We start from the raw sequence: 62,310 nt of genomic DNA, 5'->3' as shown, positions 1-62,310 counted from the left end.
AAGTTAAGTCTTATTTAAAAATAAAAATTAAATCTACAATTATGAATGAGTTACGGATAAATAATTTTTTTTTTAATTATGAAACAATTTTTTGATTGAAGTGAAACAAAAATTACTATAAAATAAAAATAATTTTAATATCCATTTTTAATACAAGTCAAATAAGTACTTTAATTATTATTATTATTATTTTAATTTCTTTTTTACCATGATTTCTTATGCTTGTTTTTAGAATTTGTTTTTAAGTTTAAAAAAAAAAATTGTTAATGCCTTATAAAAAATAAGGATATTTAGCAAATTGTTTTTATAAAGGGATTTTAAAAATAAAAAACAAAAAGATTTGTTTGGATAAATTGTTTTTTTTTTTTTTTAAATGTTTTGATTTTGTGTAAAACATTTTAAATTCAATGTGTATAATATTAATTAATTAGATTTACTTGAAGTCTTATTGAAAATGAAAATAATTTTGTAATTACAAATAAATTAAAAATAAATGGTTGTTTTGTATAAACATAAATAATAATATTATAATAAAATCAGGAATTATATTTTTAATAGAAAATATATTATTTTATTATATGTTAGAAACATAAGGATATTAACATCTTTGTATTTTTTTTTTAAAAAAATGAATAATACTTATTGTCAATGATATTTTATTTATGACAATGATAAGAAACTCAAGTTGGGTGCTTAAAAGTAGGGATGGCAACGGGGCGGGGCGCCCCGTCCCGTTTATTTAAAGCAATTCCCATCCCCGTCCCATTTAAAAAATTAAACGGGGCAGGGCGGGTATGCTACATTCCCATATCCGTCCCGTTTAACTTTTTATTTAATTTTAATTTTAATTTTTTTTAAATTACTTTTAAAAATTTTAATTATATTAAAATAAATATATTTTATAAATAATTAAATTATTATATTTTTTATAATTTATTTTATTAAAAATAATTTATTATTATCTATATATTAAAAATAATAAAATAAAAATAATTTTAAATTTTAAATTAAATTAAATTTTAATTTTAATTTTAATTTTAATTTTATATATAATCGGGGCAGGGCGGAGCAATACCCGAACCCGCCCTAGGTTTCAAATAAAATCCCAAACCCGTCTCATACCCATTTAGGAAAATAATATCCCGTCCCATTAGGGGCGGGGCGGGGCGGGTACCCGAAATGACCCACCCCATTGCCATCCCTACTTAAAAGGCAACTAAGCTAAGATTCGTACAATGTTAGAGAGTGACGCACTTACTCAAGTGGGAGCTCCACCAAAACATACTTGTTATACTATATGTGTTATCTGTTATTATTACAAAGAGTGGTTGGATGGTTTTCTACTCCAACACTCCGTGAACCCTTATAGGCTACTATAAAATTTACCATATACCCTTGAACCTAAGACTATGTTATGAAGTAAGGGTAAGATATAGGGGCTTTTAAGATATAGGGGCTTTTTTAACTTGTACGACTATTTTAAAAAATAATTCTTAAAAAATGGTACTTTGAAAAATAATTCTTAAAATATGGTACTTTGAAAAATAATTCCAAATCAACGACACTTTTTACCACTTTGAAATGTATTTCTTGAAGAGACACCTTCTATATTTTTCATATCAACCATAAATGTTAAAAATAATTGAATTTACACTAAAGATGTCTCTTGAAGAGATACCTTCCATAATTCCATAAAATTAAATTTATGTTAAAGGTGTCTCTTCAAAATACATTTTTTCATAATTTTTTTATTAGTCATACACGTTAAAAAAATTGAATTTATACTAAAGATATATTATTTCCACAATACCATAAAATCAAATTAATACTAAAGGTGTCTCTAGAAGAGACATCTTTGATAATTTTCATATCAATCACATAGTGAAAAAAACTGAATTTACATTGAAGGAGTTTATACAATTTCACAAAATTGAATTTATACTAAATGTGTATTTTGAAAAAACACTTTCCACAATTTTTATATTGGTCATCTATAAAAAAAAATTAAATTTATACTAAAAGTGTCTCTTGAAGGAAAACTTTTTAATATAAATTTAATTTTATGGAATTGTGGGATGTGTCTTTTGAAAATACACTTTTAGTATAAATTCAATTATTTAAATGGATGACTATATAAGAATTGTTGAAGGTGTCTTTTCAAGAGATACCTTTAATATAAATTTAATTTTGTAAAATTGTAGAAAGTGTCTTAAGAAGACATCTTTAGTATAAATTCAATTTTTTTATATTATAAAACTAATATAAAAACTATGAAAAATATCTATTTAAAATACACTTTTAATATAAATTCGATTTTTTAGAATCATAAAAGGTGTATTCAATTTTTTTTAATGTGTGTTATTAATATAAAAATTGTGGAAGGTGTCTCTTCAAGAGACACCTTTAATGTAAATTCAATTTTTTTGAATGTGTATCATTTAATAAAAATGATGTAAAGTGTCTTTTCAAGAGACACCTGTAAAAGTGACAAAAAATGCCGTAGATTTGGAAATCATTTTTATTGTACTGTATTTTAAAAAATTAATTTTAAATTCACCGTACAATTATAAAAATCCAAGAAACCGCTACTTTAACATGTAACCTAAGAATCATGATTGATACAATCCAACGGAATATGTTAGGATTAGGAAAGCGGTCAAACCTAAATGGGTTGGCATGAGTGGTTAGGAAAGATTGTTAGTAACACACCACTATTTGTAATTGTAGCTCATAGTTTGAACAATTATGTCAACTTTGTGATTGATATCATTATGAATACAAATGTATATATATATATAAAAGTTGAGGTTAAGTATTTTTAATTGAGATGTGACTGATTGAGGGGTTTCTAAAGGTACTTGAACTATATAAATGAGATATTTTATTTTTAGTGATGTGTTATGTTAGTGAGATGGACACTTAGCATAATGGCTCCTATTTTACGGTTTCTTGTCATGTCACATGCTCCATTTTTTGTATGAAGAAAAGAGCTTGATGAGAGATTAAAAGAAAAAAAAAAAAGAGATTTATTCAATGTGGATGAGTGGGAGATGTTAGAATTTAAGATTTTTTTTTTTTTTTTTAAAATTCACAGTGGAAGTGCATGTGAATTAAATAAAAATGAGGATAAATAAGTAGATAAGATTCCATTAAAGTAAAAATTTGCTTTTAAATTATATTGATAAAAAACAAAATGGAGATAATTATCCATTCGGTTTGGAATTTTTATCTTTTAACAAGAAGGTTGCCTATAAATAATAGACTCGTTGTGAGCCTATCAATCTTTCCTCCATAAGGTTTGAGCCTCTCTATCTCTCTTCTATCTTAGATTATATGCATATATTAATCTTTTTGGATTAATACCTACAGAAGATCTTTATAACTTGAATTATAGTATCTAATATTGATAACTTTAATAAATACATAAGATGATAATTTTTTTATCAATCCTTAAGACCCAAGGCAATATAAATTAAAAATCGATGAAGTCCCAAAAAAAAAAAATAGTAAACAAAAATTCATAATATAATATTTACAAATTTTGTATAAATTATATTTTTCTCAATTCAATCTTTTCTCGGAACCATAGCATATTTGAAATCTTTTATCTTCTACCGTATTAATTTTTTGAGACAATATCTTTTTCTTTAAAGAGTTTTTCTACCTTCTACAAATAATGTGAGTACTTACAAAAGAAACAAGATTCTTTTTTAAAATTAATAAATATTTATTTATTGATGAATTAATAAATTATTTATTTATTAATAAATTAATAAGCCTACTAAAACAATAACTTCTCTTGATTTAAAGAATATTTTTTATAGGGATTTTACTATATTACATGAAAATTTATAAGTTATATAATAAAATTAATTTATTAATATAACTAATAGTAAATTTTATATAAATGATGGTAACTCTTGTATAAAAAATATTAATTTACTTTATATCCGGGCCAACAACAAAAATGCTCCCACATAGCACGCCTCATGGTCTAGACAAAAGAGATCCCACAAGCAACTTCCTCTCCCACATGAGTGAGGAGAACCAACCAAGGACCTCTCATCGAGAGTTCAAACCTGCCAATCTAGTGCAAAGCTCTAATTTCTTCCTTGGAGCCACCTTAGTCAACATATCTCAAGGATTTTTTTTTTCTGTGTGAATTTTCTCAAGTCGAATTTTCTTTAGTAAATTTTCTCAATTGGTGAGCGGCTTGCATCTCTTCTCAGGTTAGGTTAGGTTTCGTGGAATTGTCTTAATCTATATAACTTCTTTAATGAGTAGGTCATGTTAGCGTTTGGTTAGTCTTGCTTAATAAAATTTAATATTTATTATTTAATGATTTAAATTAAATTTTACTTAAATTATGAACTTAAAACTTATTATTTAATTCTTATTTTAAATATTAAGGTTATTTGATAAAATTAACTTAAAATTTATTATAAAATATCAAATTGATATATTTATCCTTATAAATTATAACTAAAATGAAGAAAATCGAATAATAATAAAAGTCATAGAATAGAAAAAAAGATCGTTAAAAGAATTAGGACAAATAAAAATAAAAAGATAAAATAAAGATGTGAACTTAAGAATTTAACTTAACTCATTTATGAAACCAGATGTAACTCATTTATGAAATTGAGTAATATCGTTTTATTTGTATAGTAAATGAGATGTGTTATTTGTATGATAAATGAGATGTGTTTAGACCATTTTGTTATGATTATTGTACGGGTTATATTAATTCTTATTACCTTTTGAGTCTTTTACCTTGATGTGATACGAACTGGACCGGTATATCACGGGGCTTGCTTTGTGGCTCAAGTCAATAAACGCCATCCTACTTTTCCCATATCACGCGGCTTGCATCTTTTCTTCGATCCTTGAACGTATTGTCCTCCTCCCTCGCTGCAAATTCTGATGAGAGGCTTGGCTTCAATTCCATCTGCATCTGCATCACCATCACTTGTCACTGTCATTCGCCATTCTCTTCCTCACATTTCTCGTGGCTAACTTCTTTTGCAAATAATCAAATTTAACCTTATTATCTTTTTGTTTCATTTCTTCATTATGTATTCCTTTGATACATGAGTTTCCTACAGGAGAACCTAGAATTCACAACTCATATCTCAGACTTCATCTCTCTACTGCTTCGCAATGGCTGATCCTTCTTCTTCTTCTTCTTCTTCTTTTTTCCAACGGAGCTATGATGTCTTCCTCAGCTTTAGAGGGGAAGACACCCGCAATAACTTCACTGCCCATCTCTATAAGGAGTTACGCATCAAAGGTATCAATACTTTCAGCGATGATGACAAGCTTGAGAGAGGCCAAGTCATATCCCCTGCGCTTGTTGCAGCTATTAAAAACTCCATGTTTTCTATCATTGTTTTGTCAGAAAACTATGCATCTTCTAGGTGGTGCTTGGAGGAGCTGGTGAAGATACTGGAGTGCAAGGAATCCAGGGGGCAGAGGGTTCTCCCTATTTTCTACAATGTGGATCCCTCTGATGTGAGAAAACACATGGGAAAATTTGGAGAAGCATTGGCTAAGCATGAAGAGAATTTCAAGGAGAATATGGGGAGGGTGCAGATTTGGAGGATGCTCTCACTCAAGTTGCCAATTTATCCGGGTGGGATTCACGGAATAAGTAATTTTCTAAGCTCTGTCCCTTTTTTATTTTTTATTTATTTTTGTTTAACATATGTTTTTACATTGTTATTTTATTAAAATTGCTCAAGGAAATATTATGATTGTTGATAGCATGTTAATATTCTCTCTTAAATTTAGATTTTCATAGCTAAATTATTAAACAAGACCTTTTGTGTTGAGTTTTTTCTCTTGAATTTATTGAAAAATTTTAAATAGAATTATAGGGTGATTAGTAAATCAATTTAATGACTTAATATGAATTAATGACTAATTAAATCATTAAATAGATTAACTATATTTATTAAACTAACTTAATATTATAAGTTAAAGTTATTTTTAATTTTAAGAAATAAGTTAAAATAGTTAACTTATAACTTTAAGTTTTAAGTTAAAATAGTTAACTTATTCTTAATTTCAATTTTTTTTTTGTCCTATTTGCCCAGTCTCGTGAGATTATATTTAACATTATGATTTTATATGCATGATTCATTTTTTATAATAAATATTTTATGGTTATCTTATGAATTTATAATACTTTAAATATGATTTTTTATAATAAGTTTATTATTTAAAATTAATGAAAATAAATATTAGATAAAATCAACAAAAATAAATATTAATTTAAATTAATAAGAATAAATATGTCAATTTTATAATTTAGAATAAATTTTGAGTTAACTCTATCAAAAAACTCTTCTCATTTAAATTAAAGAATAAGTTATAAGTTTTAAGTTAACAACTTAAGAATAATTTAATTTAAAGTTAACTTAATCCATTAAGTAATAAATGCTAAGTGATCAGTGTTTGGTAAAACTTAATTATCTACTACTTAACAGTTTAAGTTAACTTTAAATTAAATTGTTTTTGAGTTGTTACTTTAAAACTTATTACTTATTTTTTATTTTAAGTATTAAGATTGTTTGATAGAATTAACTTAAAATTTATTATAAATTAGCAAATTGACACATTTACCCTTGCTAATTTTAACTAATATTTATCCTCATTGGTTTCAACTAATATTTATTTTCATTAATTTTAAGAAATAAATTTATTTATAAAACATCCATAGTTAAATTATTATAAATGTGTAAAAATAAAAAAAATATATTTATTATAAAAAATGAATCATAAATGTGAAATATAATTCTAAAATACATTCTCACTAGTGTAGGTAAATCAAATTAAAAAATAGATTAAGAATAAGTTTACTTTTTAAACTTAATACTCAAAATTAATAATAACTTTAAGTTATAATATTAAGTAATGTTTTCAAGCTGGAAGGTTTTGATAGATCAGGCCATTCCATTCTAGGTTTAGCATTTGATTAATGTTTGATTTTTTTCAGCATTCCTGGAGCTTGCATCAACTGTAAAAGGGATACAAACGGTTGCGCATAACCAGAAACATCTTCAAGTCCATCAATGAACACATCTCAGTTTGTATTCAGATTTGCTAACTGCTCAAACTGAATCGACACAGCAAAATAGTGGCTGCTACATTGATAATGAAAATTCTGCTTGTGGCAACTGAAATATGGATTCTTGAGGATGTAGTCCATGGGAGTCCTGGTAATATATTTTGTGAATTCAAGTCGATCTGATCTTCATTCCCTGAAGCCAGTTGCTTCATCATATTTGCCAAGCGGATGGTCATTTGTTGCTGGAGTATGAACCTGGTGGTCTAGTTGTGATAGATGTCTTTAAGTGGCTGAGAGAGTTGAGAAGCACTGAAGCCTCATTGAATATAGATGGCATACCTCACCAAGCAACCAAACAGAGGGAACAAATTCATTCAAGAATGGCATATTCCGTTGGTCCCCATTGTGAATCTCTCAACTTCATGGTAAGTTATTCATGTTTCTTATCACATGCAAGTTCACCTTAATGCATGCTTCAAAACCGTAGGAAAGTCCAGCTCTACATTTGATTGCATACTTTTTACTACCTTTGCATCATTTTAATGACCAAACATTTTACTGAAACACTAAGTATAACTAATTCAATATGTATTGGTATTAATGATTGACACTGCTTTGTCACTTTACCCTTTTTTGCCCTTTTGGTGTAAGCCCACCACTTACTTGGAAAGACCCATCTCCATATGTAGTGGGCTAATCTGTTTGTAACGAGAATAATTTCAATGTTTATTTACAGAGAATAAAATTATTTTTATAAAAATATAGCCAATATAATGTTTCATAAATTTATTAAAGAAAGGAACAATTGGACGGTCTAATAGGAAAGAGGCTATACCTTTCCCATTTCACTAGGAAAGAAGCCAATAATGTCAACAAAACTTTTAGTTTCCTGCGTTCATTAAACGCTCTTTCCTCCTCACCCCTTCTTTTAGCAGAGGGAGGATTTTCTTGCTTGTATCATAAGCGACTTCTTTGCCTTGAATTATTTCAAGTTTTGTCGGGAGACTTGGCTTCAATTACATTAACTTGCCACAGTGTTTAGTTATTATCATTGATCATTCTCTTTTCCAGATTTCGCAGCTGTATTCTTCAATTATAGCTATTTTCAGATTTTTGATTCTCTTTGATAATACAAAGAGCTAACATTTTGTCTGAATGTCTTTGGTTTTGTTCATGAAGTTTTTGGATTATATAAACCAATTGTGAAACTCTCTTTCCTACAGGATAATTCAAACTTGAGAACTCATATCTCAAGCCTCATCTCTCTACTGCTCGGTAATGGCTTCTGCAGCTCCTTCTTCTCAAAGGCGCTATGATGTCTTCCTCAGCTTCAGAGGAGAAGACACCCGCAATAACTTCACTGCCCATCTCTATCACGCCTTGTGCCAGAAAGGAATCAACACTTTCATTGATGATGACAAGCTTGAGAGAGGCCAAGTCATATCTCCTGCCCTGGTTGCAGCTATCGAAAACTCCATGTCTTCGATAGTTGTTTTGTCGGAAAATTATGCATCCTCTAGATGGCGTTTGCAGGAATTGGTGAAGATAGTAGAGTGCATGAAAAGCGGAAGACAGAGGGTTCTCCCAATTTTCTACCATGTGGATCCCTCGGATGTGAGAAGACACAGGGGTATATTTGGGAAAGCATTGGCTAAACATGAAGAGAACTCAGAGAACATGGAGAGTGTGCAGACTTGGAAGGATGCTCTCACTCAAGTTGCAAATTTATCTGGTTGGGATTCAAGAAATAAGTAATTTTCTGAAGTCTTCTTCACTCTTATTTCTATTTTTGATTTTTAACATTGCCAATTTAAATGCTCTTGCTACTTATTACAACATAGTGAGTATAAGAATACTATATATGTTTAATGATTGAAGGACTGGACACATAGAAGAACTTTTTTAGTACACTTCTATAAGGGTAGATTTAAGACTATGTCTTCACATCTTCTCATATTTCCTTTATTTTTATTATCTTTTTATGGATAGCTTGACTTATTATGTGTTTGTGCTTTAAATATGGCAGGAATGAGCCTCTACTAATCAAGGAAATCGTTACAGATGTTTTGAATAAGTTGTTAAGTACATCCATTAGTGATACCGAAAATCTGGTTGGAATAGATGCTTGCATGCAAGAAATAGAAATGCAATTATGTTTGGAGTCTGGCGATTTTCTAATGGTAGGAATTTGGGGCATGGGCGGAATAGGGAAAACAACCCTTGCTAAAGCTATTTACAGAAAAATCTCTAGTCAATTTGAAGCATGCTGTTTTTTTGAAAATGTTGGGGAGGATTTGGCAAAGGAGGGTTTAATAAGATTACAACAAAAGTTTCCTTCTCAGTTATTGGAAGAACCAAATCTAAATATGAAGGTACTCACATCTATAAAGAGAAGACTCCACTTGAAAAAGGTTCTTATTGTTCTTGATAATGTAAATGATCCAATAATATTGAAATGCTTGGTTGGAAACCAAGATTGGTTTGGTCAAGGAAGTAGAATTATTATAACCACTAGGGATCAACGTTTGTTAATTTCACATGGAGTACTCAATTATTATGAGGCTCAAAGATTTAATTACGACGAAGCTTCGGAGTTCCTTGCACCCTATTCATTAAAACATAAAATTCCTTGTGATGATTTCATGGAGCTTTCAAAAGAAGTAATAGGTTATGCTCAAGGTGTCCCATTGGCTCTAGAAGTTTTAGGTTCCTTCTTATTTAGCATGACCAAAGAAGAATGGAGAAATCAATTAGACAAACTGAAAAGTACTCCTAATATGAAAATTCAAGAAGTACTTAAAGTAAGTTATGATGGGCTAGATGATAAGGAGAAGAATATATTTCTAGACATTGCATGTTTCTTTAAAGGAGAGGATAAAGATTATGTAATGGAAATACTAGATGGTTGCGGCTTCTTCTCACTTAGTGGAATACGAGCTCTCATTGATAAGTCCCTCATAACTATTTCTTCAAATGAGTTGATGATGCATGACTTAATACAAGAAATGGGTAGGGAAATTGTTCGTCAACAATCCCTTGAAGAGCCTGGTAAACGTAGCAGATTATGGTTCCATGAAGATATCTATGATGTATTGAAAAAAAAATACGGTAAGAGCAAAAAATATGAAATTTATTTTATGTAGGACAAATTAAGATTAGAAATCAAGAATTATTTTGCTTTCAATAGTTATGTGTTGATAAATTTTAGTAAGCTTTTATGCACTATGCATGCTTTTCACTTGCTCTATTTCTTGCCTTGTAGGCAAATGAAAAAATTGAAGGCATATTCCTCAACTTGTCTCATTTGGAAGAGATGCTTGACTTTACCACTCAAGCTTTTTTAAGGATGAATAAACTTAGATTACTCAAAGTCTATAAATCTAATGATATTTCACGAAACTTCAAAGATACCTTCAACAAGGAGAATTGTAAAGTGAACTTTTCCAAAGACTTCAGATTTTGTTACCGTGGTTTGAGGTGCCTATATTTGTATGGATACTCTTTCAAATCATTGCCCAATGACTTCAATCCAAAGAATCTTGTTGAGCTTAGCATGCCTTCTAGTCACATTAAACAACTTTGGAAAGGGGTCAAGGTAAGATTATGATTTGCTCATGTTATTTTCTTTAGAGAGTATGTAATGCTTATGAAAGCCAATTTTAAAGTCAACTTTCTTTCATCGCAGGTTCTTGAAAAGTTAAAATTCATGGATCTCAGTTACTCCAGGTACTTGATAGAAACTCCAAATTTATCAGGAGTCACCAACCTCAAACGGTTAGTTTTGGAAGATTGTGTGTCTTTATGTAAGGTACACTCATCACTTGGAGATTTGAAGAATCTCAATTTCTTGAATTTGAAAAACTGCAAAACACTTAAGAGTCTTCCAAGTAGCACAAGTAATTTGAAATCACTTGAAATATGTATTCTTTCGGGTTGCTCAAAATTTGAAGAATTTCCTGAGAACTTTGGCAACTTAGAAATGTTGAGGGAATTTTATGCGGATGAAATTGCTATTGGAGTACTTCCCTCCTCTTTTTCTTTCTTAAGAAACCTTAAAATATTATCGTTTAAGGGATATAAAGGACCACCATCTACCTTATGGTTGTTGCCAAGAAGTTCAAATTCCATTGGTTCCATATTGCAACCTTTGTCAGGTTTATGCTCTTTAATAAACCTAGACCTAAGTGACTGCAATTTATCGGATGAAACAAACCTTGGCAGTCTTGGCTTGTTATCATCGTTGAAAGAGTTATATTTATGTGGGAACGACTTTGTTACTTTGCCTTCAACCATCAGTCGACTTTCTAACCTAGAATGGCTGGAGTTGGAAAATTGTAAAAGACTGCAAGTACTTTCAGAACTTCCATCAAGTGTATATCATGTGGATGCAAAAAATTGCACATCATTGAAAGACATCTCATTTCAAGTACTTAAGCCACTATTTCCACCTATCATGAAAATGGACCCTGTCATGGTGAGTTCTCTCTATATCCCATATGACATTGCTTTAATTATTTTTATTATTTTTAAAAAAGAGGTCTTGCAATGAAGTTCATATCATATATTTTTAGTAATAAATGTTGAGTGAAGGAAAACAACAATATCTATCTTTCAACATCCTAATCATTTTCATTCTACAGGGTGTACTCTTCCCGGCATTAAAAGTATTTATTCCTGGGAGTAGAATACCAGATTGGATAAGTTATCAGAGCTCAGGGAGTGAAGTAAAAGCAAAGCTACCTCCAAATTGGTTTAATTCCAACCTCCTGGGTTTTGCTATGAGTTTTGTCATTTTTCCCCAAGTCTCTGAGGCCTTTTTTTCTGCGGATGTCTTATTTGACGATTGTTCCTCCTTTAAGATCATTACTTGTAGCCTTTACTATGATAGAAAGTTGGAGTCGGATCACGTGTGCCTGTTTTATTTACCATTTCACCAGTTGATGAGCAATTACCCTCAAGGGAGTCACATCAAGGTATCATTTGCAGCATTCTCCATGGATGCTGGTATTGCCATTAAGAGGTGTGGGGTTGGTCTAGTGTACAGTAATGAAGATTTGAGTCACAACAATCCCTCAATGAGTCAATTCAACTCCATCTTCTCTCCTCCTCTTTCTCCTAATAAGTCAACTGTTGTCCTTGAAGAAATCCATGAGGGGGAACCCAATGGAAATGGTTGCTCTAATGTTGATGGCTTAGAAGAAGAGAATTCTGAATACCAAACTGCTGATGAGGAGGAACCCAGTACTGCAACTGCCTGCTCAGAGGATCACTCTGAATCAGAGATGCGGCCACAAAAACGCTTCAAAGGCAGGCATGATAAGGACATCCCTTGATGATGGTCGGTGGTGTGTTTCTCTTCTGCTTTTCCTTCTTATTATGATGTTTAGTTGTTTGGCTTGTGTAGATGTCTTAAGATGAGTTACAACTGTTTACACCAGGAATTAAAATATCCCCCAACAATGTTTGAAATTAGACTCCTCTCTTACATGAACAAGTGATATTTGCTTACACATGGTGGAACACCCCAAAATTTAATTTAGGGGCAAAATAGTAATTTATAAAATAATTAAGTAATTAATTAAATTCATTAAGAATGAAAGAGTCTTTTTACAATTAAAAGCCTTAGGTATAAATTGGACTTTTCCTCTTATCTTCTTCATTCAGAAAACCCTATCACCCAGAAATAGAGAATTGGAGATCGTAAGGCTCAAGGGTTAGAGATTCAAAGTTGAAGTTTAGGTTTTTTCCAGGTAAGATTCTAATCCTAAATTAATATATTATATTCGTTAGTTAGTTTTGAACACGTCAGTTATTCTTTAAAAAAAAAAATAATTTCGATTAGGGTTAGTTAATTTTTTAAATTTGTTTTAATATCAAAATATTGGAAATTTAGGGTTATTGGTGGTTTTATTGTTAGAAATTGGGAAATCTTAACTTTTTGAAAAAAAAAAAATGATTCTCTAGAAGATTTCGATTTAGGCTAGGGTTAACTTATTTAAAACTTTTAAGTCAAAATATTGAAATTAGGAATATAGATTGTTCTATTGTTGAAAATAGGGAAATTCAAAATTCTTAGATGAATAGATCTAAGTAATGAATTTTTTTTAAAAAAAAGAAAGAAAGAAAGAAAGAGAACGTGTGTGCACTGGAAGAAGTTTTTTTTAAAAAAAAGAAAAAAGAAAAAAAATAAGAATACGTGCTTGTGGAAGATGAAGAATGGTGAGAAAAAAAATAGTAATATTAATAATAAAGGAAGATGTGTACGAATTGTGTTTGGTGGTTATATATATATATATATATATATATATATATATATATATATATATATATATATATATATATATGTATATGTATATATATTATTATGTTAGCAATAATGGAAAATTGTTGGGGATACAATTTATGTTTAGTGGAAAAAAAAACTGAAAGTGAGAGAATAGAAGTTATGAATATTATTATACTAATGATGAGTGTGAGTTAATAAGTAGCATAAAATTTAATTAGTAGAATAAATTGTAGTTTAATTAAATTATGTTGTGTCCTAAGAAATAAATTGAAAATAAAATTTAAGTTTTATATGAATTAGAAATTTATTAATTTTTCTAAAAGAGGAATAGATTAAATTATCTTTCATAATTAAAAACATTAATTTGAATACCTAAAATTTTAGGATTGTCAAACCTATAATTTTAGATAAATAGTAATGATTATTTCTCTTATACTTTGTTAGGTGAAGAGTAGATTTTCCAAAATTATTTTTTCTCCCAAGTTTTTGAGGACTCCTTTTGAGGCAAGGGAAATTAATGCAGTTTTTTTTTTTTAACAAATTTTTATATACATCATTTGGAAACGTTTTGAGTTATTATTCGTTTTATGCATGAATCAATTATGTTTTTCATGAAAAGTATGTTAGAACCTTATATTTTGTTTACAACAAAGAAATGTGGAGATATTATGTTTTGCAAATTTGAAAAATTGAAATAGGTGTTTGACTCTGGTTTGTTTGGCCCTTGTCAAAGGGATATAATAGTTGACTTTTGACTTTTTGGCCCTTGTCAACGGGATATAATAGTTGACCTTTACATTTCTTGGTGGGGAATGTAATTGATTTGGACCCCAGCCTCTAAGGTTTTGGTTAGAGGTTACTAGTACTAGTAGTGTTAGGTTTCGCCCACATTAAATGAACAATTTGAAGCTAGCCACCTATTTGAAAAGTCCCACCTAATTGAGCACCATTTGATGTTTGATTATCAGAGTAAATAAATGATTTGAAAGTTTTGGCTGAATTTGATATGAAAATGTTTGAATCAGAAATGAAAGTGTACAATTAAAATTTTTGAATGTATTAGCAAAACTGACTCAAAGGTTTATGAAAATAATTAGTTATTATATCTCCTATTTTGCAAGTGAACTTGAAATATTTGATCCATGGACTGTATTAAGGTTCCTTATTGGGCTTTGAGCTTATTCCCCTTTGTTGATAATTTTTCAGGTACCCTTAGTTCGGGCGAGGAGTGATGGCTAGGTCGGAGAATGGTCATCATTAGGATTTTGCTTAGGATGTTATTTTTGGACATTGTTAGCTTATAAGTTTATGTTCATTTGGATTATTTGGTTTTTGGAAGCTATTTAGATATTGAACTTTTAAATTTTTTATGATAGTTTGAAGTTGAAATTTGGAGATTATGAAAATTTTTGTTAGCACTTTAATTGTTTGAGTTTGCAATCTATTTGGATAATGAATTTTGGTTGATGGATGCTTAGTTTTAAAGTTAAGTTTTGAAGATTTTAGAATTTTGTTTCGCTACTCTGAACAGGTATTTGATAATTGGTAACTTCTAGTTACAAGATAATTGTTTGGGTCAGGTTACACTTTAAGCTTTCGGGTTTGAGGTGTGAAATAACTGTTATGTCCTTGGAGTGGGTCTTGGGGTGTGTGACACATGGTTGCATATCACTAGAATCATTTGTATGTATGCATTCTCAATTACTAAATAGAGTCCTCATGTCAATGCCTCCATATTGATTTAATACTAACTTCTTTCATTTGTGTTGTTTTGCAGTGGGAGACCTGGTATTATATGTTGTGAATTGAAGTCAGAATTGAAGGAGCACAAGTAGAGGAGAGAAAAGCCTAATTAGATTTCATCCTCTCTCTACTCAATATTGATACAATTTTCTTTTCATTAAGAAATGTACATCAAACTAAAGGAGTCAAGAGACAGAAACCAAGTTTTCACTAATTTATTCTTCTCTGCAAAGAATTTTTCTTCAAGATCAATCTTTTAGATCATAGTATATTTTTTTTATTGTTTATTTTATCTGTGAAAAATCACAAAGTTTTAAGATTTTGGAATTAGAGTTATGATTGTTTTGCTTAAATTAAAAAAACCTTAACATATAACATCAGAGCATATGGTTTACAAACTTATGATTTTCCTAAATATTATTTTATGTTTCTCTCTTATGATATCAAATCCTTTAATGAAAGAATTAAATTTATTAATACTACAATTGTGTTGGCGTACCTTTACAAATTGGTTGCATGTTTTGTCTTTTGAATAATTGACAATTCAATAATTATTGTTGATGTGCTTTTTTTATATATTATTATTTATCATTTTTGAAGTTTGTTTCGTATCCTCCTTTTGGTTTCCTTGTGCATATTTGTCGATAAAATCCTTAAGAGAATTGATTGATATATAATGTGTTAATATATTACGTGAATGGGTCTTTTCTTTTGTCATAAAGCTTTCTTGTAAAGTTTTGTTTTATTTTACTGTAGTGTTATTTTTACTGTGATAGGTACACAGAGAGAGAGAGAGAGAGAGAGAGAGAGAGAATGAATAATTTGTTAGTTACCCAAGTGGTCAAATTAGAAAGTTTTCATAGATGTTAAATTAAATAAAATTCAATTCCTCCTGATTAGGGATGACAACGAGGCGGGTTCCAGACATATCAACTCCATCTCAACCTTGTCCCGTTTATTCAAAATAATTCTCATCCCCGTCCCATTTAAGAAATAAAACGGGGCGGGATGGGGTGGATAAATTCCCATACCCGGGGTTGCCTTGCCTTGTTTAAGTTTTTTTTAAATTTTATTTTTTATTTTTTAAATTTCTTATAAAATTTTTAATTACATTAAAATAAATATATTTTATAAATAATTAAATAATTATATTTTTATAACTTATTTTATTAAAAAATGTTTTTTTATTATCTATATATTAAAAATAATAAAATAAAAATTAAATTAAATTAATTAAAAAAATTAATTTAATTTAATTTTAAAAATTAATTTTATATATAATCGAGGTGGAACGGGACGGGGTAATACTTGAACCCACCCCAGGTTTTAAAAAAATTCTCAAACCCGTTTATTAAAATTGATGGGGCGGGGCGGGGCGGGGCGGGGCGGGGCGGGGCGGGGCGGGTACCCGAAAAAACCCGCCCCATTATCATCTTTACTGATGATTATGTGATCGTATCTATGAGATAATATAATAATACATATATATTTTGTTTTGTCATAAGTATATTGAAGTTCATTGATTAAAAATTATTTAAGGATCGCTCAAAGGTTGATTAGTGAATTTTATAGTAGTGAATAAGATTGTGGTTAATTAATATACCTTATTTGATATGTTTAGTATATCCAAAAATAGCGAACATGTCATGTTAGAATATATATAATTGTCAATCATAAAAAAGAAATTAAGCATCAATTATGTGCATTTATCGTTAATCTTAATGTTAATATATGAATCTGTATTATGTGGTTAAGTTTATAATTGGAAGCATTAATGTATAAGCATTCTAAAGACCAATTTAGTGATAATTTAATTCACTAGTGATGTTTACAATGTTATAATTACATTAATAGGTTTAATGGATTAGAAGAGTATTAATAGGTTATTCATATCAATTGACATACAATCCAATTTAACTCATTTATTAAACAAGTTGTACCATTTTATCTGTATAATAAATGAGATGTGTTAGTAGCAAACCACTTTGATATGATCATTGAATGGATTGCATCCATTTTACTTTTGCTATCCACCCAGGCTAATTCGTCTCAGTATTAATTATCATCAAATTGATTAAAAGAGAAAATGATCCCAAATTTGTAAATCTAACATTTCTCATTTTTTTAACTTAAAAAAATAATATATTTTTTACATAAATATTCTTCAACATTTTAATTATTTATATATAAATTTTAAAGAATTAATGGATTAAAGGAGATGAAAAGATGCCAAAATATAAAACTAACCTTTTTTGCTTTTGAACTTGAAAAGTAATTTTTTTTTTTACATAAACCCCTTTCAACATTTTGACTATTTACATGCAATTTTTAAAGAAAAAATGATTTTTATAAGAAAAAGGTTAAGGTATTTTTTTGTAAAAAATAAGTATTTTTTAGGTTGAAAAAATGGAGAGTTAAATTTGCAAATTGGGGGTATTTTCATCTATTATAATTAAAAAGTTATTTAATTAAAAGAGTAATTAAAAACCTGATTTTGGAAATTTAAACTTCAATAAGTTTTTTGATCATATTTTAACTAAAATGTTCTCTTTCTTTTTCTTTTTTTTTAAATAAATAATCATTTCTTTTAAAACCTATATATAAATATTTGAAATAATTAAAAATATTTAAGTAAAAAATGAATTATTTAAAAAAAAAATATGGAAGAGATTTAAATCACAAATGTGTGGGTTATTTTATCTTTTTAATAATAATAATAATAATAATCCATTATTATTGAAAAGCAATGTTAAACAAGATAAGGGAGAGAGGCAATTGAGTGGAGGCCTTTTTTTAGTTATAAATTTATGATTAGACCGACATACCGCCGTTTGCTTTGTGGTTGAAGTCAACGATGGAATGCCATCCTACTTCACTAATATCACGCGGTTTGCATCTTTCCTGGGACCCTTCAATGTGTTTTCGTCTTCACCTCCCTCACTGCAATTCCATCTGCATCTGCATCTGCATCATCGTCACTTGTCACTGTTATTCGCCATTCTCTTCCTCACATTTCTCACAGCTCTGTTCTTTAATTACAGCCTCCCAACTGTATTCGTTTCATTTGTTCATGAAGGGATAACTTTGAATTCACTACTCGTTTCTCAGACTTCATCTCTCCACTGCTTTGCAATGGCTATTTCTTCTTCTTCTTTTTGTTCTTCTTCTTCTTCTTTCGAACGGGGCTATGATGTGTTCCTGAGCTTTAGAGGAGAAGACACCCGCAATAACTTCACTGCCCATCTCTATAAGGAGTTACGCACCAAAGGCATCAACACTTTCATCGATGATGACAAGCTTGATAGAGGCCAAGTCATATCCCCTGCGCTTGTTGCGGCTATTGAAAACTCCATGTTTTCTATCATTGTTTTGTCAGAAAACTACGCATCTTCTCGATGGTGCTTGGAGGAGCTGGTGAAAATACTAGAGTGCAAAGAATCAAGGGGACAGAGGGTTCTCCCTATTTTCTACAACGTGGATCCCTCAGATGTGAGAAAACACATGGGAAAATTTGGAGAAGCATTGGCTAAACATGAAGAGAATTTCAAGGAGAATATGGGGAGGGTGCAGATTTGGAGGGATGCTCTCACTCAAGTTGCCAATTTATCCGGTTGGGATTCACGGAATAAGTAATTTTCTTAGGCTCAGTCCCCTTCTTATTTCCTCTGTTTTTTTTTTTTCTAATATTTGTTTTTACATTATTCTTATTATTAAAATTGCTCAAGGAAATATTATGACTGTTGATAGCATGTTAATATTCTCCATTTAAATTTAGATTTTCATAGCTAAATTGTTAAACAAGACCTTTTGTGTTAAGTTGTTTTTTCTTGAATTTGTTATAAAATTTTAAATTAGAATTCTAAGATTTAGATACTTAGAGCTAACATGGGACAAGCTCATTTTTTATTTATTTTTTAATGTAAAATTAATCAAAATGACCATGATAAGATAGCCATGAAAGCATTAATTACAACACCAAACATATAAATAATCACATGCTCGTGCTAGTTCATGTATGATTACCTTTTTATAATTTTATTTTCCATATATATAATATGGTGATTAGGACTAACATTAATCTGTTTTGCCTTCCAATATCATTCATTCAATAGTTGCAAGGTTTGGGAATGGGTCTGTGGTAATTAGTGAATCACATGTCTAGGATTATGCATTATCAAACTTGCTACTCTTTGTTCTTAATCATGGTAGGAATGAAGTTATGCTTATTGAGGAAATTGTCTCTGGCATTTTGAATGATATAATTCATATACCATCAAGTGATGCTGAGGACCTAGTGGGGATAGATTCTTCCATACGTGAAATGGAATCACCATTATGCATTGAGTCAACTGATTTTTGAATGATAGGAATTTGGGGCATGGGGGGCATAGGGAAGACAACCCTTGCAGGAGCTATTTATGATAGAATTTTCAATCAATTTGAAGGTTGCATCTTTTTTGAAAATGTTGGAGAAGATTTGAAAAGACAAGGTATTGATAGCTTGCAAGAAATTTCTTTCAAAAATATTAGGATGTAAAAATCTAAGTTTAACTAGACGCACTTCAACAAAGGCAAGATTCTACTCCAAAAAAGTCCTTGTCCTTGATGATGTAAATGATTCAATAGTATTAGAAAAGTTGCTTCCACAACGTGATTGATTTAGTCTTGGAAGTAGAATCATTATAACAACTAGGAACAAAGACTTGTTAAGCATGCATGGAGTAAAGGAAACATACAAGGTCAAGAAATTAGAGGGCAATAAAGCTATGAAGCTCTTCAGTCATTATGCATTTAAACGAGACCATCCCATAGAGGATTTTATGGAGCTATCTAAAGACGTACTAGTGTATACTCAAGGTCTTCCATTAGCTCTTAGTTTTAGGCTCTCTTTTGTTTGGTAGGAGCAAGGATGAATGGGAAGGTGAATTGGATAAACTGAAAAGAATTCCTAATATGGAGATTCAAAGAGTGCTTCAAATAAGTTATGATTATCTGATGACAATGAAAAAGATATATTCTTGGATATTGCTTGTTTCTTTTTGTGGGAGGACAATGATTATGTTACAAAAATTGTAGACAGTTGCAACTTTTTCCCAATTAGTGGAATAAAAGCCCTCATAAATAAGTCTCTCATAACCATTTCTGATAACAAGATAAAGATGCATGATTTGCTACAAGAAATGGGTAGAGAGGTTGTTCGCAAAAAGTCCCCTAAAATGCCTGGCAAATGAAGCAGGTTGTGGAATCATGAGGACATTTCTTATTTGTTGAAAAAAAATATGGTAAGAGCAAAACACATAAATTTTCATTTTTCACATACAAATATAAGATAAAAAAACTGTCACTTTTGTTAAAGTAGTACTTGTGGATCATATAATTTTTTTTATGCATTTTACATGCTTTTTAATTAATCTCTATACTTGGTTGTTAGGGAGCAGAAGAAGTTGAAGGCATATTTCTCAACTTGTCTCATTTGGAAGAGAAACTAGAATTTACAACTCAAACATTCATGGAAGTTAATTTTTAAATCACTTTTCTTTTTGGCAGGTTCTAGAAAAATTAAAATTCATGAATCTCAGTCACTCTAGATATCTACAAGAAACCCCTGATTTCTCTGGGGTCATCAACCTTGAACAGTTAGTTCTTGAAGGTTGTACATCTTTGTGTGAGGTTCATCCTTCTCTTGTAGTTCTGAACAAACTCAATTTCCTGAGTTTGAAGAACTGCATAATGCTGAAGAGTCTTCCAAGCAACATTTATAATCTAAAATCTCTCGAAACCTTTGATGTTTCTGGTTGCTCAGATTGTGTGAACTTAAAATGGCTAAAGGAGCTCTGTGCAGACAAAGGAACACCATCTGCCTCACACTTGATGCCAAGGAGTTCAAATTCCATTTGTTTCATGTTGTCTCCTTTCCCAGTTTTGTGTTCCTTAACAAAACTAAACCTAACAAACTGCTTTATATCAGATAGCGCACATCTTGGTAATCTTGGCTTCTTATCTTCGCTGAAATCCTTAAATTTGAGCGGAAACCACTTTGTTACTTTGCCTTCGAGCATCAACCAACTTTCTCAACTGAAATGGCTGGGGTTGGAAAATTGCAAAAGACTTAAAGCACTGCGGGAGCTTCCATCAAGCATAGAAGAGATCAATGCACATAATTGCACATCATTAACCACACTTAGCTCTGGCTTCAAACTGAAGGGGGGATCCCTTGTTGCCCCCACTTGAGCCTGCTTCCCCAGAGCTAGAAACCAGTAGTCCAGAGTTGTTAAAAGCTGCATTCAGCATTGTTATTCCTGGGAGAAGAATACCAGATTGGATCGGGGTAGTGAAATAGAATTAGAGCTACCTCCAAGTTGGTTTAATTCCAATGTCCTGGCTTTTGCTTTTTCTGTAGTCTATAGTTTCCCACTTCCGCTCAGTCACAGGAGTAGTGGTTGGGTTAGTGCAGACTGCAACTTCTATTCCCATCACAGTTCTTGGCACTATGCTGTCTATCCTCAGACTACTAAGGGGAGGATTGGTTGGAGTCAGATCATTTGTGGCTGCTTTGTGTACAATTTCCCTCTTCTATCAATTTTGATGAAGTGATTCGAATTAAGGCTTCATTTGACATTTTACTCCGAATAGGAGTTTGTGCAATTAAGAAGTGTGGGATTGTTCTAGTGTACAGGAATGAAGAGGTGAATGGCAACAATATAACAATGATCCAATACATCTCTCCTCCTAATTCAACTCTTCTCCTTGAAGAAATCCATGAGGGGGATTCCAGTGGAAGTGGGTGGTCTTATGATGGCTCAGAATCAGAGAATTCTGATTACTATAATTCTTGTGATGGGGAAACCAGTGAAAGTGGGTGGTGTAGTGATGACTCAGAATCAGAGATGCAGCCAGAGAAACGCTTGAAATGGAGCTCTAATCAGGACAATGAGGATTGAAGTGGTGAATGACAATAATCTAACACTAACCTAATTCAACTTTTATCTGTCCTCACAATTCAACTCTCCTCCTTGAAGTCCTAACACATTTGGAGGACCCACATATACAATGATAGAGGTAAAGGCCAAATCAATTCAATTATGGTATTACTTCTTGCCTCTCCGTTTTGGATCACACCATATCCTGGTATGTCACACTTGTTATGTCACGTTGTTTCTCAGCACGTACGAGTCTGTAGTATGAATAAAAGAATATGCCATTCCACTGCTTGATATAGGTTTTGCTTTTAATATTTACTTAAATTGTATAAGTGATTAATTAATATATATAAAGGAGCTAATTGATGATGTAGGTCTGCAGCCAATTAATCTCATGTTTGTGGTCTCTTCATTGGTGATTTAAGTTAGCATATTCTTGGAGAGTACATATCATCAATCCTAAAGGAGCCCAATGGGATTTACTTCTATTTGGGTAATTAGTTAAAGACTAGCTATTACTGGTTCATTTAAGAATGGGCTGGCTCAAAATGAATTTATGTAAAACAAATCAAGTAACAAAATGGATAGTTTGGAACAGTTTACTTAGTGTCTAAGACATGTTTATGATTAATTTGAGGGATACTTGAACTTTTGGTAAGTGTCAAATCTGAGCTTTATTAATTAAGTTTTTTTTCTTGGTTTAAATTGTTCAAATTTAATTTTTAGGTCTTGATAGATCTGGCCATTCCATTCTAGGTTTAGCATTTGATTAATGTTTGATTTTATTGAGCATTCCTGGAGCTTACATCATCTGTAAAAGGAATAGATGCATACAGGTTGCGCATAATCAGAAACATTTTCAAGTTCATCAATGAACACATCTCAGTTTGTATTCAGATTTGCTAACTGCTCAAACTGAATCGATGCAGCAAAATAGTGGATGCTACAGTAATACAATCAAGTCGATATGATGAAATCTTCATTCCCTGAAGCCAGTTACTTCATCATATTTGTTAACCTGCTGGTCACTTGTCGTTGGAGGATGAACCTGGCGACAGTTGTAATACATGTCTTTAACCTGAAGCCTCATTGAATATAGATGGCATACCTGACCAAGTAACCAAACAGAAGGAGCAAATTCATTCAAGAATGGCATTAGCGTCTCCATCCTTTATTCTGTTGGTATCCATTGTGAATCTCTCAACTTTGTGGTAAGTTACTCATTGGAAATATTAATTCATCATTCCATACACTTTTGATAAAACTCTGAAGGATTTGAACTCAAATAGAGTTTGCTTTTGGTGTGGCAGGCGGAGTAGCTGCCACAACTTCATATGGACTAAACCTATGGTATGTACATTGGCTAGGATTTTCAGTAGGAATAGGTACCATGACACAGTTGCTTGGCCTGACATAATTCAAACCAAGCTGTGTTTGAGCTTGAATTTGTGTTGGTTTTGGTTAAAGTTCTTAGCTTAGATGTTGTATGGCTTGATTTGCAAAAAATAGCCTGATATATAATTATATGTGCACAAACATCCTATGAATACTCATACATTTGTGCTGCACGTTGGATTCATTAATTTAGTATGAACTACATAGCTTCTAAAAAGGCTTTTAACCCTGTTCAACCATCCATGTCCTTTTTGAAGATCTCAACCAATCAGTCTGAGAAGATACCATATTCCAGAGAAGGCTTGATGACTTCTACCATGGATAACCCAGCATAAGTTGTTTCTCTGGTAATGACTCAGACGCTTGCAACCTTGAGATGTAGCCTAAGTTTACGATCTCTAACTGTTTCAATGCTGCATACTGGGTTTCTTCATTCTGGTCATGACTGAAGCCGTAACACATTCAAAGGACCCACTGATACCATGATAGACCTAAAGGGAATGCAAATCCATTCAAGAATGACACTATCTTCTTGGTTCCTGTTCATTTATACCATTTGGTTTCTGGGGATGTCATTATTTTTCTTACTTAATGATATGTTGTTTGTTTCTTATTGTAAGTGTTTAGCTAGGTTGACAATTTTGGACAAAATTCCTAAATGTCTCCTAACTCAATTTTTCCAATCCTTCTTCAAACTACTTGCCTAATGAAGATCAAGTTATTGAATTTGTTAAGAAACCAAAGTATGTAGTTAAGGTTGGAGTTGGATGGAATTGAATCAAGCATATTATTTAAATGTTGTTTTTCTTAAAATATTTTTGGAGTTAAGAAGGCTTGGGAAACTTTTTTTTTTTACTAAGTGTTCAAAATACCCTGTTCCAGGATTGATCCAACTTCAGGTCAGATCGATCCAAGTTGCACTTTCTTGATGAAATCTCATTTGTTGGATTAAGGGCTTCCTTCATTTAAAAACCTAAAATTGTTTCTTGTGCTGTAGAGAAAGACACAACAACAACCATCCCTTTTGGTTCTCTTCTCCTTTCCTAATTTAGGATGTTTGGTTGCCAAGAAAATCCAACTTTCCTATTGTTTTCCAAACTGTTTTCAATGAATTTTCTTGAGAAAAAGATGGGTTGATTCTTCATTCGTTAATCTCTCAATTTCGAAACTATTGGGTTTGGGTAAAAACCCATTTTCTACTTGTGTAGATTCAAGAAGAGGCCAAGATCAAGCTTGGTGTGGACTACAAGTGTGCTCCGAAAGATGAAGGTGAGAAGCTGAAATTGAAAGGTGTCAGTCAAGTGGCTCAGGAAGGATTGGTAGACTTGAGCTAGGTAAAACCTTGTATTCAGTTTTTGTTCTTCATAGTAGACATTTTTGATCGGTTGTAGGCCCATGGTTTTTTTATCTCTTCGGAGGTTTTCCACATTAAAATTTGGTGTCATTGTCTCTTTCTCTCATTCTACTCTTTGATTTATTTTCAGTTTTTAATATCATTGATTACTTAGGCATATATGTTGAATGGAAGAAAAACAAGTTGAAATAGGTGTGATTATCCTTTGGATATCTTGAATAATTTTTTTATTTATTTTGGTTGATGATATCTTATAGTAATTGGAAATAAGGTAAAAAGATAATTGTTTTTATGAATTAATCTTAGGGAGTGTTGAAGCATTTGCATGTGACTTGCATTTGAAATTTATTAGGGGAGTGTTGTTGTATTCATATTTGCATGTGATCTCTACTTTGTGTTTGAAAATATTTGTAAAGAAAAGTAAAATTAGTTAAAATCTTAAGGTTAGATACCTTGTGTTGGAAGACCTTGTAAATTGGTCAATAAGACCCATTCTCTCCCTCTAGGTGTACTCCATCTTTGATATTCACCTTTCACTTATCATCGAGTCTTCCCTAAAAATAAAATATCGTAGTGTTTGTTTTTTGGCTGAATAAAAAAAAAACAAAAATATTTTGTCTTTTCTATTTACCTAAAAGTAATCTGTTAATATCAACCTCCATAACGAAAGTGAATTTTTTATCAATGGATTCAATTTTGTTATGTTGGTTAATATCAACAGGTTATTATTAACTTAATAGAAAAAATTACATATTTTGACTATTCAACAAAAAAAAAAAAAAAAAAGCACCACCTAAGAATTGAAAGTTTTTGTAACACCATAGGTATTGATTTTGCTTAGAAACAGCCATTTCAGAAATTCTGTGTGATTAATCAATATTTATCATGTATGTTTGTGGTTGGTTAAAATCATGTATAAATTGCCTCTTGATTAATTCTTGGAGGATCTACATGAATTTCACCATAGTGGTGAGGTGGCTAAAATTCATAGGCTTCTTGGTATATCATAAAGTGATATACCATGCATAACATAAAGTGATCACAATAAGATAGACACCTGTTTGTTCATAATTTCTAGATTGCCATGCATAACATAAAGTGATCATCACTGAGGAGTTTAATGAACAAATGAAGTCAGTTTCAAACATTAGTAATTTCTTGTTCTTTTGGAACTAGATTTTAATTCTTGTTTGCAGTGGGCTTTTAAGAGCATTTTGGGTTGCATTGGTAGTATTAACGTAAAAGTTTTGGAGGTTTAGAAGAGGCTGAAGGTGTTTGGCAAATGGATTTCGATTTCTCCGTAGGTTGCTTTCTTGCTCAATTTTAAGTTGCTTAGTTTGCCAGAACCTTGACATTTGTCTCATTCTCTAGGTCTTCAGTTGCTATGCCCCTGCTTCTTATTGTTTTAACAGTATGGAAGTTTGTCATATTTGTTGTTTTGCAGTCAAAGATGTAATCCATACAAGCCCTAGTAACATATTTTGTGAATTGGAGTTCGATGATATTCATTCTCTTGGGTTTGATGATGATAGGCAAATTTCTTTACGAGAGCAATTGAAAGTGATAAATGGGAGGAAATGAGAAAGGATATTGTTTCTAAAATATGTTTATCTCATGCTTAATCATTTAATATGCATTAGTAGTTAGATATTGAAGATTATACATCAATTTACTTCACATAGATTTTTGGAAAAATTAATCGGCAAAATGACTTAGATGATGATTTTTTTTACTTAATTCTAAATAGAATTTAAAATTAAATAGTATTTAATAATATTAAATATTAAGTTGTTTACTTTTTTAATATTTTATGAAGTAAAAAAAAACCACTAGATTATTTTTAGCATTAAAAAAAAAACTTAAATATTTTAACTTTTTCCATTCAGTAAAAAAATTTAAGAATTATATAAGAAGTTAACAAAAAAGTTAAAAAAAAAAAAATCTAAAATCTAAAAGCAAGTTAACACGTTAGACTTTATTTGGATATACTTCCTATTTTGAAAGTGTAATTTTCATATAAAAAGTAAAGATTTTTATGCAAAAAGTGTATTCAAGTGTACACTTAGTTCATAATATTTTGAATTTGTGTTTTGCATTGAAAGAACTTTTATGTCTAGTTTGGATATAATCGAACTGCCTAAAGGGAGGTGAATAAGTAGTCCCCAAATTAATCCCTAAATTAAATGAATCTTTATCTTAATTTTGTTTAATCTTAAGTTTTATTTTTCATGAAATTGTTATCTTAATTTCATCTCAATAATTTTAGAACCAAACTAAAGTCATTCCAGTCTCCTTTCACTCTGACATTACATGGAAAGCATCATCTTGACTTGATTTGTAACGCACGTTCTTGCATCCTTTAACAAGCCTTTCACAGACTTCTAATTCAATAACTTCGACTTTGGCTTCAACTTCAACTTCAATAAGATAACTCGTGACATACAGCATCATCTTCACTTGCCAGTGTTTAGTTATTATTATCGCTCATTGTCTTGTTGAGATCTTACGGGTGTATTCTTCAATTATGGCCATTTTTTTGTTTTAAATTTGCGATTAAGAAAATTTAGGATATTATTCAATTGTGGTTGATATATCCTACTCTCTTTCGTTTTTTATTCATGGAGTTTTGGGAATTGTATTAATGAATGTGGAACTCTTTCTTTCCTACAGAATAATTTAGACTTGAGACTTGGTCTCTCTGCTGCTCAGTAATGGCTGCTGCTGCTGCTTCTTCTTCTCAAAGATGCTCTGATGTGTTCCTGAGCTTCAGAGGAGAAGACACCCGCAATAACTTCACTGCTTACCTCGACCAGGAGTTACGAACCCAACGAATTGACTGTTTCATTGATGAGGAGAAGATTGAGAGGGACAAAGCCATATCTCCTGCACTTGTTGCTGCTACTGAAAACTCCATGTTTTCAATCATTGTTTTGTCAGAAGATTATGCACATCTTCCAGGTGGTGCTTGGAGGAGCTGATGAAGATACTGGAGTGCAAACCCAATTTTCTACAATGTGGATCCCTCAGATGTCAGAAATCATAGAGGAAAATTGGAGAAGCACTGGCTAAACATGAAGAGAATTTCAAGGAGAATATGGAGAGGGTGCAGATTTGGAGAGATGCTCTCACTCAAGTTGCCAGTTTATCTGGTTGGGATTCAAGAAATAAGTAATTATGTAAAGCTTTTTACATTCTGAGTTTTTATTTCTGATTTTAAACATTGTCAATTTAAATACTCTTACTGATTTATCTATTTTTTTCTTATGACACAAATGGTATAACAATAGTGGTTATGTTTACTTCACGGGATATGGTATGAAATAGGATAAGAAATGGAATATCATATCTTATCGCATGTTTAGTAGGTGATAAGATAGAATAAATTATTTCATCGATCTTACATTATGTTTAATGAAACATAAGATAGATTTATTATTAGCCATTATTTTTATATCATTTCTATAGGATATATTAATCCCAAGTTAAGAAGTAGGATATGGATATCTCATGTATCACAAATTTTATCAATTTTTTATTTTTTTTTTCACTTACTTTGCAAAATAAAATTTTATTATTATAAAATTATAATTGTGTATAAGAATAAGAACTAAAAAAATATTTATGAAATAATATTAAGTTATATTTTTTTTATATATTGAATAACACAATATAAGAAAATTTTATTTATAAAGTTTAAATATTTTTAATCATGAATATTGTTAAATGTAGATTTTTCTTATTTTTTAAAATAGAAAATATTATAATAAAATATAATTTTTATTTTAAACATTAAATAATAATATATACTCTATTTTATTTTATTTTTATTTATTTTACAAATTAGATAGGAGCATAATATAATATATCTCATTGGAAATCATATATTATGATATGTATTTATTATCTAATGAGATATGATATTTTAGAATATATATTTCCTATTTGATTCTATCCCACCAACCAAATGTAGCCATTATGTTAAATGATTAAAGAATCAAGTCCACAAAATTGAAAACCTTTTTATTAAACTTTTGTAAACATTGACTTAAGACCAACTATATATCTTGACACATCTTCTCCTATTTCCTTTATTTTTGTTACATTTTCAATGGATAGATAGACTTATTATGCATTTATGCTTCAAATGTCATGAATGAGTCACTATTAATCGAGGAAATTATTAAAGATTTTTTTAATAAATCGTTAAGTACATCCATTGGCTATACCAAGAATCTGGTTGGAATAGATGTTGGCATATAAGAAATAGAAATGTGATTATGTTTGGAGTCAATGATGTTCGATTGGTAGGAATTTAAGCTACGGTTAGAATAGGGAAAACAATCATTGCTAGAGCTATTTACAGAAAAATCTCTAGCCAATTTGAAGCATGTTCTTTTTTTGAAAATGTTGGAGAGGATTTGGCAAAAGAGAGTTTAATCGGATTACAACAAAAATTTCTTTCTTAACTATTAGAGGAAGAAAATCTAAATATGAAATTGTGCCAGGACCTCATCTCATCTTGCATAGCCTCAATCTACTCTCTCTTTTGCTCACTTTTTGTAGCTTATTCAAAGCTCTCATGTTCTCTCCCATCAATGAACATCACATACTCTTATGGGGAGTATCTTGTGGAAGATTGACAATTCTTGGTAGACCGTCTAGGTGGGATTATAGGAATAGCTTGTGGTTCTTATGGCTAGTCAAGAATATCATCAAAATTTCTAACCTCTATAAGTTTTGAATCATCACTTGCACCATGTTGGTCATTTTGTGTCTCAACATCTAGTTGATCTACCATTGGTGTTGGGTGAATTATTTACAAGTCAATCAACTTGTCACCGCTATCAGATTCTACTTTCTCCATCTTATTAATGTCTACTATTGTTTGATCTTCCATAAATACAATTTCTCAACTTCTAATCAACTTCTTCTCAAGTAGATTATACAATCTGTACCCAAATTCATTTTGGCCATAACCCACAAACACACACTGGCATGTCTTCACATCAAGCTTAGACCTTTCATCTTTTGGAATGTGCACAAAGGCCTTACATCCAAAGACTCACAAATGATCATAGGAAACATCTTTGTTTGTCTTAACTCTATTTGGCAAATCAAACTACAAAGGAACGAAAGGTGAGAGATTCAATACATGAACCATTGTATTCAAAGCTTCACTCCAAAAAAATCTAGGAATTCTTGCTTGTGAAAGCAAACATCTCACTCTGTCAACCTATGTCTTGTTCATTCTTTCAACTAAACCATTCAACTTTGGTGTCTTTGGAGGAGTCTTTTGATGATAGATACCCTACTGCTTGTAGTACTCATCAAATGGCCCTGAATATTCTTTTCCATTAACAATTCAGATACATTTCAATTTTCTTTTAGTTTATCTCTCAACCAAAGCCTGAAATTGCTTGAACACATCCAATACTTGATCCTTATGCCTCAATGTGTATGCCTAAATCTTCCTTGAATGGTCATCAATAAAAGTCACAAAGTATAGTGAACTAAGTGTTTTTACCTTCATTGGACCATATAAATTAGAGTTAACCAAGCCAAGCAAATTATTCTTTCTTAAAAAAAGAAGGATGTGTCTTGAAAGCAACTCTACTTTGCTCCCACCCAAGCAATGAGCTTACTTTTGTAGACATATGCTTGTCATCCTAGACAAGTGGTTCTTTTGGGACAACACCATCATTCCTTTCTTACTCGTGTGACCGAGTCTCTTGTGCCATAACTCAACTGTATCCACATTTTCAATAACATGAATGATATCCTTAGAAAGTCCAACTCACATCATGTATAAATTAGGATTCCTTTTACACCTTGCTATGACCAAAGAGCCCTTAATAAGTTTCCATTGACCATTACCAAAACTACTTTAGTAGCCTTCCTCATCAAGCTTACCAGCAGAGATAATGTTCAACTGAATGTCCGAAACATACTTTACATATTTAAGTAGTTTCATACCATAATGGGTGCAAACATTACCTAGGTTAACAACTTTAGCCACACTATTGTTGCCTATCCTCACAACTACGAAGTCATCAAGTGTGTAGGATGTGCAAAAATCCCCATAAAATCTAGCATGAGTAGTAGTACCACTTATCAATTACCCAACTACTCTCATCATATGCTGAATTGATCATATCATCATCATACATTAGTAGAAAGTCTTCTATAGTAGTGGTAGCTTGATCTTCATTACTATTATCATTCCCTTTTTTTTTTTTTGTTCTTATTTTCTTTCTTCAACTTTCTACAATATCTCTTTATATGCCCCTTCTTATTGCAATGGTAACACTCATCATTAGCAAATCTATCATTGGACTTACTTCTACTGTTTTCCCTATTCTTTAGACCCTTGCTCTTGTTTCTCACTCTTGCCTTAGTAACTAGCACATTTGACCATGAGGAAAAATGTTATGATTTTCTTCTCATCTCTTCATTTAGAACACCGTTCTTAGCAATTTCCAATGTCATCTCACCATCTGGAGTTGAATTAGACAATGACATTCTAAATATCTTCCCAGAATCCAACAAAGTGCCCAAAAGCCATAAGCCCTATACCTTTTCATCAAATTTTAACCCCATCACAGCCAATTGATTTATCAAACCTTATAGTGTATTCAAGTGATCAGTCATAGGATAATTATCATGATATCTCAAAAGAATCAATTGTTTCATCAAATACATTTTGTTGTTTTCGGTCTTCCAAGCATAGAACTTTTCAAGTTTGATCCACAATGTTCATGGATGCTTCTCACAACTAACATAGTTTAGCATATTATCATCTATGTACTGTCAAATATACTCACACTTGCTTGTGAAGCCATACCCATTCCTCATCTTTGTCAGTGGGTTTTCTTCTAGCAAACATAGGGTGATGGTAACCCATCACATACAATAAATCTTCCATTGTATCTTTCCACAAACCATAATTTAAGCCATTTAGGCTCACCATTCTATTTGCAGTAACATCCATTCTTCAACACAACACAAGCAGCCTGGCTCTAATACCACTTTGTTGGGAGAAAAATCAACACAATATCATAGCAATGCTTATCAATAAGAATCAACCATACACATGCACCAGAATTTTTAACGTGGAAAACCTCCTTGATATGAGGAGTAAAATCCATTGGACTAGAATCCACTCAAAAGATTCACTATTAACAAAAGTGAGAGTACACAATTTGTCCAAACATTAATTAAGGACCATTAACAGTAGAAATCATCAAAAGCAAAAATTCTTGGCTTCATAAACATAAACACCACATGATAAATGAGTGAAAGAAAGAGGTTACAAATTTGGTACTTTATTTGAGTATACTAATTTGTCTAGAAAACTCCAATTGACGATCCAACCGTTAAAATTGAAGTACCACAAGTGTTGAACATTCCATTAAAATTTCACCTCAGTCAAACTAAGGATCAAAGAGATATTACTCTTTGATAAAGATTGTACAAAATAGAAATGTTCTCCTCTTATTTTCACCCCTTCTCTATTTAGATGATTATAACTTACAACTAACAATTCTAATCACCAATCCAATTGACCAGAATCAAGAGATATAAGAGACAAAGCTACTGACAAAATTTTAGCATGATCCAATGGTGCAAAACAAAGACCAAGTAGATTGATCAAGATTGCTCGAAAGTGATTCTATTTCAACTAACTCTAGTTAGGCGGCTATAGAATGAAGTAGACAACTCTGATCAATGACCTCACCATCTAAAATGAAGAGCTACAAATGATGAGCCAACTGATCAAGTTTCATATTAAACGGACCATGGATCAAGGAGATCTATTTCTTGGATGAAAACAAGTCCTTCATGCTCTTCAATTTCTTCTTTTTCTTTCTCTCTTACTCTTCTCTTTTTACTCTCAAAACCAGCAACTACTCTCTTTTCACTTAGTATATAGAGATTTGAATCTTTTTTGGGGGTTGTCATAAAACCTTACACCAAAAGATGTCATATCATATAGGTTTTATTGGGTTTTACATATTTGGACCATCCTCCACATGAGAGGGAAACCCAACCCAACACTAGGGCCATCATAGGAAACCTTATTTGCTTATAGGTAGAGATATTGAGTAGGTTAACAGGACTTTGTTAATTGGCTAAGATTCTACAAACATTAAGCACTCAATGTTAGTACCATATGGATAGAAAATTCTATGACAATCTATCTCCATAAAGGATATAAGGCCATCTATTGGCTAGAGGCTATCAAGTGTCAACACATATTGCAAACCATTAGGAAACAACCAACCCTTTATTAATGACATGGATAATGGGCCTTGACTTGAAGGAATGAGAAGCACTTGTGTTGTTGGGCTTATTTTTATTCACGGTGTCGGTAGCCAATTGCCCAGGATGTACTGAGCATTAGGCAAACCCATACCAACTTTCTACCATGAAATGTAGGTGATGTAGGTGCCAACTTTCCCTTGTAGTGTGTTTTTTGTGATAGTCACATAAATGAGACCCATATGAGTTTCAACCAAGGATGAAAATATCGTGATGTATCACTTATCGGATGGTGCCAACACAATGTATGAGATGGCACGATATATGAGATGGAAATCTTGACCATCCAAATTTTCGTATTTTTTTATTTAATTTTCACCGATAAATCAGTTACATTTCGATATTTCAGCATTATCCCCAAAAAATCGGTGCCATACCCTTTAATGTTAAAATCGTAAATTTGGTTCCTTCAATTTTCAGTATCTATTGGGGGGCTGATACTTTTGAGGTGCAGATGTCCAATCCTGTTAAGCCCAGCCCTGTTTCTCGATTCTTTTGAGATGCAGCCCAAACATCTGTGCCACACCCTTCAATGTTAAATTTTTTAGTATCTATGCGGGCCCGATACTTTTGAGATCCGCTGTCCAATCCTGTTAAGCCCAGCACTGTTTCAACTGTTAATAACTTCGGAGCAGGCCCTTAATAAATATACCTATATTTTCTTCCCATATTAAATATACTTAGACTATGTTTGATTCCCGAAAAGTACAAAGGAAAGAAAAAAAATGTTAAGGAAAATGATTTTCTCATGTTTGGTTGTCCTATGAAAAATGTCAAAAAAAATCAAATATAATTAAAACTAATTAAAAACTTATGTATTTTTAAATTATTTAATCTTTATATTGATGAGTTAAAATAAATAAAATGAGTTTGAAGTAACAAAAAAAATAATTTATCAACTTTTAATCTATTTTTTTATTTTCCTTCACTTTTTCTTTCCTTATACTTTTCCTTTGTATTTTCTTTCCCTTGCATTTTCCCTCAAATTTTCCGGGAACCAAACATAGCCTTAAAGTCATCTTCTATCCTTCAACGCGCTTTCCAGACTTTGACTTCAATAATATGATCTGCAGCATCATGATCTTCACATGCCACAGTGTTTAGTTATTACATTGCTCATTCTCTTGTTGAGATTTCACAGGTGTATTCTTCAATTACAGATATTTTTTCATTTCAAATTTCCAGTTAAGAAAATTTAGCATATTATTCACTTGTGGTTGATATATCCTACAAAGAGCTAACAATTTCGTCCCAGAATTTCTTTCGTTTTATCGATGGAGTTTTCGGAATTGTATTAATGAATTGTGGAACTCTTTATTTCCTACAGGATAATTTAGACTTGAGACGTGGTCTCTCTACTGCTGAGTAATGGCTGCTGCTGCTGCTTCTTTTTCTCAAAGGCGCTATGATGTGTTCCTGAGCTTCAGAGGAGAAGACACCCGCAATAACTTCACTGCTCACCTCGACAAGGAGTTACGAGCCCAAGGAATCGACAGTTTCATCATTGAAGAGAAGCTTGAGAGGGGCAAAGCCATATCTTCTACACTTGTTGCAGCTATTGAAAACTCCAAGTTTTCTATCATTGTTTTATTTCACTTTTATATAGAATATGTTAATCCTAAGTTAACATGTAGGATATACTTATCTCATATATCATAAATTTTATCAATTTTTTTTTAATTTTTTTATATTACTTATTTTGCAAAATAATTTTTTTATTATAAAATTATATTTGTGTTTAAAAATAAGAACTAAAAAAATATTTATAAAATAATATTAAGTTATATTATTTTTATATATTGAATAACATAATATAAAAAAAATTATTTATAAATTTTAAATATTTTAATCATGAATATTGCTATACGTAATATTAAATAGAAAATATTAGAATACAATATAATTTTTATTTTATTTTACAAACTAAATAGAAGCATAATATAACATATCTTATTGGATATACTATTTTAAAATATGACATCCATTGGATCTAATATCCAATGATATCGTATACTATTGGAAATAATATATTATGATATACATTTCCTATCCAATAAGATATGATATTTTAGAATATACATTTCCTATCTCATTCTATGCCGCCAATCAAATGTAGTCATTATGTTAAATGATTAAAATATTGAGTTCATAGAATTCAAAACCTTGTTATTAGACTTTTGTAAATATTGACTTAAAACCAACTATTTGTTTTGACATATTTTCTCTTATTTCCTTTATTTTTATTACCTTTTCAATGGATAGACTTATTATGCAGTTATGCTTCAAATATGGCAAGAATGAGTCTTTACTAATCCAGGAAATTGTTAAAGATATTTTGAATAAATCGTTAAGTACATCCATCGATGATACCAAGAATCCGGTTGGAATAGGTGCTCGCATACAAGAAATGGAAATGCAATTATGTTTGGAGTCAAATGATGTTCAGATGGTAGAAATTTGGGGTGTGGGTAGAACAGGGAAAACAACCATTACTAAAGCTATTTATAGAAAAATCTCTAGCCAATTTGAAGCATGCTCTTTTTTTGAAAAGGTCAAAGAGGAATTGGCAAAAGAGGGTTTAATCAGATTACAACATAAATTTCTTTCTCAACTATTGGAGGAAGAAAATCTAAATATGAAAGACTCACATGGATAAAGGCTAGGCTCCTCTCAAAAAAGTTCTTAATCATTCTTGACAATGCGAATGATCCAATAATATTGGATTGCTTAATTGGAAATCTGGATTGGTTTGGTCGAGGAAGTAGAATTATTGTAACGACTAGGGATAAACATTTGTTAATTTCACATGGAGTCAATTGTTATGAGGCTATGGAATTTGATGATGATGAAGCTTTTGAGTTCCTCACACAATATTCATTAAAACATGAGCTTCCTAGAAATGATTTCAAAGATCTTTCACGAGCAATAATATGGTATGCACAAGGTCTTCCATTGACTCTTAAAGTTTTGGGTTCTTTTTTATTTAGCATGAGTAAAGAAGAATGGAGAAATGAATTAAACAAACTAAAAAGTACTCCTAATAATAAAATCCAGGAAGTACTTAAAATAAGTTATGATGCTCTGGATGACAAAGAGAAGGGTATATTTTTGGATATTGCTTGTTTCTTTAAAGGAGAGGTTAAAGATTATGTAATGGAAATATTAGACAAATATTGCGGCTTCTTCTCAATTAGTGGAATACAAGCTCTCATTGATAAGTCACTCATAACTATTTCTTTTAATAGGTTAATGACTTAATACAAGATATGGGTATGGAAATTGTTCGCCAAGAATCCCTTACAGACCATGGCAATCATTGCAGATTATGGCTCTATGAAGATATCTATAATATATTGAAAAAAAAAATATGGTGAGAGCAAAAAACAACATGACATTTATTTTATGTTGCACAAGTTAAGATTGGAAATTAAGGATTCTTTTGGCTTAAGTAGGCATATGCCGATAAAATTGTAGCAAGCTTTTATGCACTTTGCATGCTTTTAACTTAATGTCCTTGGTTTGTAGGGAAATGAAAAAATTGAAGGCATTTTCCTTGATTTGTCCCATTCACAAGATATAATAAACTTTACCACTAAAGCCTTTGTGAGGATGAATAAACTTAGATTGCTCAAAGTTTATAAATCTAATGATATCTCAAGAAACTTTGGAAATATTTCTATAAGAAGAATTGTAAAGTTCATTGTTCTCTAAACTTTAAATTTTGTTACGAGGAATTGAGGTATTTGTATTTGTATGGATACTGACTGAAATCATTGCCCAATGATTTTAATGCAAAGAATCTTGTTCACCTCAGCATGCCATGTAGTCATATTCAATGACTTTGGAAAAGAATCAAGGTATGGTTATGATGTATTGATGTTTTTTTCTTTAAAGAGCATATAATGTGTATGAAATCTAATTTTTAAGTCAACTTCCTTTCTTGGCAGGTTCTTGAAAAGTTAAAAATCTTGGATCTCAGTCACTCTAAGTACTTAATAGAAACCCCAATTTCTCAAGAGTTGGTGAGTCACTAACTTGGAACGGCTAGTTTTAGAAGAATGTGTCTTTGTGTAAGATTCACTTGTCACTTGGAGATCTGAAGAACCTCACTTTCTTAGTTTGAAAAATTGCAAAATGCTCAAGAGTCTTCCAAGCAGCCTGTGTGGTTTGAAATCCCTTGAAATATTTATTCTTGCTGGTTGCTCAAAAATTGAAGAATTTCCCGAAAACTATGGGAACTTAGAAATGTTAAAAGAACTTAATGCAGATGGAACTGCTCTAAGAGTACTACCCTCCTCTTTTCCTTTGTTGAGAAACCTTGAAATATCATCCTTTTTGGGATGTAATGGACCACCACCATCTAGCTCATGGTCGTTGCCAAGAAGTTCACCACCATCTACCTCATGGTCGTTGCTAAGAAGTTCAAGTTCCACTAGTTTCATACTACATCATTTGCCAGGTTTTTGCTCTTTAAGAAAGTTGAACCTAAGTTACTGCAATTTATCGGATGAAACAAACCTTAGTAGTCTTGGTCTCTTATCTTTATTGGAAGTGGTAAATTTAGGTGGGAACAACTTTGTTACTTTGCCTTCAAACATCAGTAGACTTACCAACCTAGAATCTCTAGGATTGGAGAAGTGTAGAAGATTGCAAGTACTGCCGGAACTTCCATCAAGCATATATAGTTTAATTGCACAAGATTGCACATCATTGAGAAGTGCCTCAAATCAAGTACTTAAATCACTACTTCCAACTGCAAAGTTGCCGACGAAAACTTTTAAGGTGAGTTCTCTCTATATCCCATAGATATTATAAACAAAGGGCTTTGCAATATATTTTATTTTACATATCATAACTTTCTTTACAAAAATAATAATAATAATAATAAATGTTGAATGAATGAACATAGGAAAGCATGCAGCAATTTCTATCACTAACATCCTAATAATTTTGATTTTACAGCGTAATTCAGGTTCAGACTTAATATATGTGATGATTTATGGGAGTAGAATACCAGATTGGATAAGGTATCAGAGCTCTAGGTGTCAAGTAGAAGCAGAGGTACCTCCAAATTGGTTTAATTCCAACTTGCTGGGTTTTGCTTTGAGTTTTCTCTTATGTTTGCGCATTTGATATTCCACTTAGGGTATCATATAGCTTGTGCTATTCAACTTCCAGTTACATCACTGACTTCATTACTATCAGCGCTGATAAGGAAGGAGTAGGGTTAGATCACATGTGGCTGCTTTATGTAGCACTTCCCCTCTACAGCAATTGGCATAATGGGACTCGCATCAATTGGCATGAAGTGACTCACATCAGGGTATCATTTGGAACTCACCCCATTAGGTGGTATGCTCCAATTAATCGGTGTGGGTTTGATCTAGTGTATGGTAATGAAGATGTGAATCACGACAATCCTGAAGGATCCAATTCGACCTAAGCAGTCAACTATTATCCTTAAAGAAATCCATGAGGAGGAACCCAGTGGAAGTGAGAGGGCTCTAATGTGGATGTGATGAGGAGAAACATCCATAACATTTGTAATCGTTTTGCTAATGACTTGGTCATGTATAAGCTCTCGAGCTTGAGCCACAACTCAGTTGTGGACTTTGCTTTGGCCATCTCTCTCAGCACCATATCACCTAAATAAAGAATGATGGCACTGTGAACGGTTCTGTTTTCTCATTTTCTTGCATGGAAGTGGGCAGGTTTTTCTCTCCAAGTAAGACATCTTGGAGCCTCTGTTGAACCAGTAATGCCCTCATCTTTAGTCTCCATAACCCGAAATCATTTCTGTCTGTAAACTTTTCTAAATCAAACTTTACAGTCCCCATTATAACCCAAATGGCTCTGATACCAATTGTTGAAAAAACCAGTCTTGAATTAAGGATTGTTAGAGCAGAAACTAAACAAGAAAGAGACGACCAGTTTACAAAGAACTTCTCTTAGGAATAAAATCAAATATTTTTATATTTTCAAAACAACATTTAATGTATTTTTGGACGCATTTCTATTTTTACTATAATTTTTACTTTTATTTTTTTTTAAAAAATAGGTTCCATAATTATGTAATAAGAATGATAATTTTCCATGAATTGTTATATTTTAAGCTCTTTGTCTAAGATTGGACTAAAGGTACCATCATCATTTTTTTTTCTTTTAGAAGCCCGTAGGTTGTACGCCAGCCATACGTAGCTTGAACTGTGATGGCCACAATGCTTAGCTATTGCCGATCCCCAAGACGCCTTTGGTTGAATGTTCACACCTAATCCACCGTTTGAACTTCCTACATTCACTTCCAAACAGGAAAACTGGAATTCTAACCTCTCGGTCTGCTGTAGTCAGCCTCACGGTGTGCTTGACTGGCGAGTATGCCGTGGAAATCAATAAATAATGTTTTTGTATTGAGTTTGAGGAAAATAAAATGTTTAATTTTTCATATGGGTTGTCTAAAAGAAATAAAAAAAAATGCAAAATGCTTAATCATTTTTAGTTTTTTATAATAAAAATTTTAAATTATATTTTTTTTCCTTTGTGCAATGTTTTTTAAAATTCTAAATTTTATTTCAATACATTGGGTGGACAATGTTAATACACTGGTATGATATGTTGGATGCCAATGAGGAATAAAATGCATCGCTAATACTATTACTTTTGTTATAAAATATAGGGATGACAAACATACATTGTACTTACAATATATTACAACACATTATAACAAAACCTAATTCAAAAAAATTAATTTGGAACGTTTTTATGAAAGTGACAATCTTACATGATCATACTATACTCACTAACATACTTATATTATGATGAACCATCTTTCAAATCAAATGAAGTATTAAATTGAATTCACAAGACTTGTAGTTTTATACAATTTCAATGCATGGTACTAATAATGTTAATATACTAGTAGGATGTGTTAATACAATGTCAATAAGGTATAAATTGGCATTTCTAAAATTATTAATTTGATCATAGAATATAGGTATGACATAAATGCACTATAGTTACAAAACAAATATTATAACATTACAATATAACCTAATTTAGAAAATTTTGAATTTTTTCACGTATTATACTACCAAATGAATATTTGTGTTATTCAATTAAATATTTTTCTGTTATTCAATTGATAAGTTCTCATAAAAAATAATTGTTTATCCTATTAAGGTAATAAAGTTTTTTCTTAGTCATAAGCAAAGTTTTCAAAGGTGTTTTTTAGGTGCCCCTTAAAGCATGCCTCATGGCAAAGTGTGGCAAAAAAGCCTTGAGGCGTTGAAAAAAAAAACAAAAAGAAAAGAAAAACAGGGGTCCAAAAAGGTGTATGCCTTTCATGGTGAGGTGTGGCAAAGACGCTCTTTGGCAGCGCCTTTTACACACTAAGGAATAAGATGTGTGCTTCCATGGGTCTTTGCGGATGCCAATCCAAAAATCCCATAGAGAAATAACTAAGAAAAGAGAAGAAACTTGAAGAAAAACCCTAACCCTAGCTGCGTGAAACCTATACCTCACAAGATTTGGTAGCAAATTTAGTTCGATGGCACCATCTCACTCTAGTGGTAGTTGATGCGTTCTTTATGACTCTCCCTCAAGTACGCCCCTCTTCCCTTTCTCCATTGTTATTTCTTCTTTCATTTTTCTTATTTTATTTTGTTTTTTCCTTAGGTCATAACTCCAGGACGAGCTTTTTGTTTTTATTAATTTACTTATGGAAAATCAAGAATATGTTTTGTCAATTTTTTTATTGCTTCTAGTCAACCACTACTTTGTTTTTTACTTGACTGAACCACTTTCTTCATAGCTACAATAAACTCCATTGCACACTTATAGTACCTCCACTACACAACTATAGTATCTCCACTAAACAACTACAATATCACCACTACACAATTATAGTACCCTCCACTTACCAAAATTTGGTTTCACTTTCTCATATTTCACTTTTTTTTTTCTCTAATGAAAATATGTTAAATTATTTATATTATTAGGTCTATATATTTATATTAAAATTATTCTATAGGTAAATTTTGTCCCATTGGAAAAAAAATAATATTTATATTAAACTATTAATACTTAGCTATGCTAATATTTAATTTTGAAAATCTTAAAATTAAAATTTTATTCTTTTATGTTCTAAAATAATTATATAATTTATTTAAAATTCTTTATGCAATTTAATCATTTTTATTTCTTTTTAGTATGAGTATCTCAAAATCGAAAGTTCAAGAACGGAAGTATGTTATTGAAGTTCCTAGAGAAAAGTATATAAGATGCAAATTTTATAATTAAAGATGTTCTGGAGGGGTAAATAGACTTAAACATCACTTTTTCAGAACTCATGATGGTATGAGACCATGTATCAAAGTTAGTGAAGATACAAGATTGGCACGCAAAGAAGCATTGAATAATTTTAAAGAACAAAAATAAAAAAGAAATGAGTTGATCGAAGAAATTGACATGAGCTCAAATCCAAAGACTGAAAGTTCATTTTGCAAAACAATTGAGAGTCCACTACACAACTATAGTATCTCCACTTACCAGAATTTGGTTTCACTCGCATTTCACATTTTTTTTTTCTCTAATGAAAAAATGTTAAATTATATATATTATTAGGTCTATATATTTATATTAAAAAATTTTATAGGTAAATTTTTGTCCCATTGGAAAAAAAAATAATATTTATATTAAATTATTAATACTTAGCTATGCTAATATTCAATTTTGAAAATCTTAGAATTAAAATTTTATTATTTTATGTTCTAAAATAATTATGTAATTTTAAAAAATTATTTATGTAATTTAATTATTTTATTTGTTTTAATATGAGTCTCTCGAAATCAAAAGTTCAAGAAGGGAAGTATATTATTAAAGATCTGAGAGAGAAGTATATAAGATATAAATTTTATAATCAAAGATGTTCAAGATGGGTAAATAGACATAAACATCACTTTGCTGAAACTTGTCATGGTATGAAACCATATATATACCAAAGTTAGTGGAGATATAAGATTGCAATGCAAAGAGGCATTGAATAATTTTAAAGAAAAAAATCAAAAAGAAATTAACTGCTTGAAGAAATTAGCATGGGACCAAATCCAATGAATGAAAGGTCATTTTGTAAAACAATTGGGAGTGGAAGTGGAAATGGGAGTGGGAGTGGGAATGAGAGTTTGAGTGTGAGTAGGCAACCTATTCTTAGGGGACCCATGGATAAGTTCACCGTTTTAGAACTTAGACAAAGTACTTTGAATTCCAAATGGAAGCAAAAAGAAAGAAAGGAAGTGCATAAGAAAATTAATCATTTTGTATACTCAAAGGGTTTCTCATTCAATATAGTAAATAATCCATATTGTGTGTCTTATGGTTAATGCTATTGCAAACTTTGGGCTTGGGTTTAAGCCTCCATCTATGCATGAATTGAGGATATGGATTCTTAAAGAAGAAGTGAATTATATAAATATCATGATGGAAGAACACAAAAAACATGGAAACAATATGGATGCTCCATTATGTCAAATAGTTGGATAGATAAAAAAAAAAGTAGGTGTCCTTTCTTGTGAATGGTTTAGCTGGCACATGGTTTTGAAAATCAATTAATGCATTTGACACAATTAAAAATGAAGAATTGATGTTTAAATATCTTGATGGGGTGGTTGAAGAAATTGGAGAGAAGAATGTTGTACAAATAATCACTGATAATGTTTTTAATTATGTGAATGCTGGAATGAGGCTCATAAAAAAGAGGAAAATTTGTGATGGACTCCTTGTGCTACCTATTGCATTGATGTTATAGGGCATTAGAAAGCTAAAGATTCATGCTAATACACTTGCACAAGCTAAGTAAGTGGTGAAGTTCTTTTATGGACATATTTGGGTTCTTGGTTTGATGAGAACATTTACAAAAAATTATGAACTTATTCGCCTAGCAATTACATGGTTTGCTACAACATTTCTCACTCTTCAAGATCTTTATAAGTAAAAACAAGCTCCCATAGCAATGTTCTCCTTTGAGAAATGGTATTCTAGTAGTTGGGTAAAAAATATAGAAAGTGTAAAAACTCAAAGTATCGACCGTGTAATTTTATCCAAATTTTTTGCCTTATGTTGCGTTTTATATAAAGACCACTATCCAATTGGTTAGTGTTTTAAGAGAGGTTGATTTAGAGGAGAGACTAGTCATGAATTATATTTATGAGTTAATGGATTTAGCCAAGGAAAAGACTGCATTTCACTATAAGGTCATTGAAAAAAAATATAAGCCAATTTAGAGAAAAGTAAATGCAAGATGGACCCTATAACTTGATTGACCTTTACATGCAACAGGTTATTATCTTAACCCTCAATTACGCTATGAAGACAAGTTCTCTAATGTGGATGAAGTGAGGAATGAGTTATTTGAATGCATGTACAATATTTCTAATTATAATGAATGTTTAATAGCTGACATTCAGTTGGACTTGTTTAATCAAGCAAGAGGTGAATTTGGAAGTCATTTAGTGATTGATTCTCGAAAACTAAGAAGTCCTACAAGTTGGTGAATGCATTTTTGGGGCTTCAACATCGGAGTTGTAAAAGTTTGTTATTCAAGTCCTTAGTCTTACTTGTAGTGCTTCAGGATTTGAGATAAATTGAAGCCCTTTTGAATCGATAATACTTCTAATTAATTTTTATTATATACATTCTATTTAAATGTTAGTTAACTTGAATATTTAACATTTTAATACTTGGATATTTCAATCTTAACATATGGATTTTTTTTTCATTGGTAGATTCATACAAAAACAAAAAAAAAAAAACAAAAAAAAAAAACACAAAACAAAAAAAGAAATTAACTTGAACATAAGAGGTTAAATGCTCTAGTATATATATGTGAGGTACAACACTAGATTGAGAGAGCAGAGTCTAAAAAGAAGAAAAAATGTTGATCTAATATTAGTAGAGGAGATTGATTTGGATGATAAATGGATTGCAGAGAAAGAAGAATCCCTCCTCCCACATGATGCTATTTGGCTTGAAGATGATGAGGTATTTAATGTTGATGCCATTAGAATTGTGTCATCAAAATGAGAGGAAATTCAAGCACCATCCATATGCATTTGGTTCTTCAAGCATCAAAAGAAAATATGAGGACTTTGCAAATAAGTATTAAAAAAAATAAAATTAAAACTTTATTAAATTTAACCATAAGTTGTAATTTTTTACACCTACTTTGTACTTTATGCTAGGTCAAAGTGGAAGCAAAAGCAAAGAAAATGAGGTGAACTTAGTATTAATTGTTGAAGATGAAGAATTAAATTATATGGTGGGATTTGATAGTGCAAGCTTTCCTATTATAGTTACATTGGATGAGGATGATGATAATATTAGAGAGGATGATTTAAATTGATACATTTTTTAATTACATGTATTTGACTTATGATGGTTTTTTCATGACTTATTATGATTTTTTGTCCAATTATAAAACTATTTGAATGGTTTTTCCTACTTAAAGTAACTTGTTATGGAAGTTTTTAGTTTTATATTTTATTTTTAGCTTTCTATAATTTTACATATTTATTCATTATAAAAATTAGAGTCTCAAAAGGCTTACGTCTCAACGCTTTGAGACTTACACCTCACCTCATGAGAACAAAAACATCTCGCCTTATGCTTTTGTGTTTAAAAACTTTGGTCATGTGTAATAGCTAAAGTTTATATATTACATGCATAAATGACATTAATCTTACGGGTTTGATGTTTATTCAAGGGAGATTGAAAATTAAAGTCCTTTTTTTTATTGGGTTCTCTACAAAAATCTCAAATTTTTTAAAAAGAACAAAAAGAACTTGAAAAGTATATTTCAAATAATTTAATTTCTTATAAGAAACTAAGGTAAATTATTTAATTTTATTTTAATTTTTTGTTATTTTTCGCTTGACTTTTTCTTTATTTTTGTGTTTCTTATTTATTTATTCCTATTTTTTCACCTTTTTTTTTCTTTTTTTCAAAACTAGTAACAAAAAAAATGAATTAAAGGATAAAGTTGTAATTTCATGACTCACTTTCCAAAAAAAAATTAACTCTACCGAAGCAAAAGAATAATGGGAAAAATTTGAATCAAAGGGTAAAATTATCATCCTAAAAGTTGGGTACTTCATAGGAATTTTTCGGAGTAAGCACCTACAATATTTCCCAATGTTTTCAGAATCGGACAGGTCATCGAATTGGAAAAGTTACCGGTTCATGGTTCATTGGTATGACCGGTGGTCGAACCGCGGTCGAACTGATGATGTCATAAATATGTAATTTATATATTATTAAAATTAAAAATAATTATAAAAAATTTAAAATATATATGAATAAATTAAAAATCAATAATATTATTTTATATATTTGATATTGAAATATGTATAATATTTAAATGTGAATATATTAAAAATATAAATTTAAATTAATTTTATTATTTTTTAAAATATTATATTATTTTTATTTAATATTATAAAAAATGTTAAAATCTAATTTATATTATTTTGTTTTGGCATATTAGATAACAAAGGGCACGTGGCTGGGTGGTGTTGTGGGCTGATGATAAAGCTTGAGGTCCAAGGTTCAAAACCTCTTGGTGGAGGCTTCTTCTATTTTTTTCAATTGATAATGTTAGCAATCCCACATCGTTGCCAAGATACCTATAAAAGAAGCCATCCTCACAGTACAAAGGCATCACTTGGGCTCAAGACCCAGCCCATGAAATTGTGGGGGCGTATATGGGCTTTGTCACAAATAAGATAAGACCCAGCAATGGGCTTTAGCCCAAAACATTAAACCCAGTGAAGCCCTTCCATGTTTGCAAAATAAGGGGGTTAACTTGAACTGTCTTGGAACTGTCCGGTTCCATTGGGTCATTGGTCCCGCCGGTTCAGACGGTTTAATATCGGCCCAATACTTAAACGGTTTAATAGAGCGAATCGGACTAGAAATGCGATGGTTGGACCGTCCGGTTTTTTAAACATTGATATATCCTTTTCAACCTCACTAGTATTTTTTTTTTCTCTTTCCATCAACCATGTACTTTTCATTTCAACTCGGGGTAAGCCCGTCATAGAAGGACCCTTTGCCATGTGCACTGGTTTAATCTCTTCTTGGTGAGAACATGTTGAAAACTTATTCACGTAGCTATGATAACGTTTGATTAATGACCTTAATATAGAATTTTAAATGTGCTACAATATTATTTGAAATTTAATAAAAAAATTTATTTGGCTTGTCATTCTTTCTTTGTTTCTTTTTTTCTTCATATTTGTCTTTGAAGTTCATTGAAGTCTCTCATCAGTCTGATTCTGATATCACACGGCAAGCCAATAAAGTCAGCGAAAAGCACACCTACCAAGCTAACTGGTCACAAAAGCATTGGTTTTCTATTTGAGTCGTAACACCCGACTTTTTCTTTTCCTCTTTATCATTCAACGCGCTTTTTCTTTTCTTTGTTGCGTAAAATATTTGAAGTTTTGTTGTGAGACTTGCTTCAATCACAGCTGTATTCTCAATTTTGCAATTAAGCAAATTTAGCTTTATTATTCAGTTGTGGTTGATATAAATGAACTTTTTCTACTGCAATTAAGTCAGGACTCATATCTCAGACTTGGTGTCTCTACTGCTCTGTAATGGCTGCTGCTGCTGCTTCTTCTTCGCCTTCTCAGGGGCGCTATGATGTGTTCCTGAGCTTTAGAGGGGAAGACACCCGCAATAACTTCACTGCCCATCTCTGTGAGGAGTTGCACACCAAAGGAATCAACACTTTCATAGACGAGGAGAAGCTCGAGAGAGGGCAAGCCGTATCTGCTGCACTTGTTTCTGCTATTGAAAACTCCATGTTTTCTATCATTGTTTTATCAGAAAATTATGCATCTTCTAGATGGTGTTTAGAGGAGCTGGTGAAGATAATACAGTGCATGAAAAACAGCGGACACAGGGTTCTCCCAATTTTCTACAACGTCGATCCCTCGGATGTGAGAAATCACATGGGAAAATTTGGAGAAGCCTTGGCTAAACATGAAGAGAATTCCAAGGAGGGTATGGAGAGGGTGCAGATTTGGAAGGATGCTCTCACTCAAGTCACCAATTTCTCTGGTTGGGATTCAAGGAATAAGTAATTATTTAAAGCTTTTTTTCACTCTTACTTTATTTTTTATTTTTAATATTGCCATTTTAAATGCTCTTTCTAATTCAACTATTAGTTATTACAACACAAAGGGTATGATAATATATACCATGTTAACATTATCTTATTAAAGGACCGGGTTCATAGGATTTAGAAATATTTTACTGGACTTTTTTTAAATTAGATATAAGATACCAACTATATCTTGACACATATTCTCATATTTTCTTTATTTTTATTATCTTTTTGTAGATAGCTGGACTTATTATGTGTTTATGCTTTAAATATGACAGGAATGAGTCTCTATTGATCAAGCAAATTGTCAAAGACATTTTGAATAAATTGTTATCTACATCCAGTAGTGATATCGAGAATCTAGTTGGAATAGATGCTCGCATACAAGAAATGAAAACCTTATTATGTTTGGCGTCAGATGATGTTCGAATGGTAGGAATATGGGGCATGGGTGGAATAGGGAAAACAACCCTTGTGAGAGCTGTTTATAGTCGAATCTCCTATCAGTTTGAAGGTTGCTCCTTTCTTGAAAATGTTGCAGAGGATTTAAAAAAGAAGGGCTTAATTGGGTTGCAAGAGAAACTTCTTTCTCATCTATTAGAGGAAGAAAATCTAAATATGAAAGAACTCACATCTATAAAGGCAAGGCTCCACTCAAAAAAGGTCCTTATTGTTCTCGATAACGTGAATGATCCAACAATATTGGAATGCTTAATTGGAAATCAGGATTGGTTTGGTCGAGGAAGTACAATTATTATAACGACTAGGGATAAACGTTTATTACTTTCACATAAAATCAATCTTTATAAGGTTCATAAATTCAATGATGATGAAGCTCTTGAGTTCCTTGCACGTTATTCATTAAAACATGAACTCCTTCGAGAAGATTTCCTAGAGCTTTCAAGAGTTGTAATATGTTATGCTCAAGGCCTTCCATTGGCTCTTACGGTTTTGGGTTCTTTTTTATTTAGCATGAGCAAAGAAGAATGGAGAGATCAATTAGACAAACTAAAAAGTATTCCTAATATGAAAATTCATGAAGTTCTGAAAATAAGTTATGATGGGCTAGATTTTGAGGAGAAGAATATATTTTTGGATATTGCATGTTTCCTTAAAGGAGAGGATAAAAATTACGTTAAGGAAATACTAGACTATTGTGGCTTCTTCTCAGTTAGTGGTATACGAGCTCTCGCTGATAAATCACTCATAAGTTTTTTTCACAATAGGATAATGATGCATGACTTAATACAAGAAATGGGTATGGAAATTGTTCGCCAAGAATCTCATAATCCTGGCCAGCGTAGTAGATTGTGGCTCCATAAAGATATCAACGATGCATTGAAAAAAAACACGGTAAGAGCAAAAAAATGAAATTTATTTTATGCAACACAAGTTAAGATTTGAAATTATTTTGGCTTGAGTAGTCATATGCGAATAAAATTGTAGCAGACATATATTTATTTACTATGCATGCTTTTAACTTAGTCTCCTTCTTGGTATGCAGGAAAATGGAAAAATTGAAGGCATATTCCTCGACTTGTCTCATTCACAAGAGATAATAGACTTTAGCACTCAAGCCTTCCCAAGGATGTATAAACTAAGATTGCTCAAAGTCTATGAATCTAACAAAATTTCAAGAAACTTTGGAGATACCTTAAATAAGGAGAATTGTAAAGTGCATTTTTCTCCGAAGTTAAGATTTTGTTACGACGAATTGAGGTACTTATATTTGTATGGATACTCTTTGAAATCATTGGACAATGATTTCAATGCAAAGAATCTTGTTCACCTCAGCATGCATTATAGTCACATTAACCGACTTTGGAAAGGAATCAAGGTATGATTATGATGTAATGATATTATTTTCTTTAAAAAGCGTTTAATGTGCATGAAAGCTAATTTTTAAGTCAACTTTCTTTCATGGTAGGTTCTTGAAAAGTTAAAAGTCGTGGATCTCAGTCACTCCAAGTCCTTAATAGAAACCCCAGATTTCTCGAGAGTCCCCAACCTTGAACGATTAGTTCTCGAAGGTTGTATATCTTTGCATAAGGTACATCCGTCTCTTGGAGTTTTGAATAAACTCAATTTCTTGAGTTTGAAAAATTGTGAAAAGCTCAAAAGTCTTCCAAGCAGCATGTGTGATTTGAAATCCCTCGAAACATTTATTCTTTCTGGTTGTTCGAGACTCGAAGATTTTCCTGAGAACTTTGGGAACTTAGAAATGTTAAAGGAACTTCACGCAGATGGTATTCCTGTAAGAGTACTACCCTCCTCTTTTTCGCTCTTGAGAAACCTTGAAATATTATCCTTTAAGGGATGTAGAGGACCCCCATCTACCTCATGGTTGTTGCCAAGAAGAAGTTCAAGTTCTACTGGTTCCATATTGCATCATTTGTCAGGTTTATATTCTTTAACAAGGCTAAACCTAGGTTATTGTAATTTATCAGATGAAACAAACCTTAGCAGTCTTTGCCTCTTATCTTCATTGGAAGTGTTAGGTCTATCTGGGAACAACTTTGTTACTTTGCCAAACATCAGGGGACTTTCTAGCCTAGAAGGTCTGTTGTTGGAGAAGTGTAAAAGACTGCAAATACTGCCAGAACTTCCATCAAGCATATATAGTTTAATTGCACAAGATTGCATATCATTGGAAAATGCCTCAAATCAAGTACTCAAGTCACTCTTTCCAACTGCAAAGTCCCCGAAGAAAACTTTCAAGGTGGGTTCTATTTGTATACGATGTATCATAATTTTAATTATATATGCATATATATAATTATTTCGATTCTATCTCTCTAACATCCTAATAATTTTGATTCTACAGTGTAATTCGGGTGCACACTTGATATATGTGATGGTTTATGGGAGTAGAATACCAGATTGGATAAGGTATCAGAGCTCAGGGTGTGAAGTAGAAGCAGATCTACCTCCAAATTGGTATAATTCCAACTTGCTGGGTCTTGCTTTGAGCTTTGTCACTTATGTTTTCGCATCTAATGTGATTATTCCAGTATCGTATACCTTGCGCTATTCAACATCCAGTTACATTGCTAACCGCATTAGTATCAGATGTGATAAGGAAGGTGTAGGGTTAGATCACGTGTGGCTACTTTATATAAAACTCCCCCTCTTCAGCAATTGGCATAATGGAACTCCCATAAATTGGCATGAAGTGACTCACATCAGTGTATCATTTGGGACTCAGGTCATGGGGTGGTATCCTCCGATTAAGAGGTGTGGGTTTGATCTAGTGTACAGTAATGATCAAGACGTGAATCCCCCGGTGATCCAATTCAGCTCTATCTCCTCTCCTCCTCTTCCGAACAAGTCAACAGTAGTCCTTAAAGAAATCCATAAGGAGGAGGAACCCAGTGGAAGTGGGTGGTCGAATGTTGATGGCTCAGAATCAGACAGCTCTGATTACCATACTGCTGATGAGGAAGAACCCACAACTGCAAAAGAAACTGACCGCTCAGAGGATCACTCTGAATCAGAGATGCGGCCGCAGAAACGTTTGAAGTGCAGGCATTATGAGGGCATCCCTTGATGATCGGAGAAACAGACCTAAAACTCTTCCCATAACATCATCTCTTGGTAATGGTAGGTTGTGTGTTTCTTTTCTTTCTGCCTTTCTTTCTTAATCTGATTTTCAACATTTTTGCTTGGGTAGATGTCTTAAGATCATTTAGAACTGTTTAAAGCGGGAACTAAAAAATCCCATAACACTGTTTGAAATTAGAGTACTCTCACATATCGTCGATTTCATGCTTAATCATCCCGGGATACACATGGTTGCATATCATTAGAATCATTTGTATTAATAATGCATTCTCAGTTTACTAATTGTGGCAACTAAACACAGTCCCCAAATCTCTCTCGGGGTTTATCATCTTCAATAGATACGCATTGTTTTTGCAGTGGTAATGTATTTTGTGAATTGCAGTCGAATGATCTCCATTCCTGTGAGCATTGCAATTAACTAGGGAGATTATTTTAGTGGAGGTGATGCTACAGCACCAGTGAAGGAGCAGGAGCAGAAGCAGAAGCAGAGGAGAGAAGATCTTGTAACGGAACCCAATCTTCCATAAACTAACTATTTTGGGATTGTTTTTCATTTCTAGAAATGGAATGACTGTAAATTAAAGGATTAAAGGATTACTGGATTCTTCAATTCAAAGAGTTATCACAAATTTGAGTCACTACTCACCTACATTTGATTTCATTCCTTCTACTATCTCCACCTTGCTTCTTAATTCTTATAACGATAAATGTGTTATATAAAATTTTGATTATATTTCATTTAACCATTTTTGCATTAGGGTCACAACTCTTAGTCGTATAGATATTGTTTACTTTAATCCAAAGGACCCCCACGACTTTAAAACGCGTCTATAAGGTTAAAAGGAATTCATACATATATAGATATATCACATCCAATACGGTGAAAAAACTTTTATGTATGAACTCCTCTTAACCTTACAAAATTTATTTTAAAGTTATGAAAGTCCTTTGGCCCAAGAGCAAAAAATATCTATATAATTGGAATTGAGTCACTATAAATGATATCAAAGTCAATCCTTAACTCCAATGCAAACTTCTAATTGACCCCGCCATCTTGTGGAACACAATAAGTATGTTGTGTCTGAATGGAGAGTGATTATGATATATTATATCATATAAGAGAAAAAACTTATGGTATCATATATATATATGCGAACTTTTCTTAACCTTATAGCATGTTTTAAATTCATGAAGGTCTTTTATCTCGAAAGAGATAATATCTACATAATTGGAAGTGGGTTTCTACAAAGGAAAACCCAAAATCAAACAAAATTTTACAAATTTCATTTTTTAAAAACATATTTCATTTTTTCTTAATCAAATACATTTTCAAGAAAAGAAAAATAGGAAATTAAAACTATTTTTAGAAAATAAAAATTAGAAAATGTTTCTCAAACCAAATGCAACTTATCTCAAAGTTCTTATGTACGAATAAATCAATTTTTTATTATTTAAACTCATCTCATTTCCTTTAGAGACCATTTTTTGACAACCCATTCTCACTCCACTCCCTATTCACTCTAACTTACTTCTACCCAAGGATGAGGATGAAAATATCAATTTTGATGTCGATAAATCGACTTTACAAATATATCGAGATATATTAGAAAATATCGATGGATATTTTTATACAAAATATCGATATACATAAAAATTAATCAAAATTCATAAAAATTTTGAAAATAATTCTAAAAATGATATAATAAGTCATAATAAATATTTTAAAATTATTTTATTAAAAAAATGATATACGTATAATATAATTTATCATATTTGATAATAATATCACGTGCATTAATTAAAAATATGAATTTTATAAGTGTATATTTATTATTAGGTTACATTAAATATTATTCGATAATAATATTATGATATTTGATTATAATATTTCTAATTTTAAAATATATTTAATATTAAAATTATAATTCATTTAATTTAATTTTTTAATGGTATAAAATAAATGGTGATATATGAATAATTTTTAATATTTAATTAATATATTAATGATATAAAAAAGATCTATGAAGAAAATTATCTAATAATTTTTATATTTTTAATAACCAATTAAATGAAATTTATTTATTTAATTATAAAATAATTATAATTAATTTGTTTATTAAAATATTTCTTTAATATTTTTTTATGATAACTTTTAATATATATATTTGGTGAATATAACATGTTGACCTAGTGGTTGTTCAAGCTTCATTTTCAACCTTTTGTCTGGGTTAGGTATTTTTTAATCCTTGCTCCCACCTATACTTATCCCTTACCTCTTACTCTCTTACGCCATCCCTTCCCATGAAACCCACTATTTTGCGCCCACCTATACCTATCCTTTCCCTCTCTCTCTCATGGGCATTCCCTTTGCATGATACACATTTTAATCAACAAATTATAATTAATTTGTTCACTAAAATATTTCTTTAAGTTATATTTGGTTACAAAAATTACTAAGAAAATAAAAGAAAAATATAAAGAAAAATTATTTTTTCATATTTGGTTGTCCTGTGAAAAATATAAAAAAAAAAAATCAAATATAATTAAAATTAAGTAAAATTTTATGTATGTTTAAATTATTTAATTTTTATATCTTGAATTAAAATAAATAAAATGAGTTTAAAGTAACAAATAAAAATAAATTTTCAAATTTTAATCTATTTTTTATTTTTTTATTTTTTTTCCTTTTACTTTTCTTTCTATTTTCTTCATCTCGCATTTTCCCCTAATTTTCCACCTTAAATTTGTATTTTGTGATAACTTTCGAATATATTTGACATAGTGGTTGCCTAGGGTTCATTCTGAACCATTTGTTTGGATTTCGAATCCTCCATCCGTCTAAAACCATTTTTGAGCATGGACCTTGTGATATTTGACAATTTTTTAAATCCTTCCTCCCACCTATACCTATCCTTTCCCTCTCTCACACACACACACAGCCATCCCCTTCGGGCCATTCCCATGAAACCCATTTTTTCTCTCTTTTCTCATCCCTCTCACAAGTCACAACCACTTTTTTTCTTCCTTTCTTCTCATCATTTCATATTCTTTTTTTTTTCTCTCTCTCTCTCTCTCTTTCTTTTTTCCATAGCCATTTTCATCTGCCCATCACCGACGCCACCGTCCATTGTCCGCCGCGACGTGCCACTACCGACGCTGGCGTCACTCTCCCATGACTTCCTCCTCTCTCATCTCATCATTTCTCTCTTCTTCTCTCCCTCTAAAATACCAAGAGCATGGCATGGAGGGAAAATGGGAAGTTCGGGTGAGCTAAACACCAAGGCAACTTGTACTGTCATTGCTATGGCTACTTTCATTTTGTTTTCAAGACATGCATGGGTATACTCTTGGATCTCTACACAGTAGATGTTAGTAATTTGTGGGTTTTGTTTTTCTTTTTTTCTTTTTTTGTTTTCGTTTGATGTTTTGTTTATTGATTTATATTTTTGATGTTGGGTTTGGATTTGTTGGATTTTGTTTAATTCTTTTAGGCGTCAATAGGGATGGCAATGGGGTAGATTTTTTCGGGTACCCACCCCGCCCCGCCCCTAATGAGACGGGGTTAGGATGGGTATGAGATTTTTTTTAAAACCTGGGACGGGTTTGGGGCGGGTTCGGGTATTGCCCCATCCCGCCCTGCCCCGCCCCGTTTACATATAAAATTAAATTTAATTTAAAATTTTATTTTACTATTTTTAATATATAGATAATAACAATTTTTTTTAATAAAATAAGTTATAAAAAATATAATAATTTTATTATTTATAAAATATATTTATTTTAATGTAATTAAAAATTTAAAAATAAAATAAAATAAAATAAAATAAAATAAAAAACTAAATGGGCAGGGATGAGAATTGTTTTTAATAAATGGGGCGGGGTTGGGATGGGGGCGATCTGTCCTGAACCCGCCCTGTTGCCATTCCTAGGCGTCAATTATTAATGTTAGGCTTGGTTATTCCATGCAGACTTGGGCCTGTGCGTATTGAATATTTAGGTTGGGCCTCATTCTTTGATTTGAGCCTGGTAGGGAGGTTTTGGACTTGACCTTGGGTTATTTTTATCCTTTATAGTTCATTTATGATTCATTGTCGTGTTTAGATCATTCAAAAAATTTGTTTTCAACTATGTTCTTGAAAATAATTTCACTAAAAGTATCAGAAATCAGAAGGTGTCCAATTAGGCGAGTTTTAAAAATATTGTTGGCAAATCTACCAATAAATTCTTAACAGCCCAACCACCCAAATATAATTGCCTACTTGAATGAAATAAATAATAAATTTTAATTTATACAAAATATATATTATTATAATTAATATTTTAATATCCCTCATTTAAAAATAAATAAATAAATAAATAATTGTCCAAAATGCCCGTGGGTCAACACAGACTCTTCTTCAATGATCGCATTTAATTTACTGCAAATTTTGCTGAGTGTATATTATTCCCAATTCTCATCTTCATACATATTCTATTATTTTTCTTTTGCAAATAATCAAATTTAGTTATCTGTTTGTTTGATTTGTTCATCAATTTGGAATTATGTGTATCTTTTTGTTTCCCACCATGGATAATTTAGGATTCACAACTCAAATTTCTGAATCCATCTTTTCCACTCCTCATAATGGCTGATCCTTCTTCTTTTCCTTTTCTTTACAACAAAGCTATAATGTGTTCTTGAGCTTTGGAAGAGAAGAGAAGACACCCACAATAGCTTCACTACTCACCTCTATAATGAGTTTGAAAAGGTGTTTATACTTATGATATCTTCTTGATAAGTAATCTAATTTCTAGATTTGGACTCAATTTTTCGTAATCATGTTTTTTTTTTATCAAAAAATGAGTTACATTAGAATTTTATTTTTTATATTATTTTTTCTTTAAAAACAAATAAATATAAGTAATGGCTTTAATTTTTAAAAATATATTTTTTAATAAAAATGAGTTTCACCATTAAAGGAAATACAAGTAAAACATACAAGTCATAGTTTCATTGTTGTTTTCCTCTTATAATCTTTTATGTTTATAAAGAGAAATATGAAAAAAGTAATACAAAAGGTAAAATTAAGTCCTTACGCAAATTCTAAAAACTGATGACCCCATGAACTACATTTCCTTGCCAATTCACACTGTTCCACAATTTTGCGTGTTCACATTGCTCAAAATAAAACTATTATAGTTCAAAAGATGCCTCTAGGTTCAAAGAGTTTGGCAAATTTTTAGGAATGCTAGTTGAGGGGTGTGATGAAGAAATCTACTTATTGCTGAGTAAGTTGAGGAAAAAGGTCGGAAGCAAGACATCTTGCAAAGGGAGGAAGAAGAAATCGGTGTCTGTTTCTCACTTTGAAAGGGAGCTTAGAAGGTTGGATTGTTTGATTAGTTACGAAGATTTTGTGCTCACTTCCAAAAGCGGTGGTAGAAACTATTAGGAGCTAATTTTGGTAGATTGATGAAGATCAAATCCTCTCTTGGAATGTTAGAGGGCTTAATGACAGGAAGAAATGAAAAATGCTTAAGTCGGTGATTAGGTCCCAGAAGGCAGATTTGGTTTGTCTTATTGAGATGAACATGCAGGAGATGTCGTTAAAGGTGGTGAAAATTTTAAATGTTGGTAGGTTTTTGGACTAGGGTGTAGTTGATGCTAGGGGAGCATCCGAAGGCATCTTGATTTTTTGGGACAATAGAGTTTTGGATCTTCCGGAGCTGAAATGTGGAGGTTTCACCATCTCGAGTAGTTTTAGGAATGTGGAAGATGGTTTTGTTTGGTTATTCACAGGTGTCTATGGTCTAGTCCTCTCAAGGGAGAGAGAGAAAAAAAAAAGACTTTTAGGATGAGTTGGGTGTAATTAAAGGTATGTAGAACAATCCCTGGTGTGTAAGAGGGGATTTCAACTCTGTTAGATTTCCAAGGGAAAGAAGGAAAGAGGTCAATTTAATGGCAAAGATGAGAAGATTCTATGAAGTCATTGAGGAACTAAGACTGAAAGATTTACTCCTTTCTGATTGTTAGTTCACGTGATGTGGTGGCTCAAACTCTCAAGCAATGTCAAGGTTGTATTACTTTTTAGTTTTTGATGAATGGGAGGACCACTTTTCAGGTGCCTTCCAATGTGCTCTTCCTAAGATCGTCTCTGATCACTATCCTATTACACTAGAGGGTGGAGGGGTTAAAAGGGGCAAGACTCTTTTCCGTTTTGAGAATATGTGGCTATTATCGAATGGTTTCAAAGAGTTAGTGAGGAAGTGGTGGACTGAGTACTTAGTTACAAGGAATACTAGTCATTGTCTTGATGAGACATTGAAGGCTCTTAAAAAGGATCTCATAGTGTGGAATAAAGAAATTTTTGGCAACCTCTCCTATAAGAAATCAGAAGCCTTTTCTCGAGTTCATTTATAGGATTCCAAGGGAGAGTTAATCCCCTCTCTATTAAGGAGGCAAAGGCTAGAAATGGGGTTGTCAAAGAGTATAAGAAATGGGTTTTATTGGAAGAAGCTTCTTGGAGACAGAAATTTTGGGAAATCTGGTTAAATGAGGGCAACAAAAACACCGGGTTTTTTCATAAGGTGGCCAATGCCCGAGCAAGAAGGAATCTATTATCCAAGGTGAAAATTAATGGGGTTATTTTGACTAACAATGAGGATATCAAGGCTAGGGTGGCATGGCTTACCAGACTCTACTGACTAAAAATGGGGACTGGAGACCAAGCCTTGGGAATCTTCAATTTAGAGTGTTGGAAAAAGATAGGCCCAGAAGTTTAGAGAAGCCTTTTTTTGGAAGAAAAGGTGTTTAAAGCCCTTTCCAGCCTTTCTGGTGACAAAAAGTCAAGTCTAAACAGCTTCACCACTGCGTTTTGGCACTTATATTAGGATTTCACAAAAGTTGAGATTATAACCCTCTTTGAAGATTTCTTCAGCCTTGGCACATTCCAAAGGAGTTTAAACTCCACTTTCCTAGTTTTGATTCCAAAAAAATGGTGCAGAGGAGTTGAAAGACTTCAGACTAATCAACCTGGTTGGTGGATTGTACAAGTTGTTTGCCAAAGTCCTGGCAAACAGGTTGAAGTCAGCCATGCGGAAGTTGGTTTCAGATAGTCAACAAGCCATTATTCAAGGTAGGCATATTTTGGATGCTGCCCTTATCTCAAATGAGGCTATGGATTCTAGGTTAAAGGTCAACATTCCTGGCCTTCTCCTAAAATTGGACATTGAGAAGGTGTTTGACCATGTCAATTGGGACTATCTTCTTTCTATTATGACTAAAATGGGTTTTGGGGAAAGATGGATTAGCTGGATTAGTTAGTGTATTTCTATTTCTAGCTTTAGTTTTAATCAACAGAACTCCATTAAGCTTTTTCCATAGCACTAGAGGCTTGAGACAAAGGGACCCGTTATCTCCCTATTTTTTCATTTTGGTCATGGAGACTCTCAATCAACTGCTGCCTAAAGCCAGTTGTGGGGACTTCATTAAGGGGTTTAAGGTGGGAAGAAGCAGTGGATAAGGGAGAGACTTGATTCATTTCCTATTTGCTAATGACACTATAATTTTTTGTAATGTCAATAGCAACCATCTGAGATACTTGAGTTGGGTGTTTTTCTAGTTTGAGGCAATCTCTGATTTAAAAGTGAATAGAAATAAAAGTGAGGTTATTACCATAGGAAGGTTAGAGTCTTGGGAGGATGTTGCTTCAGCGATGGGGTATAGAGTTAGGAAGCTTTCCACTTCTTATTTGGGACTCCCTTTAGGTTTCAAGGGTATGGGATGCAGTGGATGAGAGATTCAGGAAAAGATTGTCTTTATGGAAGAGGCACTATCTCTCTAAGGGGGGAAGGCTCACCTTGATAAAAAGCACTTTATCAAGCCTTCGAATTTATTTCCTTTCTCTCTTTGTTATTCTGTGGAAGGCATGTGTAAGACTTGAAAAGATTCAAAGGGACTTTTTGTGGGACGGTGGTGCCTTAGAGAAAAAAACCCCACTTGGTGAATTGGAGCTTGGTTTGTACTTATAAGAAGGAGCGGGGCTTGGGAATTTGTAGACTTTTGGTTCTAAACAAAGCCTTACTTGGGAAGTGGAGTTAAAGATTTGTGGTAAAGAGTGATACCTTTTGGAAACAAGTCATAATCAACAAATTTAGGTTAGAGGAAGGAGAGTGGTGTTCGAGAGTAGCAAGGAGAGGCTACGGTGTGGGGGTGTGGAAAGCCATTAGAAAAGAATGGGAGGGTATTTGTTGCAGATATCGCTTTATTGTTAAGAATGGGAAGAAGGTCAAAATTTGGAAGGACTTGTGATGTGAGGACTAAACATTGAAAGAAGATTTCCTTAACTTATACCGGTTGGTTGTTAATAAAGATGAGTGGGTGTCAAATTCTTGGGAAGGGAGTGGGGAGTTGGGTTGTTGGAATCCTCACTTCCCCAAGTATTTTAATGATTGGGAATTGGAGAAAGTGGAGGGTTTGTTCTTGAAACGGCATCCTTTGGTAGTGAGAAGAAAAGTGGGGGATGTTTTGAGTTGGAAAGAAAGTAGGGATGGCATTTTCTCTATTAGATCCCTCTACCATTCCTTCATGAGGGCCTCTAGTGATCCTTTTCCTTAGGATATTATTTGGAGGTCTTGGACTCTAATGAGAGCAAGCTTTTTTGTTAAGGAAGCATCTTGGAACAAATTTTTAACCCCTTGATCAGCTCAAAAGAAGGGGATAGAATATGTCAAATAGGCGCTACTTGTGTAACGAGAAAGAGGACACTAACAATCATTTAATCTTATTTTGTGAAAATAGTACAATGCTTTGGAGTTTGATTTTCTCCCTTTTTGGTGTACAGTGGGTTTTGCATTCTTCGATTAAAAGGAATTTGCTTAATTGGCATGATGTCTTTGTGGGTAAGAAGAGGGAGAAGGCTTGGAGGGCTGCCCTTTTATGTTTAATGTGGACCTTATGGAAGGAAAGAAATGAAAGAGCGTTCAATGATATCGAACAGTTAGACCAAGCTTTAAAACATTCATTTTTGTATACTCTTGTAAATTGGGTTAGGGTTTTTATAGAGGATCATACTTTGTCTATGATTGATTTTATAAATTGGCTATATGTCTAGTTAGGGGAAAAGTTTTTAATTTGGCTTCTTTACCTAGTTTCTTAGGGCTTCTGATTGTATACTTCGTGTGTAATTTTTTTCGCCGCTTTTAGGCACTTCTAATACAAGCTTTATTTACCTATATAAAAAAAAATTGCTTCCACTCGTTTGCCTTGCTTTTGAAGTAAACTAGTTTTATTTTGACCAATTAATGTCACGCGGCTTTTATCTTACCTTCTATCCTTCAAGCTTTTGAAGCAAATAGTTTGACCAATGTCACATGGCATTGACCATCTCTTCCAGCCTTCAACGTGCTCTCGTCCACCTAAAAATGGGAGCATTTTCTTTACCTATTGTAGAAGCAACTTATTCCCCTCGTTTGTTGCAAGTTTTGTAGTGAAAAAAAGCATCATCACCAAACACTTGTCACTGTTTTTAGTTATTACTATTGATCATGATTCTCTTGTGTTTAGATTTCTCGGTCGTATTCTTCAGTTATTATTATTATTATCTGTTTGTTCATGAAATCTTCATCTGTAATATCCCAAATTATTTTAATAGATTGATCAAGCACCTTTTCTCTACAAGTTAATTATTTGAAGTTACACTTGAAGTCTTTATAACTTACATCTCTTCGTCTCTCTGCTTCTCGATAATGACTTCTTCTGTTTTTTTTCCTTCTCCTTCTTCCTCATCTCTCTACTTATTGACAATGGCTATATAGCTCACATCTCTTCATCCCTCCACTTTTCCACAATGGTTTTTTCTTAACTCAATTCCCTTCATCTCTCTTTCTCAACAATGGCTTCTTCTCGACAATAACTTTATAACTCATATCTCTCTACTTCTCAATAATGGCTTCTTCTTTACTCAAATCTCTTCATCTCTCTCCTTGACGATGGCTTCTTCTCAATAATGGCTTTATGATTCAAATCTCTTCATTTCTCTACTAAATTCCTTATAATGGTTTTTTCTTAACTTAAAGCTTTTCATTTCTCTCCTTCTCGACAATCTCTTCTTCTTATTAACTCAAATCTCTTCACCTCTCTACTTCTCGTTAATGACGTTTTCTTAACTCAAATTATCTTCATCTCTCTCTTTCTCTTTACTCAAATCTCTTCATCTCTTTCCATCTCGACAATGGCTTCTTTTTCTCAGTTTTAGAGGTGAAGACACTCGTAATTCCTTCACTGCTCATCTCTATAAGCAGTTGTGCCAGAAGGGAATCAACGTTTTTATAGATGATAAGAAGCTTAAGGTGGGGCAAGCCATAACCCCTGCACTTGTTACAGCTATCGAGAACTCCACTGCTTCTGTCGGTCTTTTATCAGAAATTTATGCGTCATCTAGCTGGTGCCTAGGGGAGCTTGTGAAGATGAGTGCAGGTGAACAAAGGGACAGAGGGTTCTTCCAATTTTCTATAAGATCAATCCATCAGATGTGGGGAATCAAAGGGGCAAATTTGGAGAAGCCTTGGCTAAACATGAAAAGAATTTGGAGAATAGGGAGATGGTGCGGATTTGGAGGGATGCTCTTAGACAAGTTGCCAATTTATCTGTGGTTGGGATTCAAGGAATTGGTAAGTTTTTAAACCCTGTATTTTTAATATGTTTCTATTATTATTATTATTATTATTATTATCATCATTATTAATAAAATCAAAATTGGCTAAGGAAATATTATGAATGTATTAAGATTGTCCACTTATACTTAAGTATAGACTTCCATAATTGTAGAATTACATCTATTAGATTTAAATATTAAGGTGATGTTTGTCTTTTTACTTAACTCTAAATAGAACTTTAATACTTAATAGTGTTAAGTATTAGGTTATTTATTTTTGTAATATTTTATTTCTATTAAATATTAAGAAGTAAAGAAAAATCAATATATTACTTTTTTTATTTAGAAAAAGTCAAATATTTTAGTTTTTTCTTTTTAACAAAAAGTTTATAATAAGTTATAAAAAAAGTAGAAAAACAAACAACTTAAAGTCTGAAAAAAAAATTGTTTTCAATAAAAAGTTAAAACAAAAAAACAAACACTCTCTTAGAGTTGTCATAAGCCAAACTCCTTTTTAAATGTTTTATTTAAACAGTGATTAGTAAATTTTTAAACTTGTTTCCTTCCTTAAAAAGAAGGAAAAGAAAAAATTACTAAAGAAAATTGCAATAGTAGCAGTCACCATTTAAACCAACGGATCATGCCTATTATTCTTTGTTCTGTAATCATGGCAGGAATTAATGAGGCTAAGCTTATTGAGAAAATTGTCCAGAGCATTTTGGAAAAGGCATGGATAAGCCTTTGAGAAAATCAATTGATGATGGTAGGGACCAGTGGTACGATTTTTTAAGAAAATGAGCGAATTTATTCTGAGAAATTTGATACAATCGACAAGTAGAATAACGGCTCGTACTCAATTAACTAGTCGCCATGA

At 31.9% G+C, this 62,310-nt stretch overlaps 6 protein-coding genes and 1 long non-coding RNA gene across 20 annotated transcripts; all 7 read left to right on the top strand.

The window, feature by feature from the left end:
- Positions 1-5,160: 5,160 nt before the first annotated feature.
- LOC132253173 (TMV resistance protein N-like) lies at positions 5,161-7,077 on the top strand. Its single transcript, XM_059734596.1, has 2 exons — positions 5,161-5,650; positions 6,998-7,077. The coding sequence occupies exons 1-2, from the start codon at positions 5,161-5,163 to the stop codon at positions 7,075-7,077; spliced, it is 570 nt and encodes a 189-aa protein (XP_059590579.1).
- Positions 7,078-7,968: 891 nt separating this feature from the next.
- On the top strand, positions 7,969-15,344 carry LOC100265505 (disease resistance protein RPV1). Of its 6 annotated transcripts, none has more exons than XM_059734912.1 (6): positions 7,969-8,820; positions 9,096-10,177; positions 10,332-10,664; positions 10,755-11,543; positions 11,710-12,414; positions 15,133-15,344. In XM_059734912.1, the coding sequence occupies exons 3-5, from the start codon at positions 10,383-10,385 to the stop codon at positions 12,400-12,402; spliced, it is 1,764 nt and encodes a 587-aa protein (XP_059590895.1). In that variant the 5' UTR covers positions 7,969-8,820; positions 9,096-10,177; positions 10,332-10,382; the 3' UTR covers positions 12,403-12,414; positions 15,133-15,344. The 6 variants fall into 5 exon arrangements, with proteins under 6 accessions (XP_059590896.1, XP_059590895.1, XP_059590899.1 ...); XM_059734913.1 differs by having other exon boundaries at positions 11,710-12,407; XM_059734914.1 differs by lacking the exon at positions 9,096-10,177.
- Positions 15,345-17,909: 2,565 nt separating this feature from the next.
- LOC104877316 (disease resistance protein RPV1) lies at positions 17,910-28,091 on the top strand. Of its 9 annotated transcripts, XR_009465059.1 has the most exons (6): positions 17,912-18,727; positions 22,948-23,229; positions 23,329-23,368; positions 23,671-23,760; positions 24,622-24,747; positions 27,438-28,091. XR_009465059.1 is itself a non-coding variant. In XM_059734884.1 (2 exons), exons 1-2 carry the CDS (start codon positions 17,958-17,960, stop codon positions 20,585-20,587), a joined length of 828 nt encoding a protein of 275 aa, XP_059590867.1. In that variant the 5' UTR covers positions 17,910-17,957; the 3' UTR covers positions 20,588-20,643. The 9 variants fall into 9 exon arrangements, 2 of the variants coding, with proteins under 2 accessions (XP_059590867.1, XP_059590866.1); XR_009465063.1 differs by adding an exon at positions 20,646-22,157 and having other exon boundaries at positions 17,911-18,727; positions 23,329-24,747; XR_009465064.1 differs by adding an exon at positions 20,646-22,157 and having other exon boundaries at positions 17,911-18,727; positions 22,916-23,229; positions 23,329-24,747.
- A 6,047-nt stretch (positions 28,092-34,138) lies between these two features.
- On the top strand, positions 34,139-34,764 carry LOC132253232 (uncharacterized). The gene is made up of 2 exons (XR_009465053.1): positions 34,139-34,227; positions 34,414-34,764. It is a non-coding gene; the product is annotated as an uncharacterized LOC132253232 (long non-coding RNA).
- Positions 34,765-46,074: 11,310 nt separating this feature from the next.
- LOC100244730 (TMV resistance protein N) lies at positions 46,075-47,293 on the top strand. The gene has a single exon (XM_059734307.1). It carries the CDS (start codon positions 46,733-46,735, stop codon positions 47,219-47,221), a length of 489 nt encoding a protein of 162 aa, XP_059590290.1. The 5' UTR covers positions 46,075-46,732; the 3' UTR covers positions 47,222-47,293.
- LOC132253077 (TMV resistance protein N-like) lies at positions 47,281-48,926 on the top strand. Its single transcript, XM_059734306.1, has one exon. The coding sequence runs from the start codon at positions 47,497-47,499 to the stop codon at positions 48,613-48,615; it is 1,119 nt and encodes a 372-aa protein (XP_059590289.1). The 5' UTR covers positions 47,281-47,496; the 3' UTR covers positions 48,616-48,926.
- A 1,149-nt stretch (positions 48,927-50,075) lies between these two features.
- Positions 50,076-51,377, top strand: LOC132253076 (disease resistance protein RPS4-like). Its single transcript, XM_059734305.1, has 2 exons — positions 50,076-50,844; positions 51,188-51,377. The coding sequence occupies exon 1, from the start codon at positions 50,099-50,101 to the stop codon at positions 50,789-50,791; it is 693 nt and encodes a 230-aa protein (XP_059590288.1). The 5' UTR covers positions 50,076-50,098; the 3' UTR covers positions 50,792-50,844; positions 51,188-51,377.
- The last annotated feature ends 10,933 nt before the right edge of the window (positions 51,378-62,310 follow it).

The sequence above is a fragment of the Vitis vinifera genome, chromosome 18, assembly GCF_030704535.1.
Source record: "Vitis vinifera cultivar Pinot Noir 40024 chromosome 18, ASM3070453v1".
NCBI lineage: Eukaryota > Viridiplantae > Streptophyta > Magnoliopsida > Vitales > Vitaceae > Vitis > Vitis vinifera.
This window is presented reverse-complemented; position numbering and strand designations above follow the sequence as displayed.

Bases quoted from the DNA above. Each gene is read 5' to 3' on its own strand.
- LOC132253173 (XM_059734596.1), top strand. From the start codon at position 5,161: ATGGCTGATCCTTCTTCTTCTTCTTCTTCTTCTTTTTTCCAACGGAGC. The intron at 5,651-6,997 runs GTAATTTTCTAA...GATTTTTTTCAG, and splicing joins GGGTGGGATTCACGGAATAA to CATTCCTGGAGCTTGCATCA.
- LOC100265505 (XM_059734914.1), top strand. From the start codon at position 10,383: ATGCTTGACTTTACCACTCAAGCTTTTTTAAGGATGAATAAACTTAGA. The intron at 10,665-10,754 runs GTAAGATTATGA...CTTTCATCGCAG, and splicing joins AACTTTGGAAAGGGGTCAAG to GTTCTTGAAAAGTTAAAATT. The intron at 11,544-11,709 runs GTGAGTTCTCTC...TTCATTCTACAG, and splicing joins TGAAAATGGACCCTGTCATG to GGTGTACTCTTCCCGGCATT.
- LOC104877316 (XM_059734883.1), top strand. From the start codon at position 17,958: ATGCCATCCTACTTCACTAATATCACGCGGTTTGCATCTTTCCTGGGA. The intron at 18,728-19,307 runs GTAATTTTCTTA...TAATCATGGTAG, and splicing joins GGTTGGGATTCACGGAATAA to GAATGAAGTTATGCTTATTG.
- LOC100244730 (XM_059734307.1), top strand. From the start codon at position 46,733: ATGGCTGCTGCTGCTGCTTCTTCTTCGCCTTCTCAGGGGCGCTATGAT.
- LOC132253077 (XM_059734306.1), top strand. From the start codon at position 47,497: ATGTGTTTATGCTTTAAATATGACAGGAATGAGTCTCTATTGATCAAG.
- LOC132253076 (XM_059734305.1), top strand. From the start codon at position 50,099: ATGGTTTATGGGAGTAGAATACCAGATTGGATAAGGTATCAGAGCTCA.